Source organism: Castor canadensis, chromosome 6, assembly GCF_047511655.1.
Source record: "Castor canadensis chromosome 6, mCasCan1.hap1v2, whole genome shotgun sequence".
In the NCBI taxonomy this organism is placed as follows: domain Eukaryota; kingdom Metazoa; phylum Chordata; class Mammalia; order Rodentia; family Castoridae; genus Castor; species Castor canadensis.
This window is the reverse complement of record NC_133391.1, coordinates 166,938,345-167,010,433: the sequence shown is the minus strand read 5'-3', so window position 1 is coordinate 167,010,433 and position 72,089 is coordinate 166,938,345. Positions and strand designations below refer to the sequence as shown.

Below are 72,089 nucleotides of genomic sequence, written 5' to 3'. Positions count from 1 at the left end.
AACACAAACAATGACATATGTTGGTCAAGATTTGGGAGTAAAAAGGAACCCTTAGACACTGTGGTGGAATTAAATTAATGAATTTATGCAGCCACTGTAGAAAGTAGTGTGTCGGTTCATCAAAAATTTGAAACAAGAACTACTATAAGATGCACTGATACCACTCCTGGGCATTCAGCCTAAGGAATGTAAGTCAGGATACAATAGAGACACCTGCACAGCCATGTTTATTGCAGCACTGTGCAGAATAGCCAAGCTATGGAAACAGCTAAGATGCCCTATAACTGATAATGGATTGAAATGCCTATCTTTATTTTCTACTACACTTTTTTAGTTTTTATGTATTCTGTGTCTGATATTCATACAGTCACTATGATTTTTCTATGATTGCTGCTTGCATGACATATCATGTTGCTTTCTTTTACTTTGAACTTGTTTGTATCCCTGAACACATTTCCCTCACACTGCTGAGTGATTGGGATGATGTCTACTTTTTTGATTAGCTTGTTTAATCTACTCACATGTACTGCTATTATTGATAGAAATACATGGGCCACTTTATGTTTTCTCTACTTTGTATTTATTTTTAGTTCTAGTATTGCTCCTTTATAGCTTTTTTTCTCAAGTGAAAAATTCTTACTATAACATTGAGTTATTGTTTGAAATTTTATTCAACTTCTCACTAGTTTTTCAAGAATTTACCATATACCTCTTAACTTTTGAGAAACTGGATTTATTCTACTGACAATAAGACTTCAGGGGAGATATCAGTCCCATATAGCACCATTCCCTCTACTCCTGTGTGTACTATTGTTACTATTTATATTACATCTATATGTGTTACAAATCCAGCAAGGCATTATAATTATTTTATATTATATTGTGCCTTTTTAAAGAATGAGAAAAAGGAGAAAAGTTAGAAATTCATATTATTTGCTATATTTATCTTTTTCACTGTTATTTCTGGTTCTTCTTGCTTTTTCTTGTGGATTGGAGCTACATTCTGATGTCATTTACTTACTCCAATGGAACTTATTTGCACTATCTCATAATTATTTAACAATAATCATTATGTTCTTTGTTTTTAAACAAAGATTGAAGAAATTCATTTAGCATTTCTTCAAAGTCTAGAAATGAATGCTCTCAGTTTTTGTTTATATGAATATGTTTTTATATGCCTTTGTTTTTGAGAGATAGTTTGTTACATGAACTTTTGATTGACACTTTTTCCTTTCAGCATTTTAAATATTTCATTTTGATGCCTTCTGGCTTCCATTGTTTTTGACAAAAACTCAGCCATAATTTTACCATGGTTTCCTCACAAGTGGCATTTTTTCTTGCTGCTTTTTAAAGAATTTTGCTTAAAATTATAGCATTTTTTTTGCTTAATTATAGCATTTTCCCTATAAGAAGTCTAAGCTTGGATGTCTTTGCAGTCATTCCAGGGGTTTACTGAGCTTTACAAATACGCATATTAAAGCATTTCAGTAAGTTAGGTAAAGTTTTAGACATTGTCTCTTCAAATTTTTTTGCTTTCTTTTTCTCCTCTCCTAGGTGAATGCACTTAAAAACTGCCCTCCGTTTCTCAATTTCTGTTCAGTTTTCTGTTTGTTTCTCTTTGTTCTTCATATTGCATAACCTCTATCCTCCACACTTCAAGTTTTCCAATTTGTTCTTCCACCACTTCAACTGTACTAGTTGATCCTCTGTAATGAGTTTTTCATTTCTTTTAAACATTTCAACTGAGTAACTCCCATGGGCTTTATTTTTATAATTTTTAGCACTTTATTGCTATTCTATACTTGATGAGAGCTTACCTTTATTTACTTCTGTTTTCTTTTTTTTAGCATAGTATCCTCTAGTACTTTCTTCAGATTGCATCAACTATTTTAAATTTGATATATTTTGCACTCAGAAAAATCTCTGCTGTCTATTTTTATTTTACATATAAAACACATTGTCTCTTGTTTTTCTGCATGTCTCATTACATTTTATTAAAAACTAGAAATGTTAGGTAATATATTATGGGAACTATGAATATTGATTTCCTTCTTTCTGTGTGACTTTGGTTATTTGTTCATTTACTTGTCTTGGCTATTAATGAACTTAGCTTATTTTGCTGGTAGTGGGTCTGTAGATTACCTCATATTACCATCCCAGAGTGGAATTCATGATACCTTTTTGTATTTCTAAGAAAGTCTCATTTATCCTTCCCTACTAACATATAATTTTGTAGGGTATGCAATTTTAGTTCTTAGTTTGTTTTAAAATTTAAGTACTTTACTCTGATCTCTTCTTTTTTGATATAATTCTATAATACATATCTTCATATGTTTCAACATCTGCTATCTATTTGTCTTAATATAGATGGTCATCATGAAAGCAATTATTTTGAGTTATAGATTTTATAGAGTATATATTTTATAGTAAGAGGTGGAGAGGAACAAAATTTTTAAAGTTAGTTCTGGGGCTTATAAAATTCATGCCCTCATTTGATTAGCTTTTAAAGACACCAATAACTGTAGTTCCAATAGTAAAGAGAGCACAGAATATAGTACAGGATGGGTACTGTTGCGGAGATATGCAAAACATTTGCATTGAATATTCCTCATAAACTATCAATAAAATGCAAGGAAGTAAGCAGGCTATAGAAAATAACTTTGAACCTTTTGTAACACATCAAAATATAACAGCACTGATTCATTGTTGCTAGCATCACTGGAGAAGTGGTGAAACAAAAGGACAAATTCAAGAGATTTTTTAATTCTCAGCTCAAGTACCGCATAAATGACATAAGAGCTTCTTTTGGGTGTACACTGAACAAAAGGCTCATGTCTTTCAGGTTCAGGGTTGAAACTGATGAAAATCAAACACAGAATCTCAACCTCTGATTTACTAAACTAAAAGTCAAATTTGACCTTACAGCTTATTGGGATATCTACTGCTGATGTGAGAACACTGAATGGGAAAGTGTGGAATCCTATAAATTGCAATGGCAATGATTGGAGAGACCTTAATGAATCTAGAAATAAGAAGCCCAGATATTCTGAAAAGCCTTTCTTGCCAATAGATGAATTCACTCCATTGTCAGTGGAATTATCCTCCCTATCAGGTGCAGCAATTTTCTCCACAGATATTTCTACTTCCATTTGAGGGGATTAACACTATACAGCTGAGAAAATGGTAATGACCTCGTGTTTGGCAGTAAGCATGCAAGACAAAAATAATTCTTCTCAAAAACACTCCTATCAGCCCTTTTTTGATTCTAGACATACAACTAGAGCCAAGTCATGGAAGACCCTCTAATGGTGAGGTGTGAGTGTGAAGCATGAGGACAAACATTATGCTCCAAAAGAATTACTTAGGTTTATTAATTCATACAAGCACAGACCTGGGGAACATGTCTCTGAATGAATATTAAAGGTATAAGTGAATGGCAGAAGGAAGGTGAAGTTGGTTAAGGCCACATTTATTGAAATGAGCTCACTAAGCAGATATTCTATATTTAATGTTATAGTTTCAGGAGATACAAAGTTCTGTAGCTACTTGGATGAAACATGTACCAATGTGATAAAATTGGAATTGTCAAATCACTCATCCTTACAGAACCCAGATTTATCTTTCATAGCCTGTGTGTTTACAGCTTTGTGTAGGAACCACAGCATCCTTGAAGAACTCTGAGGCTGCTCCTCACTGTACACTCAGACTATAAAGTAGATATGTAGACTGCTAATTGGCAAACCTGAATTGAAAGGATCCTGGAGTATCAGAGGACAGTTTAGTTTATACACTAAAACTAAGGTCTTACTATAGTGGTGGCTACAGTAGTAATCAAAATGAAAAGAACCAACCAGAAGAGTATAGTTCATATAACCTTGTGATACTGATTAGTTAATTATGATGTTCCTTGAAGTAAAATAGGAATCCTACTTTTTTTTCTTGGTGGTTCTAGGGTTTGAACTCAGGGCCTTCTGCTTGCTAGGAAGGCACTCTACCACTTGAGCTACTCCACTAACCCTGAGTTCTTACCGGGTCTGTTTTAGCAGACTAGTTCTACTTCAAAGAAACAGAAATACGAATCAAATCATGAAAACATAGAGTCACAGCTTCACAGTCAAGTTTAAGCCTTGAGGCAGTTCATGGACTCAGAATTCCTTAAAGGAAGCAAAGGCTAGGGGCCTCAAGAAATAACCCCAGAATACTATCAAATATTTATGCCATTGTTTTTCCTCCTAGTCTTCCAAAGTGAACCTGTGATGTTTGATCAATATAACTATGAACTGAGAAAGGGATAACATTAGACCTTCTGGGAGTACTCCGCATAGGCTCTGAAATAACACTGATTCTAGGAGACCCAATGTATTATTCTGGCTCTCCATCAACATAGGAATTTATGGCAGACAGAAACCTGTGGAATTTTAGCTCAACACCACCTCACTGTACATCCAGTGAGTCTCTGAACCCATCTTGTTTCCAGAATGCAGTCTTGTAATAGCTATACCTAGAAGCTGGCAACATCCCAACTTTGGTTCCTTTCCTTTCAATGAAAAGGCAATGATTGCAGAAAAGTCCAAGTGAAAACCGTGAGACTCACCACTATCTAGGAAAACAGTGAATATAAAGCAGTACTGCATCCCTCGAGGGGATTATAGAGATTAGGACCACCAGCATGGGCTTGAAAAATGGAGGGTGGAGATTCCCACCATATTTCCATTCCATCTTCTTATTTGGTGTTGGCAGAAGACAGATGGGTCTCAATGAGTGACAAAAGATTATCATGAGTTTAATCAAGAGGTGACTGCAATTATACCCTCTGATACAGATGTAGTTTCATTGTTTAAATTAATTAACATATCCCCTGACACACACTGTGCAAATAGTGATCCAGCAAATGACTTTGCTTTGTCCCTGCCTGTAAGATTCAGCAAAGACAGTTTTCTCAGTATGAGAAAGAAATGTCTCATCATCCTTGTCCTACCTCAAGAGTACATCACTTCTCTGTATTATGTCATAATTTAATTAAAGTGATTTTTATCATTCTTTACTTCCACAGGATATAACACTGATCTATTATACTGCTGACTTTAGGGTTATTAGATTCAGTAAACAAGAAGAGCAAAGTACTCTAGACTTACTCATAATAGATTTATATGTCAGAGTGTGAAAAATAAGTCTTACTAAAATCCCTACCTTCTAACTGAGATTTCTATTCCCCCAGTGATGTGGTCCGTGACAAGGTATCTTTTCTAGACATATACATCATTGCATCTGGCCCTCCTACAACCAAAAAAGATGCACACATCTGGTGGACCTTTCTGAATTTTGGAAGCAATATAGTCTTCACTTTGGTGTGTCACTCAGTGACTAGAAAAGCTATTAGTTTGGGTAGGTCACAGAACAGGAGAAAGTTCTTCGCCAGGTCCAGACTTCAATACTATTTGAATCATATGCTCATGTAGCTCCAATAGTTCCTGAAGTATCAGCAGAAAAAAGAAATACTGTTTGAAGCTTTTGACAAGCCCATATGAGTGAATTGTGATACAGGCATCCAGGGTTTTGGAGCAAGACCCTGAGATCTTCCATAGGTACGTATTCTTTTGAGCGATAGCTCTGCTTGCTGCTTAGCCTTAGTAAAAACTGTGCATTAACCATGGGCCATAAAGTTGCCATGTTACCTTATCTGTCTATTAGGGACTAGGTAATAACTCACCCACCAAAATATAAGGTTGAGAGGGCCTGTACACTAATACACCATCAAGTGGAAGTGGTATATGTACAATCAAATCTGAGCAGGCACTGAATGCCAAAGTAAGTCACATGAAGAAGTGGATCCAATACCCACATTGTCCACTCCTGCCATATTGCCTTCTCTCAGTCTGCAGCTATGGCCTCACGAGAATTACCTATGAGTAGTTGTGTTAGTCAGCTTTACATTGCTATAACAAAATACCTAAGGCAATCAACTTAAACAGAGGAAAGGCTTATTTTGGCTCATACTTTTGGAAGTTTCTGTTGATGGTCAGTTGGCCCCATTGCTTTCAGGCCTGTTCAAGGTTACACACTGTGGCAGGAAGTACATGGTAGAGCAAGCTGTTCACCTCATGGTGGCTGGTAAGCAAAAGGGACCACTATACCCAGTCTCCTTCAAGGGCATGGCCCTAATTATCTACAGCCTCTTACCAGGCTTAACTTCTTAAAGGCTTCCACATCACTCAATAGCATCAAGCTGGGTATTAATCCTTCACACATGGTCCTTTGGGGAACAACCAAGATCTAACAGACATCATTAGTTGACATAAGAAGGCTTGGGTTGGGCATGGTGACTCACACCTGTAATCTCAACTGTTTGGTAAGAGGAGATACAGAGGATTGTGGTTTGAGGCCAGCCCAGGTGAAAAAAGTTAATTTCAACAAACAAAGTAGGCACAGTGGTGCATGCCTGTTACCACAGCTACACAGGAGGCCATCAGTAAGAATATCATGATCTGAGGTCTTCTTCAGCAAAAAGCACGAGATCCTGTCTGAAAAATAACTAAAAGCAGATAGGACTGGAGATGTAATTCAAGTGAGAGAGTGCTTACCTAGCAAGTACTAAGACCTGAGTTCAAAAATAAATAAAGAATAAATGGAATTCTCAGTTGGGTTTACAGGTGACAATGCACTTTATGAAGAAATGATCAGAAACGGGATGCCAGCAGCACCACAGTTTCTTTCTGGGACTTCTTCACAGGAGAGGTTGGAAGGAAGATAGTTTTAGTTGACCTAACTTCATGCAGTGGATCTGCTGTGCACTATTCTTAGAAGGAGAAATGAAATTTGTACTTAATAGCTGGATATAATGCGTTAGGAAATGGGGACTGCAATAAGTCAGCTTTGAGTGCAGTGTTCTGTGTTCATCTGTCTACCAGTTGAACCATATTTAATGTTTGCTTTAGCTATAAGTGCAAAAGACGAAGAGTTGCTCTACTGTCCTCATTGATTTTTTTTTCCTTTCCTGTTAACTTTAGGTTTTCCTAAGTGTTGTTCTGTGGGTGGATTCTACCTTGCAGTTCTTTGAGCTGCAATCCTCTGTTCTACTGAAGCCTTATTCACACAGAGGTAATGTGGGGAAGGGGAGCGTTCTATAATCTTTTACTAAAAGCTGAATGTTTTAGGTGGCTTATGCCTCTGCACTATGAGAGTTGCCAGTATTTAGTAGGTTTCCTCTCAACCTTCAGACAGGAAGCCGAGGTGTGACTGAAATGAGATGAATCCCCTTCTCTGGGTAAGGTAGGTGCCAGATGCAGACTTGTGTACATAATTTAAGCTTTTACAAAAACATATTGGTTGTGCCTTAATAGTTACTCTTCCCTTTTCTATGCCAGAGCCATGAAGGAATCTTCCTTCATGAGTACTTGACTTGTTTTATATATGGGTTCTTTGTAAATCTGTGTATACCATTTTCATTTACAAAATAACACCGCACTCAGTCTCTAGCAGATTTTTAGATTTACCATTTAAGTGCTGCATCAAGTTTATGGTTTCAGTATTTTCTGTTCTAGGTCAGCAGACCATGCTGTGACCCATTGGCTTTACCCATCTCACTGGTATCAGTGTGGCTGTTTCTTCTATGAAATCAATTCCATAATTCTAAGGAAAGCCATTTATTTTTAGTTTGTTCACACTTTTCTTTTTATTATATTTTTTTATTCATATGTGCATACAATGTTTGGGTCATTTCTCCCCCCTCCCCTCTCCTCCTCCCTTACCCCTTTACCCCCTCGATACCTTATCTCTAATTTTGTTGAAGAAAGAGTATAAGCAATAATAGCAAGGACCAAGGGTTTTTGCTCGTTGAGATAAGGACAGCTATACAGGGAGTTGACTCACATTAATTTCCTGTGCGTGTGTGTTACCTTCTAGGTTAATTCTTCTTGATCTAACCTTTTCTGTAGTTCCGGGTCCCCTTCTCCTATCGGCCTCAGTTGCTTTAAGGTATCTGCTTTAGTTTCTCTGCGTTAAGGGCAACAAATGCTATCTAGTTTTTTAGGTGTCTTACCTATCCTCACCCCTCCCTTGTGTGCTCTCGCTTTTATCATGTGCTCAAAGTCCAATCACCTTGTTGTGTTTGCCCTTGATCTAATGTCCACATATGAGGGAGAATATACGATTTTTGGTCTTTTGGGCCAAGCTAACCTCACTCAGAATGAGTTATGACCTTTAAAGTATTTAGATTCTGGAAGTAAAAATGAAAGTCCAAACAATCCTTTTTAAGTAAATATTTGTTTGTCAGGTAGACCTTTTCCAAGTTGAAAATGACTCGCAGCCTTTATACTCATTTTTAATGACAATTACAACATGTCTAGAGAGATGAATGATTCTCCCCAAAACATACAGCTGATTAGCAGCAAAACTCAATTAAAATCCAGCACTTAGATTCAAGGTTCAGTTCTCTTGTTATTATTCACAACAAATTACCTATCATTGACTGTCTCACATAGAAAGCTTCTGAACTTCAGTATCACATGTAGCAACAACTTTATCTAATTGTAGTAACTGAGTTGCTATTTACAGCAATCCTTTCCAGCTGTTTATGAAACACATTTATTTGTTCTTGGCAAATTTAGGTCAATATGCTCAGTATCTACTTTCTATTGATTTTCCTTGTCAGATATTTGATATCATTCCTATTTAGAAAAAAAACAGATAAATCTAGACCTATTTATAAAAGTCAGAGAATAGGAATACTTTTGTGAACATTGAAACTGAGAAAAAGGAGAAAGGAAATGTTAATACTCTATACTAATCTGGTATTATCGGAGTCTCGCTTTAGTACAATATGGCAACACTCCATTTCCCTAAGGTTTAAAACCTGTGCACTCAATTTTATGGTATTCATCATTGCATGCTACACTCTACTGAGCATCTGGCTTCCTTTTAACCTTATCAGAGACATGGTTAAGATTTCTAAACTTTGCAATATTTCTTTGGCTTCTCACAGTGCATAATTAGTATCTCCTACAGTTCTTTCTTTCCCAAATGACTCACTGCTTGTCTAGTTTCTGTGTGTGTGAGAGTGTGCACGCAAGGGTTCTTATAAATATACAGCAAGATCTAGTGAAAGGAGTATCTATTGGATTTAGTTTCTGTAGTCTCTCTTCTGGGGAATTTTTAATCCATGTGGAACTTTATATATAAAGACATACACATACATATAATTTCTTACAAATAAGACTTTAGTCATGAAATGGACAATTCTATAAATATTTATACTGTTAATGTAAACACAGACATTGCATTTATCTATATATTTAACAGTAAAAAGTACTTGTTTTATACTGAAATAGATCTTGTGATGCCACCTATAAGACTATTAAATCCAAATGCACTTATTAATGGTAATCAGATGGTTACAATACCAAAAGCAAATTTAATTAAGTTTCTGTCTTTTTGGCTTGTTTACAATTACATATTTTTATTACAAAAACAATTCTTTGCTTTTTGTAGAAGGAAGAAATTCAAACCTGTGAAAAGATCCTATTTCATTGAAGTCCTCAGTATTTTGACATTCTACTTCTATCTCAGAGGGTGGCTCACTGGTAGCAATTGTTCCTACTTCACTAGTCCTACTGTATTTTACCAATTTTCTAATTTCAGCACCACTTTTCCCTGCAACTTGATCATTATTGAGTATTACTGTAACGTCATGGTCCACTATCCTTTTCCTCTAAAGCTCATTAGAATTTTGTCTTCACCTACCTACGTTTGCTGCTTTGCACATCCATGTTAACAACCTTTCATAGTTTCCTCAGGTCCTTGACCTTCTGCACGATGATAAATCTGCCTTCCATCACTCATTCACAATCTATTAGTTTCACTGCAAATAACTGTAACTGTTCTGATACCTCGATTATTACATAACCTACCATTTCTGATGCTTTATGTTGCCGCTGTTGGAGGGGCAGGTCACTGGCAGAGGGTTGGATCACAGGAGCAGAGATGGTTCAGGGGCAGATGCGAAGAGAACTTTCACACAGAAAGATTATTAAAGGAAAAGTGAAAGCACATCTTCAGAATGATGAGGGTGGCCAGCTTGACCAAGTTGCTGAATGACCTCAACTTTTGGGTCTTAGGCACTTTTATGGGCTTTAGAAGATCAGACTGTTTAACTTTATGTACATAGTTGTGGACTTGTCTAAGAAGTGGCAAAGGTTCTTCGTTAAATCTGTGCATTGCCCCCAGTTTGGTCAAATTATAGCAAAGACTCTTTTTAGAGGACAGGGCTTACTAAAAGGGAAAGCTATTGTTGTATCATAGCATCATCACAGCTGTGAGGATGGCCATTAAGACATTTTTCTATGAGAGAGAAAACTTAGCCATCACTGTGGTATTGTAGAATCCCAGGATGAAATAGCAATTGTCAGGTTTTTTAACAGTATCTTTAGAGTTTTTGCTTTAGTATCTAAAAATGAGTTCATTTTTTCATTTCAAATAAATTTTCTGAGTGAGACAAGTCACTCATTTGCCTATGATCTTTTAAAGAAAAGTTATTTTGTTAAAATAATGTACTTATGCTCAGTCTAAATTTGTGTGGACTATGTTTTGATGTATTTATAAATGGTGAACTTGGTTTCTGAAATTAAACTTTTTATTTGCAATTTTCTAAAAAAAAAAAAAAACAAAAGAAGTTGGAAGACTGCTCCAGGAAGGAGCTGGCTAAGGAGGAAAGTACCTTCTGGGCTTATTTAGAAGAAAAATGGTGAATTATAAGATTCTATATATATAAAAACCACAATTTCAGTAACATTTTTATGAGAGCTTTGCTTGACCTTTGCACAGACTTTCTGCAGAAATAGAACAAAAAAAAAAAAAAAAAACACAGGTAGGGTGGTCCCAGAACTAACAAAGTGACAATAGGAATCATTGGAATGTTAGACCGACATGTTGGTAGAACCCAGGACTAGAGAAGGACCCTGGAGACTTTTGCTCATTTCTTGTGGGTGGCTCACCTCTATCTTCTTAAGATCCTCTCATTGTCATGCCTTCAATGTCCCACATTCCCATATACCTATAGAGAAGGAATATCAGATACAGAAAAAATAACAGTCACATACAAAAAAAAATCAATCAAAAAGGAAACAACCAGATAAAATTGAAGTTCAGGTAAATAGCAGAAAATTTTGCTAGAAATATATTCCATGTAGTATTTGAGACATATTATTTTAAAAGTCATTGATAATTTGTAATTCAGATTTAGCAAGACATCTTATATATCAGCTGGCAGCCCATTTCCTAATGAAGAGTTTCTTTAATCATCTACTTTTTATCATCCAAACTTTTTCCAAACACCCTTATTTCCACTTACCCAAATTAATCTCCATTAACTTGATTCATTAGATTCAGTCTCTGGAAAACATCCAGTTCTAGAAAACAGTCAGTTCCATGACCTCATCTATCTCCTAGGTGTGTTGAGTCACAAAATCTCAGCTTTGTTCAATGCAAGTTTCCACACTCTCCACACAGCAGAGGAAAAATCTCTGGGTTAGTGACCACTGTTAAGTGAGACCTGGATGCACCACAGAGCTCACACATTTTCCTGTCTGAGTCACACTCGATTTTCCTAACCTCCTCTGCCATTCTCATTTTTAACTGTTCTTGTTCTCACTTCATTGAGAAAACAAGACAAATAACTTTTACAAAATCATCTAATTTTAAGACTCACCTGCTCCATATGTACCTGTTAAAATTATTTAAAAGAGGAGGAAGGGAGAAAGAAAAAGAACAATAGAGGGGGGTGAATTTGATCAGAGTACATTAGATTTGTGTATAGAAATATGAAAAGAAAACCCTTTGTACAATTAATAGACACTACTAATAACAAATAAATAAATAAAATTGTTGCTGAAATGGCCAAAGGTATAAGAAAAATGCTCAACAGCACTGATTATCAGGGAAGTGTGAATTAAAACCGCAATGAGATCTCATTTCTCCCAAGTTTGAGTGACTATTAGCAAAGGGCAAAACTAGCAAATGCCGGTGAGGCTGAGGAGAAATGGGAACTCTACCACATTGTTCATGGGAACATAAGTTAATATAGCCATTGTAAAAAACAATATGGCTCTTCCTAAAAAACCTAGAAACAGAATTGCTATTAAAACTACAACAATGATTTCCTGTGCGTGGGTGTTACCTTCTAGGTTAATTCTTTTTAATCTAACCTTTTCTCTAGTTCCTGGTCTCCTTTTCCTATTGGCCTCAGTTGCTTTAAGGTATCTGCTTTAGTTTCTCTGCATTAAGGGCAACAAATGCTAGCTAGTTTTTTAGGTGTCTTACCTATCCTCACCCCTCCCTTGTGTGCTCTCGCTTTTATCATGTGCTCATAGTCCAATCCCCTTGTTGTGTTTGCCCTTGATCTAATGTCCACATATGAGGGAGAACATACGATTTTTGGTCTTTTGAGCCAGGCTGACCTCACTCAGAATGATGTTCTCCAATTCCATCCATTTACCAGCGAATGATAACATTTCGTTCTTCTTCATGGCTGCATAGAATTCCATTGTGTATAGATACCACATTTTCTTAAGTCAATGCCCTGTATAGCTATCCTTATCTCAACCAGCAAAACCCCTTGTTCCTTCCTATTATTGCTTATACTCTCTCTACAACAAAATTAGAGATAAGGGCAAAATAGTTTCTGCTGGGTATTGAGGGGGGGAGCGGGAGGGGGTGGCAGTGGGTGGTAAGGGAGGGGGTGGGGGCAGGGGGGAGAAATAAACCAAGCCTTGTATGCACATATGAATAATAAAAGAAAAATGAAAAAAAAAAAAAACTACAACAATGACAACAAAAATACTCAGCACTCAGGAGATCATGCAGGAATAGCACGTTTGAGGCCGGGCTGCACAGTGAGACCCTTTCTCAAAAACGTAAGCAACAGCGAAACAAAAACAGCAAAAATCAAACCAAACAAGTCCAAAATGAAAACTTTGCAAAGGGCTATTAATTTACAATCAAATTTTTCTTCATTATTTGCCAAAATGATAGAAGAACCATTTTCTGTTCTATAGCAAACAACAAACACAAGTATTCATTACAAAAAATATGAGAAAATCCATTGTGATGACCGATCTAAATACAATGCTAAATTACATATCTCAGTGCAGGCCACTGCAGACCACAGTGAGCTGGGTTCATGAAGACTTTTCAATTCCTTACACTTTTTGTTTTTTGAATACTTTGTTTAGAAGGCAAATGCATTAGTAGTTCAAGAAAAACCTTCCTCATATTACTGTCAAAGTGTAACCATGGAAATTTCTCAAATTACTTAATACAAATGAATAAATACCTTGGAGAAAAATATACTTAAAATACTGAATTTAATTTTATGTAGCAAATATGCTTTTATTTAGAACCATGAGTAAGATCTAGGGATCTTTTTCTTTCTTCCTGTGATTCCCTTCTTCCACCTCTTACTCTCACTTTATACCATTTTGTGTGCAGATACCAATGAGAATCTAATTAAATCCCCTATACTACTTAGAAACTAAACTATAGAATATTTCAGAGTTTCAGGAGATAAGATATACATTGACACTTATTTATAGATTCCTAGAGCTCTTAAAACCTAACCCTATTATTATATATTGAATTTTAGTTGGTAAAAGAATTCCTTTTATTTCTTTCTTTCCTTTTTGTTATTGCTGTTCTGAGTGGAGGTACACTGTGACATTTACAAAGTTCTTACAATATATCAAATATATCAAACTTGAATTGACCGTCTCCAGCATTCTCGTTTATCTCCTTCCCCCCATTCCTGGAATAGTTTCAACAGGTATCATTTTTACATTTACATACATGTGTACACAGTATGCACCATATTTGCCCTCCTGCACCCTCTCCACACATCCTCCCTACTCCCACTGTTACCAGCCCCCAGACAGGACCCATTCCACCATTCTGTTCTCTAATTTTGTAAAAAGAAAAATAAAATGACATTTTTGTTTGTTTAAGATAGCTACACAGAGAGTTGCCTTGTGACATTTCCATGTATATATGTATTATAACCTGAATTGGTTCATCTCCTCTAGTTTTCTTCTTTCTATCTTAAATGAATTCTGATCAGTTAATATACTAGCAATGACTGATAAGAAGAGTTAGGAACAAATTTAGAACAGAAGTTATGTAAGGTGCAGAAGAATATTGATACACTCTCAGAACTCAAAAAAGCACTTAATGTTCTATAAATACTAGAATTCTTACCATCCTATTGAAGGTGTCTCATACCTACCATAGCTGCTAGTGTGGAGTCAATGAGGTGAGATTAAAGTTACCCTGCTAATACTTGAATAGTGTATTTCTGATACTTCATGTCCCTCATCAAAACATGCCTAAAACTTTAAAGCAAAAAAAAATCTTCAAAACAATACATTTTCATAGGTCTGTTTCTATTCTCACATCTTTGTTGAAATATCTATAATTTATCAACAGTTCATAAATTACTTATTGCTAAAATATGTACTATAAAAGCTTTGATTGTAGATATTTTAAAATACAAATAAATTCTCTTATTTCAATAAAAACTTTTCTAATTTTTAAGATATAAAAAAGTGATTATCAAGGGAATACTTATTTTTTATGTTAAAAATTCAGGTTTTCTTTCTTTAGTAAAAACATTTCAGGCTAAAATATATTTAAGCTTATTGTTTAAATGTATGTAAGTTCACAGAAAATAAATATGATTTCTGAGTAAGTGTGAATTGTGCTGCAGATTATTTCTTTCTTTGTTTACTTTTGGCAACACTGAGGTTTGAACTCAGGGCCTGGCAGTCACTCTACTACTTTAGTCAAACCCTTATGCACAGATTATATTATTAAAAGATTGAATCTTCCAGCAATCAGGTACAATCCAATTTTGACTATTAATTTTCCTCTCCTGAAAATTAAAAATAAAGATGCCATATATGAATATCACTCTTTTAAAAAAAATTTCTCTCTGTTAGTGATGTTCCAACAACTTCATTATCTGGGTTGTACTGCCTGGCATTTTGTAAATTAAACACTGACAGATTTTATACAGTTATATGACAGAGATGAATTGCAACTAACAAATGAAGTTCTTATTACACTGCCAATTTTTCACACTTATGAAGTTAACTTGGAGCCAACATTCCCATTAAATTTCTTCTTTTTAAGACTTTCAAATCAATACATTAAATATGATCAAATCTAAAGTCTAACATTTGGCAAACAATATCTCAGGCAGAAGGGATTTGCTCAGAATGGTTTTGCAAAAAAATTGAGGAAGTAGAATTAGCAACATAAAGAATGGAATGAAAAATCTTCTAAAGTAAATTTTGTGTTCATTAATTTAAAGCAAAATGATTAGTGCTTAACAAAATTATTATATACCCTGAGGTCTATTTCCTAAAACTATCCAAAATGTGTAATAAAACAAGAAAGTGTCATTTCATGTGTAATGTCATAAAATATTAAAAATTCATTCCTTTATTACACAGACAAGTAAAATAGAAGTTTTTACATAAAACAAATAATGTCTTCATTTTAATTATGTGCATATGTCTACATGTAATTCTTGTCCTTAGAATTCCTGTGACTACATACTTAGATGGGTGTATAGAGTAAAAAGAAAATATTAACTCTTTTGAAACTATTGGGGGAGTAATGTTATAGAAAAGACACATTGTATTGGTACAATACACTTTGGGGCAGGATGGGGACAAAGACCTTAATATAGACTGTAGAATGAATAAAGAAGACAGATTCTAAAAAGAAGGGGAAATTAGCAAGAACAGAATGGCAGATGAATTTATTAAAAGCTTTTCACCAGAAGATATACTTTGCTTTATTCCCCATGAAACAGCTAGAACTCTGACAGAATGGCCAAAATGGAAGCAGCAAAAGAAGGTGAGGACAACCACAGATTCTACAAAGTGTGTGTGTGGAAGGAGTGGGTACCCCAGAAAAGACAGAGACAGGGTCTGAGATAGGTAGACATGTGTTCTGCATACAAACCCTGCAACCATCTGGTGAATTCTTCAACCTCTTCTGCATGGAAAATAACAAGAGGCTCAGCAAAGAATAAAATACCTGAACGCTAAGTGGAAATATATCAGAAAAGGAAATTTTTGCTGATTGAGTTTCATAGTAAAATAGGAATAACAATTGCTAAAGCTGGTGTGTGATTCTGTCTCAGACTTTGCTCAACTCTTTCTACAGATACATTACTTGAGAGTCACCGTTGTTCTCTGTGTGTGTGTATATATGTATATATATATATTTATATATGTAATATATGTGTGTATGTATGTGTAAAGCTCTCTCTATGTATATATAGCTAGATAATTAATCCTGTCATAACTCCAGCACCTAGAAATTTATGCTACTTTCCTTACATGTTTTGAAAATGTAAACAGACTAAGATAGCAAAAAATGTCTACTGAAAAATAACGAAGTTCTTGAGTACTCTGTGATAAACACTTAAAATATCTCTTGAAACATAAAAAATTAAATTATTTGTACAAATGATGATTTCTTTGGGGACATGGCTTTGCTGATGCTGGCAGCCTGTGCTTGAGTTCCTAGTCAACACAAGCGTCATTGTCAAGGACACTCAGAACCTGTGATGATGTGTGATCAGACTGAGGCTGTTGATTTCCCTGCTGCAAGAGGATGACAGACAGGACTTTCCTTAAACTGGCTGGCTCATCAGACCTGGGTTCAGAATACAGAGGTTACATTACCTTTAGATGTGTTGACTGAAAGGCATTCAGTGTCATGTCACCCAGCTTTTCATCAGCCATGTGTCAGAGAGTAAGTTTTTATTTTCCTGGTTCCCAGGGCCTGGCACGCTACTCAGGTTCTGGCTGACCTACACCACCAGACCTCGCAGCGGTTATTTACTGTAGCTCAGCAGTTCAATTTTTGCTCATAACCATCTGGCTTGTGGGGGTTAAATAAGTAGAAATACGTTTAAAGACTTCTGAAGGTTTTCTTATTATATTCTTGCATTTTAAATATATTTACTTATAATATGTTTTGTTTATATTAGTAAAGGTTACTAAATGATTAATATACTTTTATAATATGTTATCTACACTTCGTTGCATCAACTATTTTATGGCTCACACATGTACTGATGTTGTGCTGACTTCAGAGACATTTCTATTGACATTCGTTTTTCCATGTCCTCTTTCAGTTATTGATGAGGTAGATATGAGTTGCACCTGCCAAGATTTACTGTGTGTGATTGGGTAGAGTCTCTGTATGTGATTCTTTAAATTTTTTTTTTGTTTTACAAAGGCCATAACAAGAAGTCTCAAAGATGAAAGTTGTAAAACTAGAATCTGAGTGTCCCCAGGCAAGTATGCCAAGCAAACACATAGATGACAAGTTTCCCAGAATCACTGACTAAGGATAACTTAGTTATAGTCCAAACACTGACATAATACAATGACAGTTCCATTGACATTAATGTAAATACTTGACATCAAAGAAAAATCACACATGTAACTGTACCCTGCAACCTCCACGTCAGGTCAGAGTGAATGAGGATAGCTCAAACCTCTCCTTATGCAGGAGCAGCAGGCTCCCTGTTGTAGAAAGGTTTGGGAAACTTTCCTAAGATACCAAATTCTATAAAAGTGTTCTTTTTATTTTTGAGGTGTCATTAAAAAGGGCAAAATGCATAAATCTAAAAAGCCCAATTTAAATACGTTTTTACAACAAAGTAACAACACAAAAATTTCTGTACAATGGAAATGTATGTATAGTTTGTATTATTTTTCTAAACATGAGCCTAGGGTTTCATCCATGGTGTGGCATAATTAATTTTGTACCTCTGTGAGGTAATCAGAAGTTATATTTTGTTTATATTATATTCCTTTGAAGATGACAAATTTATTGATGGATGAATGAAAAATGATATAAGTATATATACATAAAACAAACATATACAATGTAGTAGTATTCAGACCTAAGACAAAAGGAATGCTGATACATACTATACAGTGAATAAACCTTGGGAGCATTATGCTAATTGAAGTAAACTAATCACAAAAGGACAAATGCTATACTATTCCACTTATATGAGATAATTAAATCTATAAAGACAGAAAATAGAATAGTGTTTTCCAAGGGCTGAAAGTTGGAAGGAAAGTTGCTGTTTACTGAGTTTAAATTTTAATAAGACAAAACCAGTTATGGTAATGGACAGTGGTGATAACCCAAATTCCTCTGTATCATTGACTTTATTTGTTCACCCACTGGTGGACACCTAGGTTAATTCCATCTTTTAGCGATTGTGAATAGTGCTGCAATAACCACAGAGTATAGGTATGTCTTTGGTATGCTTATCTCATTTCCTTCAGAAATATATCCACAGTGGGAGAGCACTGGTAGATATCTGTTTTGGTATTTGAGGAGCTGCAACACTGTTCTCCATAGTAGCTGTACTAATTTATATCACCACAAATATTTTATGAGAATTCTTTTTCCTCCATATCCTATCAATTTTTTTTTATTAAAGTCACTCTAATGGGAGTGAGACATCTCTTTGTAATTTTGATTTGGTTTTATTCGGTGCTTAATAATATCTAGCATTTTTTTCACTTACTTTTTGGCCATTATTTGTATTTAGTCTTTTGAGAAATGTCTCTTTAGATCATTTGATGATTTTGATTGAATCATTTTTCTTTGGTGATAAGGTTTTCGTTTGTTTGGCGGCACTGTGGTTGCTTCACACTTGCAAGGCAGGCATTCTACCATTTAAACTGTGCCTACAGAATTTTATTGTTTTAGTTACTTTTTGAAAAGTGTCTCACAGCATCCAGACCATGATACTCTCAACTATGACCTCCACCACAGCTAGAACCATAAGCTCACACCATGCCCAGCTTATTTGTTGGTATGGAGTCTCACTAGATTCTTTTTTATGTGCTGGCCTGGAACCACAATCCTTCTACATCTACATCTATTTCTCAAGTAGCTGGATTACAGGTATGAGCCATGATACCCAGCCCTGGGTATTGAGTTCTTTATATGTTCTGGGTCTTAATATTTTTTCAGATGGAAGTTGATAAATATCTCTCTGTCCTGTTCATTGCTTCTTCTCCTTGGGCATGCAGAAGCTTTTCAATCAACGTACATGAGCTTCACTTCAACAGGTCCAGTGTCCAGTAGCTTGTTCCTATGTCCACGTGAGACTTCACCAGAGCATGCTCAGTCTTCACATTCTTACAAGCATTCTGTCCTTGCTCTTACTCAGATTTCTGGCAAGTTTTTTTTGACATGTCTCTTTACATCTTTATAGGCCTTACCAGAATCTACTTTAATATAGTATTTCTATTAAATAACCACCTCAAGTCATTAAAGCCTAATAATATCAATACAGTCAACATTTACACCTTTACATATTATCCAATTACAAAGACACACCCACAGTTTAGTTGCTAATTATACAATATGGTTCTGGGTTTTTAAAAATTATTTGTTTATTCATATGTGCATATATTGTTTGGGTCATTTCTCCTCCCTGACTCCCACCCCCTTCCTACCCCCTGCTTCCAGGCAGAACCTGTTCTGCCTTATCTCTAATTTTGTTGAAGAGAAAGTATAAGCAATAATAACAAAGACAAAAGATTTCTGCTAATTGAGTTAAGGATTGCTATACAGAGAGATTCCTAGCATTGCTTCCATGTACAAATGTGTTACATCCCAAACTGATACATCACTAACTGACCTTATCACTAGGTCCTGATCCCCTTCTCTGGTTCTGTTTTTAAAATTCCATCCTATTCAATTGAACTCTGTGCTTATCATTTCACTATTACTGCATTGCTGTCTACTATAGCTTTATAGTAAATTTCAAAATGAGTAGCACAAGAGCCCAAATTTCTTTCTTTTGGTACTTTATAGTAATGGTTGTTGGGTTTTGCCAAATGCTTTATTGCATTTGTTGCAATCTGGTATTTTTCTTTTTTAGTCAATTAATACAGTAAATTACAACTGTGCTAAAATTTGCTACTTCTATGAGAAGGTAAAAATAGATTCATTTATACATTAAAATAAGGGATTGTAATTCTAAATAGTAATAAAATGAAAATAACAAAGGTTTTAAAGTGAGCTGAATTATTTGCCTTTTATTGAAGGCAATAAGTTCCCTAGAGACAATTAAATAAATATTCATATAACTGATTAAATATACATGCAAAGTTTTAACACATTTGTACATGGAAGTAATGCTAGGAAGTAACGCTGTCTCTCTTATTATTGCTTATGTTTTCTCCTCAACAAAATTAGAGATAAAGGCAGAACACATTCTGCCTGGAGGCAAGGGGGAGTGGGGGGAAGAGGGAGAGGCAGGAGGCAGTGGGGAGAAATGGCCCAAACAATGTATGCACATGTGAATAACTGAATACAAATTTTTAAAAAGTTTTAAAATAATACAAAATTATGAAAAAGACAATATATAGCTTCCAACTATATAAGAAAGGGTATTATACAAATAATTTATCAATTCCTTAGAAAAATAATTCAAAATTTGATATAGCTTAAATATAAACATAAAGATTAGATGATTAAAAGACTCTATGATCATTTCAAGGTTCTTTATTTTTTTAGTTTTCCAGTTCTTCAGACCTTATACCTCTTACAGCATTAAGTTTTCATAAGACTCAAATTACAATGAGTTGATTTTCTGAGATCAGATATTGTATCACAATATCTGGCCTGTTTTCCCTTTTATCTATGGAAAATGAATTTTTAGTGTCACACATATGTAATCTGATATGAAAATTCTTAAATATTATATGATTTATTGATGTGGCATTTTTCTTCATGTATTAGTATTTCTTTGTTCCTTGTTCTTAGATGATAATATTTAAGTAATATACTTTAATAGCATTGAGTTTCATATTTTATTAGTAGTGAATTGGCTTCATGTCTCCATATCATTGGTTGAGATGCAAATGGTAGAACTTTTGTGAAGATTCAACTAATAATGAAAATATACATTGCAACAGATGAAAGCAACCCAAATGGCATGGGAGTTTACCACATGGCTGAACAAAATTTATGTGACTTTGATTTCATTTGAGAGGCCCACGAATCTCAATCTATTTGTTCTCACTTATACTCAATGATTATAAACAAAAGGAATTAGGAAGATAACACTGTATATTTCAAACACCTAGAAAAAAGAATTTTGAATGTGCTCACCAAAAATAATGATAACTATTTCAGGAGGTAGATGTGCTTACATTTATCTGAACATTACACAATGTAATATTAAATATGTACATTTTCATTTGTCTTTCCTAGTCCATGCCCAATAGTTTTTCCATGTACCTGCACTCAGCAATATCCAAGTGATCTTTTCCACATCTCTTGGTCTTTCTATGTGTCGATCTTTGTGAAGCTCTGTCTTAGTATACATTCCATGGTTTCTAGCTATCTTTCTGTCCCCAAATACTTAGCTCTGTCTCCTGAATTCAGCATGATTGCTATACTCAGTTTGTGTTTCTTAGTTGTCCTAAATTAGGGCTAGAAAACACTTGCTAGTGTATAATTTAGGATAATCATAGACTTCATCTTATTTGTTCCTTTTTATTGGAGATAATTGTATAGGTCTATAAGTTCTAAGATATTAGAACAGTCATACATTTGGTTGACATTTTGGCTGTTTAAGGTTGGAGGGTAAATTTGATTTCTGTTATTCTATTCTTGCTGGAAGCTACACCAACAATTTTTTCAAAAAATAATTTAATTGATCATTTTTAGTCAATTACTAATTACCAGTTTGATTTTGAGATTTTTTTCAATGGGTTTTTAGAACAGAGAAAAACTGAATCTAGAAATCCCACTCCTGGCAAATACTTTTTCAAAACTTTTTATTAGGATATATTCATTATGTAGGCAGGGATTCATAGTGAAAATTCTGATTGGGCTTATATCATACATTAGTTACATTACCCATTGTCTCTTCCCCTCAACCTCCTCTCTGCCCCTCTTAAAGCAATTGCAAGAGGTTTCTTTGTCCCTTCTCATATAGGTATATGAAGTTCATCAACCATGTACTCTCACCTTAATCTCTGTCATTCACCCTCCCCTCCTCCACTAGTCCCCCTCCCAACACTGTACCTATTTTACAGTCCTGTTTTTCATTATTAATATGTAAGTTGATGTTCAAAGGGATGTCTCATTGTATCCACATTGTGGGTGTGCTTTTCTTTGGTCTATTCAACCCCTTCCAGTATGCTCCCTTATCCCTTTACCTCCCACTCCTCATTTTTCAACAGCTTTCAATACATATCCTTATACCCTCCACCTTCATGGATGTTATGTCTTACAATATTACTGATGCTCTATCATTCTGTTTTCCTTTCCCTCTTTCCCCAAGTTCCATTATGTAGTTCCACTATTACAAACATGGTTGTACATATTAGTCTGTATATGATCTTACTTGTTTTTGTCTGTATGTTTATCTGTTTGATCTATCTTCTTCATATGAGAGAAAACACGTGGCTTGTTTGCATGCAATGTCATTGTTTCTAATGAAGGGGAAGGAATGTGCCAAAATCACGATAGGACTAAGAGACAAGGTTAGGATCATAGTTTTTAAATGAAATATGGGAAATGAGAGGAGAGATTCATATATATTTAGCTAGAGTAGTGACTCAAGCACTTCCCATTCTAGCCCCAATGCTACCATTCATTGAAAATCCTCATTTAAAAAATCTTGTGCATGGTAGTAAGAACAAATTGCAAAATTATTATTTAATTTTTGAAAATATATTCTAGAAAGAATTTTTTTCCTTGAAAGAAAACCAATATTACACACCACTTTATCTGACAATATTCCCTTTTAGGAAAAAAAATAATTAAGCATCAGTAAAAGAGCTTTTTAAACAATAAAAGAGTTATTTAAAAAAACTCACTGAATATCTTTTAGTGATGTCATATTTTAAAAGTTGTTGCTCTATAATTAAAGAACATGTTTTCTGTACAAAATTCCAGGTTTTAAGTAGTTGGAATTAACCTGGATCTTTGTGGTACCAAACACTGCTGGAGCTGAGTTCACCATTGCTGGAAGGTGTGCCAGTCTAGTCACCTGTTATAAATTCCTCAGATGTAGTTATTAGTAGAAACCTCTGACTCACCCTCAGTCAAGAAGTAATTTGTTCCATGATGTGCTGAGATGGGACGTGAGAGAATCAATTTTCATTCTGGAGCAAATGGAATAAAACTGCACCTGCAGGTGACACTGAGGTCATAGCTTCATCCCAGGAGAGTAGAACAAGCCACAGATGTTCCTAGCTTTGTAATTTCTGAATTTGATTACTGTAATTTACTGAGTCTGCACACCTGAAGCTACCTATCCTTGACTTCAGCTTGTGTACAGTGAAGTGGATAAACTCTTCTGAACTGTTGATGGCAACATTTCGAGTGTAATTTCATACATGTCGTCTCTACTTCAGTGACACTCCACCATCATTTCTAACAGATTAGTAGAGGGACTTGTGGTGATAGGCTTGAAATAATCTATGAATCTGCAAATGAAATTGATCAAAGGCAGAGGTCATTTTAATTGCACATCACTGTATATTAGACAGTGGTATATGGCTATGTATAGGTAGGCAAACTCTAGTCCATTTCATGATTATAACACTGTTATTTGGCATTTATCATTTTAATATTTGAGTTACAATTTTAAAACTAAATAAAACATGGCAATGATACTCATGCAAAAATGTTACGACTGAGTTGAAACTGACTGACTCTAAAATCAAACTCAAGATTCTTCTTAAAATCACAGGCATATGCAAATTTGCTATTGATATTTATTATTTCAGTTCCTTAACAATATAGGGTGTTTTAAATATTTATTTTTAATATAGTCAATATAGAAATATTGCTTTAATGTACCTCATCTCTTTCTAATTTTAGCATGCTATATAACAAAGTATTTTTGATTAATGTGCATATCAATATATCTTAGAGAAAAAGGAAAACCTTTACATATGAATGAGAAATTAAAAATCTTTCTCCTCTTCCTCTAAGTCATAAATAAAAGTTGCATAGAGCAATGTCCAATGGTAATACTTCTCATGTTTTCCATGCGTCAGCCATCAACTTTAAATTAAATTAAATTGAAATACTTCATTTCTTTTGTTAAAATTCTTGGAAAATAAAATGGAAAGGAAGGAATTTCTATCATTTTGGGGGTAGGGGGAGGTACTGAGATTGGATCTCAGGGATTTGCACTTGGTAGACAGGTGCTTTACTGATTAAGGCACATTTCCAGCATAAGGAAGATATTTTTAGATCACACCTGTTATCTAGATCTTTCCCCTCCTTTGTAGATATCTTTCTGAATGATGGGAACAATATTACTTTCTTACTTGGGCCCATGATGAGAGTTTTAGTGACTGTGGTTAAGTCAGAATGGGCAAGATGTACATGGTAGGAAGGGGTCTGTGACACACAAAATTCCAAGATCTAGGTATTTGTTTTCCAAATTTTACTGGAAAAAATGTTTATGAATATCTACGGTGACCCATATCTATGTGTGAACACAGACAAGTGGACTTGAACACACTTGTTATTATGCTAAGTAACTTTAAACTTATTCTATATGAGGGGTCACTTTGTTGAAGAGCACCAGGTCAGGATCAGTTTATGGGGAACCAGAGTCAAGTCCTGAGTGATGCTGACGAATGGATTAAGAAAATGTGGTATCTAAACACAATGGAATTTTATGCAGCCATGAAGAAGAACGAAATGTTATCATTTGCTGGTAAATGGATGGAATTGGAGAACATCATTCTGAGTGAGGTTAGCCTGGCCCAAAAGACCAAAAATCGTATGTTCTCCCTCATATGTGGACATTAGATCAAGGGCAAACACAACAAGGGGATTGGACTATGAGCACATGATAAAAGCGAGAGCACACAAGGGAGGGGTGAGGATAGGTAAGACACCTAAAAAACTAGCTAGCATTTGTTGCCCTTAACGCAGAGAAACTAAAGCAGATACCTTAAAGCAACTGAGGCCAATAGGAAAAGGGGAACAAATACTAGAGAAAAGGTTAGATCAAAAAGAATTAACCTAGAAGGTAACACCCACGCAAAGGAAATCAATGTGAGTCAATGCCCTGTATAGCTATCCTTATCTCAACCAGCAAAAACACTTGTTCCTTCCTATTATTGCTTATACTCTCTCTACAGCAAAATTAGAAATAAGGGCAAAATAGTTTCTGCTGGGTATTGGTGGGGGGGAGGGAGGGGGCGGAGTGGGTGGTAAGGGAGGGGGTGGGGGCAGGGGGGAGAAATGAACCAAGCCTTGTATACACATATGAATAATAAAAGAAAAATGAAAAAAAAAAAGTCCTGAGTGATGGAGGAGGTCTGTGCTAGGCAAATGGTTCAGAAAAAAGTTCTTCTTCCTGAAGCAATACTGTGGACTTTGAGAGACTGTTTCAGCTTCAGGAGAAATAAGTAGTTGTTATTAATTGATGGAAGTAACCCTGGACTCCTTCTGACTTAGATGTTTGAATCTGAGAATTATTTACATAACTTAATTAAAATTGACTCAATTATCTGAGGAAATACTTTAGATAGAGTAAATTATTTCACCACCTGGCTATGATAAAACTGAGGATAATGAGGTCAACTATATGACTACATCACATTTAGAGGAAGTGAAATATTCATGACACGAACCACAGTTCGTCTGACAAGCTCTGTCTGTGGAGAAAACTCACGAGCTCTCAGACGATTAACACTCCTGATGTGTCATTTCTCGAAGTCGGCTTCTCTTTCCAACATTACTGATCCATACACGATTGACTTTTAAAAATGATGTGAGGTACATTTAGCATATGAAAATGCATTCCAATTTTCTCCAGATATGAGCAGTAGTGATAAGAATGTTTTTTGAGAGCATAAGGGACTAAGCTCTGCTAACAAATGTCTTTGTGTGTCTGTAGCTAGAGAAACAATTTTCAGATGCATTATTGAATTACATCCACCAAATTTGAAGGAAGAATCATTTACATTCTGTATTAACTAATTTTAGTAGCTAAATAGTATTTAACATTATCCATTATAAATAGAAATATATGCACCAATTACCATGATTTATTTTAATATCACTTACTTATGTCTTATTAGAAAAGCCATAGATAATTGCAGCCAATTTAAGCATTTAGAAATGTTTAATTAACTAATAATAAAAATAACACAATTTCACTACCTAAAAATGTGGTCAGCAGACTCTGGGTTGCTGGCGTAGCCCCATAGTGACCTGTTTTGTTTAAATAAATTTTACTGGAGCTCACTCACTCCTATTTGTTTATGTGTCATGCTACAGTGGCAGGCCACAGCATTTGATCTGCAATAACCAAAATATCAACTTCCGGGACCTCTGTAGAAATACTTGCCAATCCCTGACCTACTTGGAACCATGGGCTTATAATTTTTAAATTTCTCTTTGTATGAGATATGTCTTCAATCAACAGATTAAACATTTTAATGTCATTAGATCTTTTACATTCTATATAGTCTAGATATCTTTATTTTTTGAAGGAACTGAAAGTACAGATTTCAACTAAAATTGATTTATGAGCTAATTGGAAATCATAAGGAATGCCAATAAAATGAAACACAACCCAAGCTGTGTCTCTGTATGAATCAAATAAACTTCCCTAAGCATGGACAGTTTTTGCCTCCAGTCAGAAAAGGATGCAACAGATAAACTTACCTGTGTGGATTCTGCATGCGAATTGATCTTTCTCAGATTGTACGATGCTGAGGTATATAAATCATGAGATTTATGTGGCATGAGAAGGTATTTTACACCATAACCCACCTGGGAACGGAATTCCAAGAGCAGATATTGTAGTGATAAGATTAAAATTGCCATTAGAACTATTTATATTGAAGTGAAAATACATAACAAGAAGGCACATTCCTTTTGCTAGCTTTAGGTAATATTTTTGCAGATACTTCTGCTTTTTAAAACTTCAAGTAATTCAGAATTTACATTGATAAAATGTGACATTGAGACATAGTTTTCTTCATACAATTCATGCAGTTGTAACCATTGCACTTTTAACCATTACATGGGCTACAGTATAATTAAGCATCAAAAATATTTTATACATTTTCAAATACTTACTATTCTTCATGAAATTTAAAATTGCCAATTCACTACCTAAAATGTTGATGTTCTGTTTTCAAATTACATTAATTGTGCCTCATATTGTTACTATCATCCTTCATTATAATTTAACAAATATGAAACTTTTATGGTTTTTCTTAATATGTGTTCTAAATTTCTTATGCAATTTATTTGCATATAATTTAAAGTTTTATGTCTTATGTAACTGGAATTTCTTTTTTGTCATATTTCTTTTTCTTGTTTTGTGTTACTTGGGTTTAGGCTAAGGGTCTTGCATTTTCTAGACAATTGTCTACCATTTGAACCATGTCCCCAGGCCCACCCCCTTTTCAGTTTAGTTTGTCTTTCAGATAGAGTCTCATACTTTTCGCCAGTGCCAGCCTCAAACCGTGATGATGTTACCTCTGCTTCCTGCATATCTGGGATTACAGGTATGTACCAACCCACCTGGCTTGTTTTTTGAGATAGGTTCTTGCTAACCTTTTTGCCTGTACTGGCCTTAAACTGGGATCCTCCCAATTTTGCTTCCCTTATCAAATTTCTTAATTGGTAATTTAGCAACACAGTAAAGATATTGATTTTGTTTTCCTACTTAAACAGACATACTGAAAATTAAGGTGTTCTTGTGTTTTTTCTCTAGTATTTTCAAAGTGGACAGCTACCATACAGCATGATGCTTCTCGGCTGAGATGAATATGTCAAGTCAGCATGAAAACATGGTGTTGGAGAAGCAGGTGTGAGTATGATTCTTTACATCTAACATTATATGTCTATTTGTATCTTTGTTATGGAAATTTATCTTGAGTTTCATATGAGTAACAATGTTCAATAAATATCCTTCAGATTAATTTATTGGAGTCTTTTAGTCTTATCAAGTGTCAATCAACATATTGGAAAAAGTAATGTTTCCAACATGAACCATGACGAAACATTAAAATGCTCTCTAGTAATGCATTTTTCTAAGATTCCTGAGGTCCATACACACCACACTTCTGTAGGTAATGATGTATCCCACTTGAGAATATTCTGCATATCTTTTTAAATCCAAAGGCATTGATAAATTTGTTCACTGTTTGCCCATTTTTGTCTAATGCTAGCAACCAAAATCTGTATAGGACACATGTAGAACTGTGGACTCCAGCCATGGATATTCTGAAGAAACTGCTTTTGCTGGCATCCATTGACTTTCTTCACATTTAGAATTTCATGCATTACATTGGCCTGCCTTTCTTTCCTATCCATCTTGCAATATTTATATGAATTCTCTGTTTGCTGGTTTTGTTCTCATACTTGTCTTATTTGCCATCTCTTCCTAGGACAGACTGTAGGATAACCAGTATATTTTCCCTTCTTCTTATTGACAGCCAGATTTGTTTTTGGCACCATAAGAGCTCCTTCATGCTTCATGACAAAGATTACTAGGTCATGATGTGGTACCTCAGAGTCATCAATAAAGACAAGTATATCTGAGATGATAGTATCTGCTCCAACCAATTTGATTTCTTTATCATGACGATTTAGGGAAATCTATATTAAGTGCATTATGCTTTAGAATAGTTGGAAAAAGTGTGGTGAAAAAGCTGTAACTTAATGGTGAATGATTCTGTTATCTGACTGCTGTGTTTGAGTCCTCAGAAACTTGAAAAACTATACCAGAAACACATGTTGAAGAAGCAGATATTGGTATATAATATAGCACAGCACAATACCTAGTGGAGAGAAAAGTAGCACAGTGAATACTTTATGAATCTATCTCCTGACATTTATGGTGCAGACAGTTACCAATGTGGATTAGCAAAATACATTTGAAATACAAATATTTATAAATATATATGGTTCATTTATGATCATAAAAGCATAGCTGTGTATAGAGGATAGATAAAAATAAAACAGCTAACAGGCACCAGTGGTCTATGCCTATAATCCTAGCTACTTGGAAGGCTGAAACCAGGAGAATTGCAGTGTGAGGCCAGCCCAGACAGAGAGTTCATGAGACCCCATCTGCTAAATAACCAGTCGAGAGGACTAGATGTGTGGCTCAAGTGGTGGAACACTCGCTTTGCAAGCACAAAGTCCTGAATTCAAACCCTAGCCCTGCCATTAAAGAAAAACTTATTGGAGTATTTCACAAACACATATCTTTTTTAGAATTTTCAAGAAATATGTGGCTATTAGTCTCACATAGGTAGACTTCATCTGTTTTTATAAAAGGTTAAAAAGTCATAGTTACATATATTTTATACGTATGTTTTTTTCTATGTATGTATGTATTTTTCCTAGAGTTGATCCAATATCAGCACAAAGATTATACTAGACACATACCATCCCTTATTTAACTCCTTGATACATTTGGTGACAAGGATTCCCTCAGAATAATTAACCTTTAATCGAAATGAAGATTAAATTATTTGCTATGGTCTTAAATTATTTACAAATAGGGTGTATTTGCAAATGCACCTCCAAAGTGCACCGAAAAGTTTGTTTTTTAACAGAATGTTAATTTCATATGGAATCAAAAAAGCCCCAAATACTAGAAATCTCGAGTAAAAATAAGGCTAGAGAAATCACACTACCATGCTTCAAAATATACTACAAAGCTATACAAATCAAGCTTCTGTTTTTAGTGTGCAACAAATTCATTGCTATTATCTGATTTGTATCTAATTACTGAGATTTGGTCAACACTTGTTTCATATGAACTTTCATTGGTCCTTATTCCAATTTTTGTTTTCATTTTTGCAAAGTGGATTTTTCCATTCAGGGATTTTGTATTTTAACTAAAGTAATGACTTTAGTCATTTAGGGAAAGTCTGGAGTAAAATCCACCTTAACCCAGGTCTTTCTGATTATCTGAGCAGTTAATTTGGAGACTTTCTCCTCCAATTCAGAAATCCATTGAAAAGTATGTGGTGTTGTATGAATTTTTATGTATGAAACTCCTCAGTTAGAAGACAGCATTCGTTTGTGAAGCAATGCATTGCCAAGAATTGTTACCCTAATTTGGGGACAACACTCGTAAGGGAAAAATATTATAAGGGAAAAATCTCAAAATAATACTTCATGGTTCTCTCTCTTTTTCTGTCCTGAGAAACAGCCAGAGGCCCTTATCACTGTCTTCTAGCATTGTCCTCTTCAAATTCTGTACATGTTGTATCATGCTGACTTTTTTCTAAACTACATAACCTGTCCAAATTCCTTACTTAAGTTATTTTCATTCAATTAAAAAATTGAATCTTCCCTTAGCTGGGTCTTTCTCATGAACTAAGTTCACAATTCAGGTCACCTACCAGATATACCCATTCTGTGACATATTTTAATATATTCACTGACAGCAAGAATTCATCTCACTTTGAAATATTTTACTCATTTATATCTTTTCAATTGTCCATATCCAATAGAATGTAAGCTTCAGACAATCAATGAACACATTTTACTTTTCCTGACTTTTGACAAATGCATAAAGAACATGAATCTGAATAAACATGATTATTTTTGATAATCCACAATTGAATGACTGGATGGGTACATGTAAAATGTAGTGATGTCCCATCATAATGATAGTGAGGAAGAGGAGAAGCTACGAAATCGCACAGAAAAGCAAAACAATAAACTTATTGTTGTTCAAATGTAAAATGCTTATAGGATAGAAATAAAATAAAGTTCACAGCTGCCAGGATTTTACAAAATGAATATAACCATATAACCAGCATAGAAATTAACAGATACAACATTATCAACACTCCAAAGCCTACATTCATGACCATTTTAGTAATTATCCACTCCCAAAGGCAACCACTATTATTATTTAGAATGCATTAGATTTGTTTTATATTTGTAAACTCAAAAAATGCTGCTTGTACCTTTAGGGTCTGGCTTCTTTTACTCCATTTGGTATTTCAGATCGTCATCCATGTTACTGTAGATAGCAGTAGTAATTTCACTCCTATTGTCTGACTTTTCTTTGCAAGAATTCAGCATAATTTATTATTCATTGTATATTTGAAAAGCATTTGAGTTCTTCCCATTCTTATGTGATTACAAGTAGAACTTCATAAGCATTTTTTATTTAGGTCTCTTTATGCATGTACATAAGCATTTCTTTTGAGAATAATTCTAGGAATACATTTATGTATACATAATAGGTGCTTATATGCAATTTTGATGTGTCCAGTCTTCCCAAGTAGGTGCACCAGTCTGCAGTGCAAGGGACATTATAATAGTTCCTGTCACTTACCTTCCACAGTTTGGTGTAATCAGAATTTAAAAGTTTTGTCAATTTTAATTAGTAAATCATCATAGATTTAATCACAATTTCTGATTTCTAATATAGTTAAGAACAATTGCATATGGTTATTGGATAGGTATATTGGATATTCTGAATTTCTACTCTGAGTGTTTGAAATTTTTACACTTTTTTGCCTAGAGAGTTATCTGTCCTTTACCCTTCCTTCCTTCCTTCCTTTCTTCTTTTGTCTATCCTTTTCCTATCAATGTATAGGAGCTATTTTGCATAAAAATTCTTCATCATATGAAAATTTTCTAAACATCTCCTTTAGAAGCTTTTGATGAAAAGAGACTTCTTATTCATTGGTTTATTTATTTATGCATTTTAATATGAAACAGGTACACTAGCAGATTGAGTGCAGCAACTTCAGGATCCTTCTGGATCTTAGACAATGCCATTTTACATAATCAGCTCTGCATAGGCTACCTAAAAGTCATTCAAGACATTTGTGTTACTTCTGAAGGATGGATTTGGCAAAAACTTCCTTGTTCTTTCTGACTTCCTGAAGCATCCCCTGGTCTCCTTCTGGAAATGGCAGTACCCTCACCTTTGCCTTTGCCATCACATCTCCCTTACTGACTGACATTCTTGCCCCTTCTTGTATAGATTCTGGAGATTATATATGGCACATCAAGGCTAAACAGAATTTAATCCATGTACAGTAGTTAATAGTCTTTGTCACATCTGCAAAATCACCTTTTCCATACAGGGCACATACTCACGTGACCCAAGGACTAAGATGCGGCTTTGGAGGTCATCACTGTGCCCATCACACAGCTGTTGAGGGTTTTCCATCTGTCTTCACTATTCAGAAGTTTGACTGTGATGGGACTTCTTTGGAGTTATTTTGCTTGGGGTTCATTTGGTCTCCCGACACTGTGTTTGTATATGTCTTACTATAAATAGAGATTTTTGATCCCTATGTCTTTGAGTTGTTATTTATGCCCACCCTTTATTGATGTGATGTGAAGACTTTATTGTCATATTTATTCAGTCTTTTGGTTTACTCCCATATATCTCTGAGCCTGAATTCTTTTTGTTTTCAGATTGTTCCCTATCTACAATTCAGATGGGATAGTATTTTTTGTTTAATCTTCAAGTTCACTGATTCTTTCTTATGTCATGTTTATTTTTCCATTAAGCCTATCTCATAGTTTTATTAAAATTTCTGTCATATTATCTAATTTACAAAATTAGATTGTTTCCTTCATATGTTTTATTTCTTTGAAGTATGTTTCATTTATTTGTTCAAAATAACTTATGTTTGCATTTGCTTCAAGTAAGTAAGTGTATATTCTCTACAAACATATTGTGGAAATCAGCTTACAGTATTTTTTCATTCAATTTAAGATCACACTGGCTGTCAGTCATGAGTGATTTCAGGTTGGCATCTCTGCATTCTGGATATTTTATACAACCATGGATCTTATTTAATACTATCTTATTTTTAAATCATGTACATACGCAGGCTTCAGTACTTAAATAAAATAATGTGTGTTACCTTATTGAAATATACAAAGTACTTTATCTAAAATATGGAAATATAGTTGGGCAGGGTGGTTCATGCTTAGAGTGTCAACTAATTGGAAGACTGAGGTGGAAGAAGCATTTGAGCCCACAAGTTCAAGACTGCCTGGGCCGTGGAGTGAGATTCTGCCCACCTCCAGCCCCGCAAAAAAGGAGATTTAGATTGACAAATGTATAGATGTAGATGTTTTAATCATTTCTTATATTTAATAGGCACTATATGATTTAATGAAAAGTTAATATTTTCATAGCATTTTATTTTCTTTTATACAATTAATCTGTGTTCATTTTTACATTCACATTTTGCATCTTACTTATTTGGAAAATAAACAGAAAGAATGAAAAGTTTCCTCCTGTGATGTTAATTGATGTTTTATTATGCCAATTTAGTAACTTTTATAAACCTGAAACACAAAGGAATAAAAACCTCCCATAAATTTAGCAACTTATTAAAATTCATTGGTAGAATTCATTTAATTTTACTAGGTGAATTACAAAACCACTAAGAACAATTATCTCTACTCTTTTATGAGCTTTTAAAAAAACCCAGCAATTTATTATTTTGTAGTTTGAGTGTGGCTTGTGTCTCCCAAGGGTCCATTATGATTAAGACTTGGTCTCCAGGGTGGTGCTATAGGGAGGTGTTGGAACTTTAAGAACTAAAGCCTAATGTGAAGTTCTTAAGGTACTAGGGTGTGCCCTCAGAAAGGTTCTTGTAGCCCTTCGTTTCTGAAGTTCTATTTGATGATATATGCTCTTCTTCACACAAGCATTCCTGCTCAAATTGTAATATGATAAAATTATGTTACTTTTTGCCTTTAAATTTGTGATTATTGGTTATAGCAGCATTAAAAATGAGTACAACTGGGGAGGTATTTAAAGATGGAATCATTGTCTCCTTAGAAAATTTAAAGGAATATGCAAAAATGTTCTAAAACTAATTTGTCCATGAAAATGAGAGGATACAAGCATTAAGAGTATGAGATAAATAAACAAATTTGCATTTCTATGTGTTAGCAATAGTCAGAAGGACATTGAAATTAAAATTGATAAGCAATTCATAACATTCAATGCTTAGTTGTAAATAGAACCTGTTCCAGACTTGTATATTAAAAATTACAAAATTCTGAGCAAGGATCAAATAAGATCTAAATAAATAAAGACATACTACATTCATGAACTAAAAGATACAGCAGAGGTATTAACACCTTACAATATATGCAACTGTAGTCCAATTCATATCACAATGCTGGCAGGATCTTTATACATATAAAGATAATTCTTCTGATATTTAAATGGAACACAAAGCAATAAACTAAATGAAACAATTATAAAAATTAAGAATAAGAAAAATTCATTCTACTCATTTTCAAGACTCACTGAACTTACATAGTAATTAGTGCCATGGGAGGTTGGTAGAGGCACAGAGGAAACTGAAAACTAGACACATATAAGTATGCACTGACTTTTGACATATATGCAAAAGCAGTTCTATTGAGAAAATATAAAGTATTTCTAACAAATAGGGCTAGAGATGGTAGACATGACTTGAACCTCATACATGTAATGACTTAAAATGGAATACAGACAGGATGGGGGAAACGGGGAGGTGTTGGTCATAGAAAACAAAGTTTAAATTTTGTAAGATAAATACATTCTAGAGAGCTACAGAATCCAGGTTTATGATTGTAGTTAATATTACTCTGTTATATGCTTAAAATTTCCAAAAGAATAGATATTAAGTGTCCTTACCCCAACACACATGCAAAGGCAGCATGCAAAGTGATGGCTATATTAATCAGCTTGTCGATAGTAATCATTTCATAACACATGTGTTCATCAAAATACCACACAAGTTTTATTAAGAAATAAAGAAGAATGATGGAGGAGGGTGAATTTAGCTACTATAGTACTGTATGAACTTTTGTAAATGTCACAATGTACCCCAGCACAACAATAATAAAAATAAATAAATGGAAAAATTAATAAAATAGACTTCATGCAGTTGAAACTGCAACAAAAACTTTGTCTAGTGACTCTTCAAAGAGGATGAAAAGACAAGTTACAGGCTTGGAGCATATTCATTATAATCCATGCAAGCATCATAAGGCTCTTACCTAAATTTTAAAAAGAATTCTCAAAAGTCAATGATAAGTAAAAAATCTAATGAGAAAAAAGGCATGAAGAAACATTTCACAGAAGATGAACAGATGGCAAAAAAAAAAACACATGGAAAGATGTTCAAATCATTAGGCATCAATGAAATGTAAATTAAAAATATGATCATGAGGTATCACTACAAACCTACTTAAATCTTCTCTTTAAAACTGAACTGAACAAAGCCTTTTCAAAGGAAGAAGCCCAAATGGCTAAAAAGAAAAAAAATACTATGCCTGGCCATAAAGGAAATGCAAATCAAAACCACGCTAAGATTCTACCTCATTTCTGTTAGAAGAACTACCATCAAGAACACAAACAACAAAAAATGTGGGAGAGGAAGCTGGGAAAAAGGAACCCTCATACACTGCTGATGGGCATGTAGGCTAATACAACCACTATGGAAGACAGAGGGAGGCTCCTCAAGAAACTAAAAATAGATCTGCCATATGATCCAGCAATACCACTCCTAGGATATATCCAAAGGAATATGAGTCAGCTTACAACAAAGGTACCTGCACACCCATAATTATTGCATCACTATTCACAACAGTCAAGGCCCCACTACTGACAAATGGGTTAAGAAAATGTGGTATTTATACAGAATGGAATTTTACTCAGCCACAAAGAAGAGTGAAATTTTGTCATTCACAAGTACATGGATGGAGCTGGAGAATATCATCTTAAATGAAGCTAGCCAGATTCAGAAGACCAAGAATCACATGTTCTCTCTTATATGTGGAATATAGATTTAATAAAAATGTACCAACATTATGAAACACTGGTCACACTAAGAGGTGGTCATGTACTGGGGGTAGTAGAGTAAAAGAAGAAAACTAAGAAGTGGAATATGGTTGATATACTCTCTGTACAAGAATGAATGTAGAAATCTTAAACCAGCTGAAAACACCATAAAAAAAGGACTAAGGTAGAATGAAGAAAATTAGAGGAGATAAACCAACTGCTGAATAATACATTATATACATGGAAATATCAAAAGGAAACTCCCTATGTAGCTACCTTTATCTGAAATATGCAAAAATATCATGTTTTTCTTTTCATCTTTTCTCTTTTTTCTTCTACAAATTCAGAGAAAACAGGGCTGAACAGGTCCTGCCCAGGGAAGGTGGAATAGTACAAGTGGGAGAGGACAGATGGGTGGGGGGAAAGGCAGAAAGGTGAATACAGTGCAAAAAATTGTACACATGTATGTAAATGCAAAAATGATACTGTTGAAACTATTCCAGGAATCAGGGAAGGATGGATAAAAGAGAGCAGTGGAGGTGATAAATTCAAGCATGATATATTTGATATATTATTAGAATCTTTGTAAATGCCACAATGTATCCCCACCCAGAACAAAAATGAAGGAAAAAATAAATGAAAAATAGAGTACTGCATAAGTTCAAAAAATTAGAAAAAAGTACTTCATAAATTTAAACAATCAGAAAAAAAAGTGGCAACATTGTTGCTGATAAATACGTAGAGATTTAATACTTATATTGCTGTTGAAACTTAAAAGGGCACCATCACTCTGAAAAATAATTTGTCCATTTTCTTAAAGTCTAGCCATATAAATACTATACGACCAAACAATTAGATGAAGTATTGGGCTTTTCTAGAAGAGAACTAAAAAAACTTAACCTCATACAAAAGCAGTACTAAATATTTGCAACAGTTTTAGTTGTAATCATAACAGTATGACAACTGTGATACTCTTCATTGGGAGCAGGTTTGAAAAAAAAAAGAAAACCTCTGGACATGAATATCATGAATAGCAAGAAAGAAAAACTATTTTGTATAACATTCTCAAAGTGATTAAATAGAAATGAAGAAGAGGTTAGTGACAGGCAGGGGCTAAGCTGGGGTGGAAGTGGGAGGGAAGTAGTCATGTATCTAAAGAAGAGCAGAGTGAGGGATCCCAGAGGTGGTGGACGATTCTGTATCTGTTCTGTGTTTCTACCAATATCCTCGTTAAAATATTGTAGTACAGTTTATCAAGATGAAACCACTGGACCAGGTCTGATAAAGGTTCCCTGGATCTCCATGTTATTTCTTACGATAGCATGGTTATGAATAATTTTCTCAAAGTACAAGCAAATTGATTAGAAAACTAAGCACTTCATATTTTGATCCTTATTTTGGTTCTTACTGTCATTTTTCTTTGTATCTATGATTCTTCTTTCTCATTTTTTGGTGATATTGAAGTTTTAACTCAAAGTTGCAGCTTGCTAAGCATGAGTTCTACAACTTGAACCATGCCCCCAGCTGTTATGAATCTGTTTCCAAAACAAAGTCACATAGAGCTATTTTTAAATTTATACTTTTGACAATTCCTATTACCTACTTTAATATGTGAGTATTTACGCTGCGAAATGCATTTTATAGACACACCTGGAAATACATACATTCATATAATGTGTGGTCATCAGTATTCTTGGCCTACACCTCACTGAAAATCTTGATTGAATCATTGTTCATTCATTTCTATTATTTCATATGAAAATATCTTCATAGGCAAACCATATTACAGTTATCATTTCTCTGTAGCAAAATTTTTCCTTTTCCCTAAGGTAAGTGGTTTTGGATAGTCAAATCTCTAATGTCAACAGGAAATTCACATACTTTGTTTCATAAGAGGTAAAGAATATGTGAAAATCTGGAATGCTGGAACTTGGGAGTATGACAATAAAATATAAGGCTAGAAAATGTGCATAACAGAATGATGATCTAGGGCCTACTGAAGGTAAGAAGAGAGTGGAATGGAAGGAGATTGGGTTGTAAGATATTAGTGTACTATGAAATGATCCTGGAGTGACAACCTGCCCCTTGCAAGGCAGTTCCTACATAATGGTGAAAGTGCATATGGAGAAAAGCACTTATTGAAGTGAAAATAATCAGAAGAAAAGCTTCTCATTGCCAGTATTAGGCTAAAACTCATTTTGCTAAATTACTATGTTAATATTGGAAAGTAGGAATATTGCAATAAAGCCACATAGCTCTTCTGAGCTAACATTCATAGTTTCATGCACAACATTTACCTTGGTATTCTTGTTGTATGGTAGGAGGTAAAGCCTTATGCTAGACAACCTTCTAAGTTGGAGATGATGAACTATTTCAATAAATTATATTGCAAGGAAATCACCAGTACCAGATGGCAGTCGTTTGAACACTTTACAGGAACTTTGAAATTAACTCAGTGAGCTACAGACTAAAATACAACAGCTACCCTGCCTGAACACTAAACACCAGCCACGGCTGTAAGGATGACTATACTATCAAAAAAAGAAAAAAAAGAGTAAGTGTAAGTGTAAGAACTGTATGGAAAACATGTCTACAGAGACTCTATTAGTTTCGTCCAGTTCAATTGACGATTGATAGCTGCTAAAGTACCTGGAGAACAGAGCTTTGTTTTCTACAAAGTTCTTTAGTTCATTCTATATAGACAAATGTAATGTGCATTGTGACAACAAAGTTAGTTTTCATTTAAATGCAGTGGCATTTGCCTAGATTGATCATCCAGGATGGTGGAGAGTTAATATGTCAAAAGCTACACTACATATGTTTTGGGTATCATCTCCAAAAGCAATCTGTGTTAGATAAGTCTGAATTCTATTAGCTTTAAGTATGAAATTAAAGTAAAGGAGTTTTCTAGGGAATGCTTGTCAGAACTGCTCTCCATCAAGGAAAATTAAGGCACAGGAAATAGTAGATATGCTCTGACTCTGCTTCTTAAGAACAAATGTTATATCCCAAGTCCATATCTATACAACTACTGATGATTATTTTTATATACAGAAGAATTATTTTGCACATGCATATATGCTGCCTGGGCTATAACAACTAAACATGGAATTACATTCTTGCCTGTTCTTAGGACCAGCTCGAAATCAAGGGGAAGGAATTATACAAGGGTATGGGTCATGAGAGGTCATCTTAGAATTCTGTCAACCACAATGTGTACTTTACAATGCATTTCATCTTCAGAACTATAGTAAATCCATAGGATTGCAAACTAAGAGCAAATTCTTCTTGATCCCACTCTCAAATCTTAAATGCTAATTCAACCTTTTAAAACAGGCAAATTCTAAAAATCTTGTGGGGAGAAAAACCTCTTCTTTATGTTAAAATGCTATCTTAGAAATGTAGTCACAATGGTAGTTAACATCTTTTTAATAAAAATTTGACTTTAAGATGTATCAATATATATTCAAAGAGTAGGTGAAAGTTTGTTGAGAACAGGGCAAAATTATTCCCTATAAATGACTCATTAAATTCTAAGGGAAAAAAGAATTCTTTGTATGAGGAAATCTGGCAGACATTACCAGAGCAAGGTTACCAACATCAATAATGGCATGAACTGATTCCAGCTGCAGTCTGATTTGACTCATTGAAAATGATACAACTTCAAATACATTATGTCTCTGCCAAAAATTCATTAGTGTCCCTAGTTGTGATGAGATGTGCAGTCCAGCACAACTGGGGACCTTCTACAAACTTCAAAGATACCAGTATTGGCAAAGGCTGAAAACAGTTTCTAGAACAATGGATGCTAATGGGATGTTACAGGTAAGGGAAAATTATATTCTTTTGTTGAAGTTTGCTTTGCTGTAAACTTATATGCAGGAGTTTAATTAAGAAAAGAAATTTAAATATGAATTGGATAAGAGTCAGAGACATTTCCTCCATGAAAGTTTCCTAAACTTGATAATTGCATTGTGGTATCACAAAAGAATGCTGTTATAATTTTGAGATATGCATACTAAATTATTTAGGGGGGAAGGATCACGTTATACATGATCTAATTGAAGACATTACAGCATGAAGAATGACAATGATAGTTACCCATACATACACATATGAATGAGGAATAATTGAGGAAATGTTAGAAATTTGTGACTCTAAGTGAAGGTTAATCAATTATTGTACTACTCTATCCTTGTATTTCTTTAGCTGGAGATAAGTAAGTCTGGATGACCCAGAGTGACATTGCTCTATGTCTGCCAGGTGTCTGAACTGCATCATTCTTTTTCACATGACTTTACCTGTAGGTTTGCTCCAGCTAGTTCCTGTAGCAGGAATGTTCCAACCAGACAAAGCTGAAGCTACCAGTCTTGTCAAAGTCCAGATAAGTCATTCCCCATTTCTCACTTTTGCCTTATTCTGTTTGTCAAAGCAAGTAACATTAATGTGCTAGAATAAAATGATGGGGAAATAGATTAATGAGAGGCTGGGAAGCATTTCTACCAGTTTTAGTCTCATAGAGTCTGCTCTCTGCCAAGTGTTCATATATTCACCCTGTTTTTCCTTCCACAAATCCATCTGGGTGCTTCCTTCCTAGATGTACTGCTCTCTAATTGTCCAAACATGCTCCTTTCAGGACCATTTAAAAAGCCAGGCAATTTATTATGGCCGAGAATTCTGAGACTATCTTTGCCTTTGGCTTCTTCTCCTTACTCACAAATTATGTAGTTTCATATACTGTTCCAAATCCAGTCCTTTGGGAGCATTGTAGGGTCATCTTGAGTAGGGAGATAGTGCATCCATATTAGCCTGACATCATTACCACAGTCTGATATTGTGACAGAAAAAAGCTGCAATTTTTCTATAGGGGACCAACTGTTTTTTGGAACACTCATGATGCTACAGGTATCAGTTAAGTTGAACACAATGGTACCTCATAAATGACATGTGTGTGAGGGCATCTGTGTGTAACTCACAGGAAGCCTCAGACTCTCCCAGAGCTAAGATAAAAAACTGGCTTTTTATTTTATTATGGAATACTACTGTGCTCTCTAAACTTTATGACTAGATACAAGAAAACCTACCTTTTGAAGGACAATAGCAACTGTAAACACTTTTTATGTCTCCTGCTGAAGAACTCTGTCTCTACTAAGAAAGGTATGTCAGGAGCTGCTTTTCCAATAGTTGAGTTTTAGGACCACCATTGAAAGAGCAAAAAATTCATGATGGAGCTTTGGACCATCTGATACTAATAAGGCTGACCCCATATCCAACATCTATGGGAAAACTCTTAGATGTTTTGACACTAGATCATTGAATATAGATCCAAGGTGGTGACTGGGATGCACCTGCAGACCATGTGAGCTCCATGAACCAGGGACTTTGCTGAGACACAGAAGACACACTTGGCTGACATAAAGCACCATGGAGAGCTGAAACTTCAGGACTCTGAACCCCTAGCTTGTCAAAGGCTTCTCCATGCCATGATTTACTAACAGAACAGCTGGGGCTACACATCAAGTCCCTCCCCATAGGCCCGTGGGGCCGCTGTTCCACAGCCATGGGATCTCTTCTTCTCAGTTCCGCTCCTCAGCCCCACCAGGTCCACACTCCACAGGCCCTTCAGATTGCCACAATGACAGGCCTCCCCGCTGCAGGCATGTGGGGCCCTGCCGACCAGCCACCCACCACATGGGGGCTCCAAACCTGCCTAGAAGACACAGACAGACAGATTTAGATGCTGAAGGAGCAATACCAGAACTACTAAAGCTAAAATTGTACTGTTCCTAAACTGGCAAATTTTTTTGTTTCTTTTTTTTTTGCCTCTCTTTAAAGATTTGGCTGTCTGGTTTGCTGTTTGATCATCCACCATCTCTCCCTGTGTTTTCATTGGTTCTCCTTCTTTTTTCTTTTTCTTCAATTTCGTTTTCTTTCTCTTCTTTCCTTAGTTTTGTTAGTTTCACTCTTATAACTCAGCTAACACTACATTATACATAGTCCAGGGACAGAAACAGTACCAAGTGGAAGTAAGGGAAGACAAAAAAAGGATGGAAACCATTCTCCTCCCCAAAATAAATTAGTACAGGATTCAGGGGGAAATGAGAAAACAGATACCCAGATCCAGACTCCAACCAAACAAAGATAAACTATGGCAGAGAACCCAACAAAGCCCACAAGAACACTCTGAAAGAAGAAATCCTGCAAGTAATCACTGAGAATTTCATGGAGACATTACTAGACATGGTCAACCAAAACATACAAAGGCACTGAAAAAATTCCAAGACAACAAAAATAAAGAATATGAGAAAACACAAAAACAAATAAATGAAATCGTAGGAGCCCTAAACAAACACCAAAAAGAAACAGAGAACAGCATAAATAGAGAGATAAATGAATGAAGGTTGAAAATTGACAACATTAAAATGGAAGTGACCCAAGATATGGAAAACCTCAGAAAAAAAGAATGAAACAGAAATACAAAACAAAATGGAACAAACAGAAGACAGAATCTCAGAACTTGAAAATGAAATGGTAATTAAAGGAAAAACTGAAGAATTATTAGTCAAACAACTCAAGACCTGTGAAAAGAATATACAAGAACTCACTGACTCCATTAAAAAACCAAACTTGAGAATAATGGGGCATTGAAGAAGGAGAAGTAGTGCAAGCAAAAGGAATGAGTAATATATTCAACAAGATAGTAACAGAAAATTTCCCAAATCTAGAGAAAACTATGCCCATGCAGGTACAGGAAGCCTCCAGATTACCAAACAGACATGACAAAATAGAACTACCCCATAACATATTATTATTAAAACAACAAGCACAGAGACTAGAGAAAGAATATTGAAGACTGTAAGAGAGAAAAAACAATAACATACAAAGGTAAACCCATCAAAATCACAGCAGATTTCTCAATGGAAACCATAAAAGCAAGAAATGCATGGAATGAGGTATTCCAGGCACTGAATGAAAATAACTTTAACCCTAGATATTCTACCCAGCAAAACTATCATTTAAAATAGATGGAGCAATAATGGTGTTCCATGATAAGCAGAAACTACAACAATACATGACCATCAAACCACCACTACAAAAGGTTCTCCAAGGAATTCTGTACACAGAAAGTGAAAGCAGACCAAACCATGAAAGGGCAGACAAAACCAAACCACAGGAGAAGAAAAGGCCAGAAAGTAGAGAGTAACATTGATTCAGCTGCACACAATCAAACCCTTAAACAACAAAGACAGCTAAATGACAGGGATCACCACATACCTATCAATACTATCACTAAACATTAATGGACTTAATTCCATCTTTAAAAGACACAAATTAGCAAGGTGGAAGAAAAAGGAAGATCCAACAATCTGCTGCATACAGGAGACCCACCTCACAGAGAGAAACAAGCACTGGCTAAGAGTGAAAGGCTAGCCAACGGCCCCCATAAAAAGGCAATGGTAACAATACTTACTTCAGATAAAGTAGAGTTCAAACTTAAATTGATCAAATGAGATAAACAAGGACATTCCATACTAACAAAAGGGGAAATAAACCAAAAAGAAATAACAATTACCAACCTATATGCACCCAATGTCAATGCACCCAATATCATCCAACATATTATGAAGGACCTAAAAACATATACAAACTCCAACACAGTGATAGTGGGAGAACTTAACACCACCCTATCACCAATAGATAGGTCATCCAAACAAAAAATCAATAAAGAAATCCTAGAACTAAACCATACCATCAATCAAATGAACCTAGTAGATGTGTACAGAATATTTCATCCAACTTCTGCACAATATACATTCTTCTTAGCAGCTCATGGAGCCTTCTCTAAAATTCATAATATCTTAGGGCAGAAAGCAAGCCTCAGCAAATATAAGAAAATAGAAATAATCCCATGCATTGTATCTGACCACAATGCATTAAAACTAGGAATCAACAACAACAAAAAAAAAAACAGTAAAAGACATGCAAACAATTGGAAGCTGAACAACACACTGCTCAATGATCAAAGGGTCATTGATTAAATGAAAGAGGAAATTAAAAGTTTCTTGGAAGTTAATGAAAATGAAAACACGACATATCAGAACCTATGTGACACAGCAAAGGCAGTCCTAAGAGGAAAGTTTATAGCCATGAGTGCATATATCAAAAGGTCAGAAAGAATTCAAATGAATAAAGTAATACTACAGCTCAAACTCCTAGAAAAACAAGAACAAGCAAACCCCAAAACAAGCAGAAAGAGAGAAATAATTAAAATAAGGGCTGAAATCAATGAAACAGAAACAAACAAACAAAGTACAAGAATTAATGAAACAAAAAGCTGGTTCTTTGAAAAAAATAAATAAGATTGACAGACCCCTGGCAAACCTGACTGAAGTGAGGGAAGAAAAACCCCAAATCATTAAAATGAGAAATGCAAAAGGAGAGATAACAACAAACACCACAGAAATCCAGAAAATCATCAGAAACTACTTTGACAGCCTTTACTCTAATAAATTTGAAAATTTTGAAGAAATGGAAAGATTTCTAGATACTTATAATCATCCAAAATGGAACCAAGAGGATATTAATCACCTGAATAGATCTATAACACAAAATGAAATTGAAGCTGCCATCAAGAGTCTCCCAAAAAAGAAAAGTTGAGGAACTGATGGATACACTGCTGAATTCTATCAGATGTTTAAAGAAGAACTAATAGCAACCCTCCTTAAACTGTTCCATGAAATAGAAAGGGAAAGAACACTGCCTAACTCGTTTTATGAAGCCAATATTACTCTTATCCCAAAACCAAAGACACCTCCAAAAAGGAGAACTATAGGCCAATTTTCTCAATGAGTATCAATGCAAAAATCATCAATAAAATAATTGTAAACCAAATCCAACAACACATCAGAAAGATCATACATCATGACCAAGTTGGTTTCATCTCAGGGATGCAGGGATGGTTCAATATATGCAAATCTATAAATGTAATACAGCACATTAACAGAAGCAAAGACAAAAACCACTTGATCATCTCAATAGATGCAGAAAAAGCCTTTGATAAGATCCAACACCACTTCATGATAAAAGCTCTAAGAAAACTAGGAATAGAAGGAATGTACCTCAACATTGTAAAGGCTACATATGACAAACCTACAGCCAACATCATACTTAATGGTGAAAAACTTAAACCATTTCCCTAAAATCAGGAACAAGACAAGAGTGCCCACTATCCCCACTCCTATTCAACACAGTACTGGAATTCCTAGCCAGAGAAATTAGGCAAGAAGAAGAAATAAATGGAATACAAATAGGTAAAGAAACTGTCAGTGTCCCTATTTGCAGACAATATGATCCTATACCTGAAAGACCCAAAAATCTCTACCAAAAACTCTTAGACACCATAAAAAGGTATAGCCAGGTGTCAGGATACAACATCAACTTAAAAAATCATTAACTTTCCTATACATCAACAGCAAACAAACTGAGAAGGAATATATGGAAACAATTCCATTTACAATAGCCTCAAAAAAATCAAATACCTAGGAGTAAACTTAACAAAAGATGTGCATGACCTCTAAAATGAGAATTACAATCCCCTAAAGAAAGAGATCGAGGAAGACTACAGAAGATGGAAAGATTTCCCATACTCATGGATTGGTAGAATCAACATAGTAAAAATGGCTATACTACCAAAAGCAAGATACATGTTCAATGTAATTCCCACCAAAATCCCAATGACTTTCATCACAGAGATTGAAAAATCTACCCTAAAGGTCATTTGGAAACACAAGAGACTGTGAATGGCCAAGGCAATACTCAGCAAAAAGAGCAATGCTAAAGGTATCACAGTACCTGACTTCAAACCTTATTACAAAGCAATTGCAATAAAAACTGCATGATACTGGCACAAAAACAGACACAAAGACCAGTGAAACAGAATAAAGAACCCGGATATGAATCCACACAACTATACTCACCTCATTTTTGACAAAGGAGCCAAAAATATATGATGGAGAAAAGACAGTATCTTCAACAAATGTTGTTGTGAAAAGTGGTTATCCATCTGCAAGAAACTGAAACTAGATCCATGTTTATCACCCTGTACTAGTATCAACTCAAAATGGATCAAGGACCTTAATATCATACCTGAAACTCTGAAGTTGGTACAGGAAAGAGCAGGAAACACTCTGATATAGGTAAGGACTTCCTCAGTAGAACCCCAGCAGCCCAGTAACTAAGAGAAAGAATAGAAAAATGGGACTTCATAAAATTAAAAAGCTTCTGCACAACAAAAGAAATGGTCTCTAAACTGAAGAGACCTCCCACAGAGTGGGGAAAATATTTGCGAGCTATACATCAGACAAAGGACTGATGATAACCAGAATATACAGGGAACTTAAGAAACTAAACTCTCCCAAAATCAATGAGCCAATTAAGAAATGGGCAACTGAACTAAATAGAACTTTCTCAAAAGAAGAAATTCAAATGGTCAAAAAATCACATGAAAAAATGTTCACCAACTCTAGCCATGAAGGAAATGCAAATCAAAACCACACTAAGATTCCACCGCACCCCTGTTAAAATAGCCATCATTAGCAACACCATCAACAGGTGTTGGTGAGGATGTGGGGAAAAAGCAACCCTCGTACACTGCTGGTGGGAATGCAAGCTGGTGCAAGCACTCTGGAAGAAAATTTGGAGGCTTCTTAAAAATCTAAACATATCTGCGCTATGATCCAGCAATCCCACTCCTGGGGATATACCCAAAGGAATGCAACACAGGTTACTCCAGAGGCACCTGCACACCTATGTTTATTGCAGCACTATTCACAATAGCCAAGTTATGGAAACAACCAAGATGCCCCACTACTGACGAATGGATCAAGAAAATGTGTTATTTATACACAGTGGAATTTTACTCAGCCATGAAGAATGAAATCTTACCATTTGCAGGTAAATGGATGGAACTGGAGAATATCATTCTGAGCGAGGTTAGCCAAACTCAGAAGACCAAAAATCATATGTTCTCCCTTATATGCAGTCTTTAGATCTAGGGCAAATTCAGCAATGTTGTTGGACTTGGGGGAGAACACCTATGGGAGGTATGGGGATAGGTAGAAAACCCAAAACATGCAAGCATTTATGTCCCCACTCCAGAGGAACTAATGCAGAAACTTTATAGTGACATAGGTCAACATGAGAAAGGGACCAGGGACCAGTGTAAAGATCAGTTAGAGATGAATCAACTTGGGTTGTAACACATGTGTACATGGAAGCAATGCTAGGAATCTCTCTGTATAGCTCTCCTTAACTAGCAAAAACTCTTTGTCTTTCTTGTTATTGCTTATTTCTACTCTTCAACAGAACTGGAGAAAAGCACAGAACAGGTTCTGCCTGGAAGCAAGGGGGAAGGGGGAGAGGGTGGTGGTGCAGGGAAGTGGGGAGAAATGACCCAAACAATGTATGCACATGTGAATAAATGAATAAAGAAAAGATTCAAAAAATAAAGCTATCTGAAGGTAAAAAAATCATTGAATATAGTAACACCCTTCTTGACTAATTCTAGCACATTTATCACATATAAGTGATGCTAAGTAAGTGTATATTGAGAGAGAGAGAAAGAGAGAGAGAGAGAGAGAGAGGAGCCATCTTATCATCTCAGAGGTATCATAGGACTAATAACAAGTACACTACTTAGAAAGGTATAACTAATCTATCAGTGTGAAGGGAGTATGAATCCACATCAATATTCTAATATTCTAAAAATATATCGATGATTCTTTACTCCTCTGATACCATCAGTATCTATCCCATCTCATTTTTTCTCATTCGTGTTGGTCCATGTTTGCTATATCCTTATTTGTTAAAGTTATTTTGTTAAATGTTTCTAAAGCAAAGAAGCTATTTCTCCAACTGGTTAAACTGGGTCAGCCTTCCATAATTTCAAATTACTGGAGGAGATAGTCACTTCTTGAGACCTTCATGTGCTTTCCATTCTGCCATCCCTAACAGGAGAGAGAAAAGCATTTTTTTCTAAACCAGATGTACACAGTTAGAAACTTGGTGTAAGTGATGGGAACATTAAGAGCGAAAGGACTGGTCAGGCAAGGTGGTGTATGACTGTAATCCCAGTCATATCTCACAACCCATGCCCTCCCTCAAAATGATAAATACCAAAGGAAATTTGATTTTCATGGTACCTCAAGTGCATCAAGACACCAGCATCTTGGTTTTCAGGGTTTCCTAACTTCCTTCCATAAAACATATGTAGGTTTTATACATTTATTCTTTTTTAGAACTGTTATATGCACATAAAATTTCTCCTGGCTTCAGGACATGAGCACTTTTGCATAGAGATGTTTCCACTTTCAAACCAAGCCATGAGTCCTTAGTAATCCAACCTAAGGTTGTTTGTTTCCTTCAGAGTATTGATGGTGTTTAATGATAAAATAAACTCTGACAAATATAATTACTTTGTATGCATATTATATGAGTATCACATAGTCAATTTTTAATTCACAATATGAGGTGGTGTTAGAACTATAATGCTGTTCAACCTGGCCAGCTGAACAGTCAATGCCTTGATCCCATCCTGAAGATCTGCTTCCTATGACAATACCTTGACAGGTTGCCTTGGTTTACCCTCTTGTAAAGGCCAGCCACAAACACAGTTTCAAGCACAAGAAGTTTATTTAAAAGGCAATCCCAAGAATCACTGATACAGAATAATAAAGCGAGGCAAAACCAGAAGGCAGCAGATAGCAAACAGTGTATCATCAATACTTTATCTTTGTCAATAAGTGAAATTAATCCCACTAACAAATTCTGAATGCCAGTTTATACTTGCCTAAGAATAATCCCATTTGAGAAAGAAGCATTTATGCATCAATCCTATTAGTCTTCATTTGAAGGCTCATGGAGCAGGTTTGGGAATGTTGGTTATTGCTTAACCAGCAAAAACAGGATGCTAAGGACAGCACTGCAAACCCTAAATACATATGTTTTAGCTCTAACCTCAAAAGTGGCTATTTGAAGGTAAGGTTTTTAGGAAGCAGTGAAAGCTAAATAAATTGATGAGAATGGAGAGTTATAACCCATTAGGGGTGTGACCTTGTAAGAAGAAGAAGGGAGAGAATTCATTCCCTCCACCATCTGAGAACTCAGTCAGATGGCCTTTCACAGTCTAGGAAAAGAGTCCTCACTATAAAGTGAAGCTTGCTTGGACTTTCCAACCTCCAGAACAGTGGATAATTTTTTTTAAGTCCTTCACTTATGATACTTTGTTGGAGCAACCAGAGCAGAGTAAAACATAAGCCAATTAGGCATGAAGGCAAATCAGACTACTGTAGAGAGAGATGGTCCTCAGGCAAGAGATACAGATGTCGACTGCTGGAAATTTGACAAACACTGCTGTCAGCATTGAATATAATTAATTCATCATAGATAAATTATGTAGGGATGTTACTTTAAACATTTTAGGTCTGTAACAACATTGACTTCACCCAAAAACGGTAAATATTCTGGAGACACTCTCTCATTATTCAGGATGACAAAAGTACATGGAGGTCATGTTATGGTTGGTGACAGCTCAACTTCTTATATAGCACAGAAGTAAACTTTGTTGCTATAACAATTTGGATACTATAACAATTAGTACTGAGTCTATTTAAATTTACAGAAAGAATCAAAATAGAGTTTAGTTTTGATCCAGCCACTGTTTTAAATTGGAAAATCAATTATTACTTTTTATTTGAAAAGACACTCTATTTTCTTACTGAGCCATGTGATTTATAATGGGTAGGAATCAAAATATTGATTATGGTTGTAGACATTATGGGCAATTAAGACCTAGGGATTCTAAAAACACCAAATTCATTTATTTTCTTGTTTCAATTTTTGACCCTCTTTATTATGACAAAACCAAAGAACATTTTGTGAGTGTTTTAGTTACAATATTACTAATACACAGTAGTGTCTTATCTAAGGTACCTTTGGATTTGTTATTCTTAAACTATGATTTAATATTCTAAATATGTCTACATTAAAGTTAGAATTCTATTGCTTTTATATTGATTACAATTTTAAATTATAATATTTGTACATTATTTCTGGAGATCTAAAACAAGAACAGTATACCAAAATTTATTGCTAAGTCTTATTTAGACCTCATATACTTTTCCAGTTTTGTCAAGAAAGGAAGCTGTTGTGATACCTCAATAATTGGGCAATACAGTAGAATTTTTCTGCTGGAAAATTAGTAGTCTACATTTCATTAGAAACATTATCAACAGTAAAAGCTCCAAATTTTATTGCAACTGGCAATTTTCATGTTTTTGCTGTGTGTCCACATTGGCTTCAGGGTCTCTTGCTACAGCTAGGTGCAAGTGTAAGGATGAGAATGTACACTGGTGTAGCCTGCATTGCTTCACAGAGTTTAAACTGTGTGTCATTATCAGATTATCTGCAGTCATTTACAATGTAAACTGTGTCCCAGTTTGCCATGAGGTCCATAGCATATGCAAAGCTACAACAAAAACCTACATTATTTTGAAAAACAAAACTTCTAAAGCTATATTTAACCAAATTTGAAGATGATCACCCCATGAATAATACCAATAATTGATTTTAGTATCTTTTCTATGGTAATAAACTGTTCATTTAAAAAAATAAAGTGGTATTCTTTTTATTGTGTAAAATATACATTTATATATATAATATATATTTGTGTATATATATGTATATGTGTGTACATATATATATATATATATATATACATATCAATCATAGTAAAGATAAGTCTATAGACACTTCATCTAATTTTCCAACCCTTATGTCCACATTTTTCAAAGTACCTCAATTGATTTTTCAAAGTCCACAGTAGTATATAGCATTTATACTATCCTATCTATAGATTCTTTCTCATATGGTCACCAGTCCCTCAGTTTATAATCCCTTTCTCTAATGAATTTGTGCATTTGTACTATAGATTATACTACATTACAAAGTCTTCGAGAGTCATATACCTTTGTTTGCAGGCTTATTGGTGTTCTATATCAATTATTTTTCCTAGTATTTACATATGAAAACCTAATTTGATCTAGTTCCCATTTTCAATGAGAAGGCTTCATAGGTAGTGCTGTGTGATTTGAATTGAGCACATCCTCTATCCAGTGGTGATTCTATTGTGGTTGACAATTGCACAAATGATTCTTGTCTACTCTTTATTTTTAAATGTTCTAAAAATGATGACATTAAAATCCTAATCCACTAATACACTGGAATCATTGATTTTTTTACATTTACATTCTGTTCCATTTGTAATGTATTCTGGAATACAGTGGAAGGGATTTATGCATTTTTTTTTTCAAAAGACTACATTTTTACCCAAATATCTCATAATAATGTCAAATTTTTCTTTATTTCTTTAGGAAGATATGTTTTTATTCTAAATTGGAATATAGTAGTACCTATTTCTAGAATTTCTCTTCTATTTCATTGCTCTTCTTATTTATAAGCAAATACCACCATCTTTTTGTACAGAAATTTTATACTATGTCTTCATATCTGGTAGATTTAAACATTCAGCACTGCTCCTATATTTCAGAAACTGTGTTATTTTACTTCCTTGTTTGTAATTCCAATTGCAATTTATAATCCAATTGCAATTTACAATTAACTTCAGAATAGAATTTGATGACAATTCTTTTGAGAATACATCACATTTACAAATTAACTTTTGGGTCATTGGAAGCTTTGTGATATGGCAGGTCTTTTGTTTCATTCAGTATCAAACTGATTTGAGACAGGTTTTCTGGTTTTATACATGGACACTTTCTAGGAAATGCATCACAAAACTTTTACATGTAGGCAAAAATTTTGAGCAGATTTAAGTTTACACAAAAATTGAGATAAAAGTGCGTAGTTTCTGTGTACTCTCTCTAGCACCAAACCTCTATTGACATATTGCATTAATGTAGTACATTTGTTATAATTGACAAGGTAACACTTATACTTCAATATTTAAAATAAGAATCCACAGTTTACCTTAAGACTCATAATTTTGTTGCATGTTATACTCATTTTGACAATAACATAATGATCTATACCTGCCATTACAGTACCTAAAGAATACTTTCAGTGTTCTAAAAGTCCATCTTTTCTCACCATTTTTCTCACCATACTGTAGACACTAATGATCTATGTCCTATCTCCAAACTGTTGCTTTTTCCAAACCATCATACATTTGAAATCATATGGTATGTAGGCTTTCAGATTAATGTTTTACACTTATCAAGAAGTATTTGAGGTTCCTCCATGCTTCTCGTGGCTTGATTGGTACTCCCTTTTGTTCTCTGAGTGTGATTCCACTGTCTGGAAGCACCAACATCTGTTTATTCTTTTATCTATTGAAGAATGTCTTGGTTGCTTCCAAGTTGTGGTGGTTATGAAAAAAGTTACTAAAAAGAGTATGATGTAAATTTTTGTATGGATCTAACTTTTAAACTTACTGGGAAACTATCAAGGTACATGAATTGCTTGGTAGTATGGTGAGAATATGTTTAAATCGTTTTTATTACACTTTTAAGCAATGAATAAACAGAAAAATCTATATTTTAAGGGGATTTTGAGCAAAGTTTTTATACATGTACATATTGTGTTATATTTAAGTCTGTATAAATATGTCTATCTCTCAAACATTTACCATTCCTAGCTTTCTGAAATGTTCAGGGTATCAACCTAATGTGCAATAAGACATCAGAAATTCTTACTCTTCTCTAAGTATAACTCAGTACTTGTTGATCAAATGTTATCCATTTTTCTCTAACCCTCATTTCTCCCCAGACAATGGCAGCCACTATTCTTCTGTCAACTTCTGTAAGTCTGGTTTTTTCTAGGTTTCACATATAAGTGAGATCATGTGGTACTTATCTATCTATGCCTGACTTATTCATTTAACTTATAACCTCCACTTCCATTCATGTTGTCCCAAATTACAGAATTCCATTCATTTTATGACTGAGTAGTATTCCATTATGTGTGTGCACTATATACCCTTTAAACATTCATCAGTTGATGGGCATGAAGGTTATTTCCATTTCTTGGTTTTTGTGAATAGTGCTGCTATGAACACAGGAAAGTAGATGTTCTTCAACATCCTGATTTTATTTCCTTTGACTATATAACCAGAAGTGGAATTGCTGGAGCATGTGGTACTTTTATTTTTAAACTTCTCATGATGCTCCATACTGTTTTCCACACTGACTGGACTAACATATGTTCTCACCAGCCATGTGAGTTGTCTCCATTCTTTCCATGTCCTGAGCAGCACTTGGTAACACTTGAATGAAGTGACATCTCATTGTGACATTAACATTTCACTGATATCGAGTGATGTTGAGTCATTTTTATGTAACTCTTGGCCAATTGTATGTGTTCTTTTGAGAAATGTTTATTTAGTTCTATTGCCCTCTTTTTTAAAAATATATTATTTGTTGTTGATGTCATTGTTCTGTTCTGGAATTTTTAACATTTCTTTTATATTTTGTGAATCAACCCTGTGTCAGTTGTGTATTTTGGAAATATTTTCTCCTATTCTGTAGGCTGTCTCTGCACACTGCACATTACTTCTTTTTCTTTGGAAATACTTGGTTTGATGTGATCTCAATTGTTTATTTGGCTTTTGAATTCTGAGTTTTTAGTGTCTTGTCCAAAAGCTCATTGCCCTTAGTAATGTCCTGAAGGATTATTACTCTTTATTCTATTAGTTTACTAGATTCAGGTCTTTCATTTAAGTCTTTAATTGATTTTGATGTATTTTTTTCTAATAATGATGAAGGCGTTGTGTTTGGACTGAACTATATGTAACTGTTCAGGAACTGGAGATAACCAGAGCACACCTGTGCTCAAGAAGCCAGAAGCTTTATGTAGAAAGATGATTAAAATCCTTAGTTATGGAAGTGATCCCTTTGTTTTCCTCAGCACTGAAGGTGGAGTGGCCTATGCCTGGGGCCACAGTTGATACTGCCAGCTGGGGAATGGGATCACCAACCAAGGCATTGCTGCCATTCAAGTCTGTTCCAATCTGTTGATCAAGCAAGTGGTCGAAGTAGCTTGTGGCTGACACCATTCAGCAGCTCTGGCAGCAGATGGAGAGGTATTTGCTTGGGGCTATAACACCTGTGGCCAGGTGGGATCACGATCTACAGCCAATCAACCAACTCCTCGAAAAGTTACAAACTGTTTTATACTAAGAGGGTGGTTGGAATTGCCTGTGGTCAGACCCCCCTCCATGGCTATTCTGGACAATGGTGAGGTATATGGCTGGGGCTACAATGGCAATGGTCAGCTGGGCTTGGGAAACAATTGCAACCCGCTGACCCCAGTGAGAGTGACAGCTCTATACACAGCGTATGTCAACCAGATTATCTGCGGCTATGCACATACTCTAGCACTAACAGATGAGGGCTTACTGTATGCCTGGGGAGCTAACACCTACGGGAAGCTGGGAACTGGCAATAAAAATAAACTGCTACGCCCAGCACACATCATGGTGGAGGGAAAAAGGGTAGTAGAGATTGCAACTTGTCAGTCTACTTACACATCTGCTGCCAAGACCCAGGGTGGGCACATGTACATATGGGCCAGTGCCAGGGCCAGTGATCCTCCCTCACCTCACCCACTTCTCCTGCACCGGTGATGTATTTGCATGTTTTGCCACCCCTGCTGTTTCCTGGAGCCTCTATTTGTAGAGAAGGAAGACTTTTTAGCTGTTGTAGAGTCTCTGAAAAAAGAATTTGATAGTCCAGAAACTGCTGGTCTAAAGTTTAGAAATGATGGGAAATATATTCATGTCTATAAGACTGTGTTGAAAATCAGGTGTGAGCACTGTCGTTCCATGTTCCAGTCCTATTGATTTAATTTCTATAACCAGGAGAGAAAGAAATCTAGTCTCATGCTTTCTGCAAGTGTATCACACTGTCTTCACACATTTGCATTCTCGCCATCATTCCTTGCTACTCTATGTTCTTGCTAACTTTTCGTACTATCAGTGCTTTGGACTATAGCCATTGTAACAGAGCTGCAGTGCTATTTTGTTGTTTTGCATTTGTACTTTATTGATGTTGCTTATGTCTTATTTTGCATTAAACTTGTGGCTACATCTTGCTTAGTATATACATTCATGAGAGAGAGAGAGAGAGAGAGAGAGAGAGAGAGATACATATTGATATTGTATCAATTTTATATCCAATGGTTACATAAATGAACTTACTGGGTTGTTTTTTGTAGAAAACAATTGGTTTCTCCTTCTGAATTTTTCTGTCTCTAGCTGTTTTCTCTCATCTAGTTTATTAATATTGGTTAATATTTCTATCACAATGATAAATAAAAGAGGACCTGAGGAACATCATTTTTGGCTTCATTAACACAAATTATATAATTGCTTGTATGCAGGTGCTGCAAGACATATATTTATATGTGCTTTTCTTATTTTTCTTAAGAAAAATGTATGTATATATGAAAAAATCTGTATAGATCATTTTTTATTGTTTTTACATTTATTCATATATGTATACATTGTTGGGGTCACCCCTCCTACAAGCTTTCCCTCTCTCTCCCAGCCACACTTCCAGGCAGAACCTGTTCTGCCCTTTTCTTCTCTAATTTTGTTGAACAGGAAACATAAGAGATAATAAGAAAGACATAGCATTTTTGCTAGTTTAAGATAAAGATAGCTAAACAGAGAGATTCCTAGTGTTGTTTCCATGCACTTGTGTATTACAATCCACACTGGTTCATCTCTACCAGACCTCTTCATTACTTCCTGGTCACCTTCCCAGAGTGGCCTCTGCCAGTTTAAGATTACTTCATGTGCTTAACTACAGTGCGCACATCGGCCACATTTAAGTTTTACATCTCCTTCCCTTTCCCTATTCCTCCCATGCATGTTTTCCCCTTAGTGTGTGACCCATGTCCGATAATATTACTGCATTTGTTTCAAATCTATAATCCACATATGACAAAGAACATGCAATTTTTGTCCTTCTGAGCCTAATTTCACTCAAGATGATGTTGGCCAGTTCCATCCATTTTCCTGTGAATGACAAAATTTCATTCTTCTTTGTAGTTCAATAAAATTCCATTAGATATAAATACCAGGTTTTCTTAATCCTCTTGTCAGTAGTAGGGTATCTTGGCTGTTTCATAGATTGCCTATTGTGAATAGTGCTGAAATAAACATGGGTTTGCAGGTGACTTTGGAATAACCTAAGTTACATCCCTTTGTGTATATCCTTAGGAGTGGGATTTCTGGATCATATGGCAGATCTATGTTTAGTTTTTTTAAGAAGCCTCCACATTGTTTTTCAAAGTGGTTGTACTAGCTTACATTCCTACCAACAGTGTATGAGGGCTCCTTTTTCCTCACATCCTGGCCAAAATTTGTTGTTGGTAGTGTTCCTGATGCTAGATATTCTAAAAAGAGTGAAGTGGGATCTTAGTGTGGTTTTGACTTGCATTTCATTTATGGCCAGGGGAGGTAAGCATTGTTTCATGTATTTTTTTTCCTTTGAAAAAGTTCTGTTTAGTTCAGTTGCTTACTTGTTTATTGGTTTCTTGATTTTAGGAGAGTTTATTTTTTTGAGCCCCCTATATATTCTGGTTATCAGTCCTTTGTGTAATGCATATCTAGCAAATATTTTCTCCTACTCTGTGGGTAGTCTCTTCAGTTTAGAGACCATTTCTTTTGTTGTGCAGAAGCTTTTTAATTTCATGTAGTCCCATGTGTCTATCTTTCTCTTAGTTACTGGGCTGCTGGAGTTCTACTGAGGATGTCCTTGCATATACCTATTGCTTCCAGAGTATTCCCTCTTCTTTCCTCTACTACCTTCAAGGTTTCAGGTCTGATACTAAGGTCTTTAATCTACTTTGAATTGATACTATTACGGAGCAACATGCATGGATCTAGTTTTAGTTTTTGTCAGGCCAATAACCACTTTTCCCAAAAACATTTGTTGAAGAGATGTCTATTCTCCACCGTTTGTTTTGGCACCTTTTTTGAAAAATAAGGTGGGAATAGCTGTGTGGATTCATATCTGGGTTCTCTTTTCTGTTCCACTGGTCTTCATGTCTGTTTTTGTGCCAGTACCATGCTGGTTTTATTGCTATTGCTTTGTAGTATAGCTTGAAGTCAGGTATTGTGGTACCTCCAGCATTGCTCTTTTTGCTGAGTATTGCCTTTGCTATTCACAGTCTCTTCTGTTTCCAAATGAACTTTAGGGTAGATTTTTCAATCTCTATGATGAATGTCATTAAGATTTTGATGGGAATTGGGTTGAATATGTAGATTCTTTTTTGGTAGTATAGCCATTTTTACAATGTTGATTCCACCAATCCACAAGCACAGGAGATCTTTCCACCTTCTGTAGTCTTCCTCTATCTCTTTCTTCAGTAGTTTGTAGTTCTCCTTGTAGAGACCATTACTTCCTTTGTTAAGTTTATTCCTATGTATTGACTATTTGAGGCTATTGTAAATGGAATTCTTTTCCTATATTCTTTTTCAGTTTGTTCATAGTTGATGTATAGAAAAGCTACTCATTTTTGTAACTTGGTTTTGTATCCTGCTACATTGCTCTAGCTGTTTATGTTGTGTAGGAGTTTTTAAGTGGAATTTTTTTAGTCTCTGTGGTATAGGATCATGTTGTCTGCAAATAGGGATACTATGACTATTTCTTTACCTATTTATATTCCTTTTATTTATTCTTCTTGACTTATTGCTCTGGCTAGGAATTCCAGGACTATGTTGAATAGGAGTGTAGAGAGTGGGCATCCTTGTCTCATTGCTGACTTTAGAGGAAATGGTCTCAGTTTTTTCCCATTAAGTTTGATGTTGGCTATCAGTTTGTCATATACAGCCTTTATAATGTTGAGGTACATTCCTTCTATTCCCAGTTTCATCAGAGTTTTATCATGAAATGGTGTTGAATCTTATCAAAGGCTTTTTCTGCATCTATTGAGATGATCAACTGGTGTTTGTCTTTGCTTCTATTAATGTGCTGTATTACATTTATTGACTTGTGTATGTTGAACCATCACTGAATCCTTGGGATGAAGCTGACATGGTCATGGTGGATGATCTTTCTGATATGTTGTTGATTCGCCTTGCCATTATTTTATTGAAGATTTTTGCATCAGTGTTCATTAAGGAGATTGGCCTACAGTTTTCCTTTCAGGATGTGTCTTTGTCTGGTTTTAGGATTAGTGTAATAATGGCTTCAAAGTATGAGTTAGGCAGTTTTCCTTCCCTTTCTATTTTGTGGAAAAGTTTAAGGAGATCAAAGATGGTGGCTGGTGTACAGAAGCAGAAAGCTTAAGCTCCATGACTCCACAAACCTCCATGAAACATCAGAGCTACACTTGGATAATTCTGTTTGCTTCTAACCAAAATAATAACCACCATCACATTAGGTGCAGAAAAAAATTCAAAAACTGACCCTTAAGCCAGCCTCTAATTGCACCTGTTGGCTTTGACCCATGGCACAGCCAGCAAGGTGGGTCTGGTCCTTGGACCCACCCTCACTCCTGGCTGTTTTTTTTCTCTCTCTCTGTTTTTTTCTTTCCTTCTCTTTTTTTCTTTCATTCTCTTCTCCTTCCTCCATGAAGCTGAAGACAGAGCATCAATCAGAATCACACTCAGTGATATCTTGAACATCTAGCCCATGGAAAGCCTCCCCACACTGTGCTGCACTGAGATAAGTTAGCACCATTTCCTCTCACTGCCACCAGCTCCAAACTTGCCTGCATGTGAATTGGCAGAATGAATAAGTGGGCATCTTGCACCACATGTGTCTCCCCTACCCACTCACAGGAACATAACCCAGTACAGTCCCTGGGCAGACTGACCCCCCCACCCCTGCCACCAAACAAAACTGAAAAACATAAACAGCAAACTGTAATCTAACACTGACTATGGAAGGGAGCTGGAATGTTGAACCTGCCCTGGAGAAGGGGGAGGGGCAAAGCTAAACTCAGCTCTGAACTCTCAGTGAAAGAACAGAGAAAATGCAGCAAAGGCTGAGAGCAGGGGCAGGGCATCAAGCCACCTCCCAAAGCAAGGCAGGTAGAGGATCCCAGAGCTGATCTCCTGGGCCAGAGGGAAGCATTCAAAACCAAATTGCCCCACCTTGCTGGGGAGGAGCTGACCAAACAGAGCTGTAGCTGAAAAATAGCACAGCTGCTAGCTAGTGAAAACAACAGCTTTGACCACCCTAAACAAACTGGCAGACTTAACCTCACTTCACAATTTCAATTAACTGGTAGGCAGAAGAACCAAACACTACTCACAAGCCAGTCATCTGGTGAGACCATGTCAGAGTGTCTGCTTTTACACCAATACCAGGACTGAATGCCAGAGGAATAACTCTAGAACAGAAACCAAAGACTGAAATTCTATTATTCCTGACCCTGGTGTTTTTTTTATTTCAGATCAATTTTATAATGATGAAAACTTCTACATTTATTTGCATATGCAAATGTTAATTAGATCACTCAAATACATAATAGATAATTCCAAATAAATTAATGTGAAATATATAAAATTGATATCTATCTCTGAGTTAACTGCAACAAATGAAAATAGTTACAAATACCACTTTTAAAAGCTCAAGGAGGACTGGGGGTATGGCTTACAAGGTAGAGTGCCTGCCTAAGACACTTAAGACCCTAAGTTGAAACCCTAATACTCACAAAAATAAAAGTAAAAAATGAGGAAATAGAAATCCTTAACATATGTGCACAAAACACAAGGTACCCATCAAAACTAAAAAACAAAAAACTAATGGACCTAAGAGCACAGATAGACCCTAACACAGTGATCGTGGGAGACCTGAATATCCCACTGCCACCAAAAGATAGGTCATCCAGACAAAAGATCAGCAAAGAAACTTCAGAGCTACTCCATTCAACAGACCAAATAGACATGGTAGATATCCATAGAGTATTTCCCCCAACAACCAAGCAATACACACTCTTTGCAGCTCATGGAACTTACTCCAAAGTATATCATAGTTTAGGACATGAAGCAAGTCTGAACAAATTTGAGAAAATTGAAATAACTCCTTGCATTATATCAGATCACAATGGAAAAAAAAACAACTAGACCTCAATAATAAAAGAAAACTCAGAAAACAGTCAAACACATGGAGACTGAATAGCACAGTGTTGAAAAAACCAGTGGCTAACTGAGGAAGAAATCAAAAGTTCCTAGAATTCAATGAAAATGAAAAAACAACCTATTAGAATTTGTGAGACAGACCAAAGGCCATGCTAAGGGGAAAGTTTATAGCTATAAGTGCCTACATTATAAAAAACAGAGACCTTTCAAATAAACACCTTAATGATGCACCTTAAGCTCTTAGAAAAACAAGAACAAACCAAACCCCAAACCAGCAGATGAAAAGAAATAATAAAGATCAGGACCAAGATCAATGAGATTGAGAACAAAAAACTATTCCAAGAATCAACCAAAAAGAGGTAGTTCTTTGAAAACATTAACAAGACCAACCAACCCTTAGCCAACATGACAAAATGGAGGAGGGAAAAGATCCAAACTTTAAAAATCAGAGATGAGAAAGGGGACATAACCACAAATAATAATGAAATCCAGAAAATAATTAGAGAGTACTTTGAAAACTTATATTCAAGTAAACTGGAAAATATAGATGAAATGGATAAATTCCTACATGCATATATCCAACCAAAATTAAACCAAGAAGATATTAAACACCTTAATAGTTCTATTACAAGAAATGAAATTGAAAAAGTAATAAAAGCCTTCCTACAAAAAAGAGTCGGATTCATGCTGAATTTTACCAAACCTTTAAAGAAGAACTATCACCAATACTCCAGGAACTTTTCCAGGAAATAGAAAGGGAAGGAATACTACCTAACTCATGTTATGAAGCCCGTAGTATACTGACCCTGACCCCAAAACCTGACAAGAACAGATCCAAAAAGGAGAACTATAGGCCAATCTTCTTAATGAAGATTGATGCGAAAATCCTCAATAAAATAATGGCAAACCAAATCCAACAACATATTAGAAAGATCATTCAACATGACCAAGTCGGCTTCATCCCAGGGACACAGGGATGATTTCCATATTTGCAAATCAATAAATGTAATACAGTACATTAAGAAGCAAAGACAAAAACAACTTGATCATCTCAATAGATGCAGAAAAAGCTGTTGATAAAATTCAACACCATTTCATGATAAAAGCTTTGATGAAACTGGGAATAGAAGGAATGTACCTCAACATTATAAAGGCTATATATGACAAAATGAAGCCAACATCATACATAATGAAGAAAAACTGAAACCATTTCCCCTAAAGTCAGTAATGAGAAAAGGGTTCTCACTTTCCCCATTCCTATTCAGCATAGTCCTGGAATTCCTAGCCAGAGCAATAAGGCAAGAAGAACAAAAGAATACAAATAGGTAAATAAGTAATCAAACTATCCCTATTGACAGATGACATAATCTTATACCTTAAAGACCTAAAAAACTTCACCCAAAAAACTCTGAGACACCATAAACAGCTTCAGCAAAGTAGCAGTATTAAAAAATCAGTTGCCTTTCTATATACCAACAATGAAAAAATTGAGAAAGAATGTAAGAAAACAATTTCATTTACAATAGCCTCAAAAAAATCAAATACCTAGGAATAAATGTAAGAAAGGATGTGAATGACCTCTACATGGAGAACTACAAACCACTGAAGAAAGGTATTGAGGAAGACTACAGAAAGTGGAAAGATCTCCTGTGGGAATGGATTGGCAGAATCAACAAAGTAAAAATGGCTTTACTACCAAATGCAATCTACATGTTCAATGGAATTCCTATCAAAATCCCAATGATATTCATCACAGAGATTGAAAAATCTACCCTAAAGTTCATTTGGAAACACAGAAGACCATGAATAGCAAAGGTAATACTGAACAAAAAGAGCAGCGATGGGGGTATCACAATATCCAGCTTCAAACTATATTATAGGCCATAGCAATAAAAACAACATGGTACTGGCATAAAAACAGACATGAAGAACAATGGAACAGAATAGAGGACCCAGATATCAATCCACACAGCTATGCTCACCTACTTTTCCACAAAGATGCCAAAAATTATACAATGGAGAAAGACAGCATCTTCAACAAATGATGCTGGGAAAAGTGGTTATCTGCCTGCCAAAAACTGAAACTAGATCTGTCCTTGTCACCCAGTACTTATAACAACTGAAAGTGGATTAAGGACCTTAATATCAGACATGAAATCTTGAAGCTAGTACAGGAAAGAGAAGGGAATTCTCTGGAAGCAGTAGGCATAGGCAAGAACTTCCTTAGTAGAACTCATGCAGCTCAACAACTAAAAAAAGTATGGGCAAATGGGACAACATGAAATTAAAAAGCTTCTGCACAACAAAAGAAATGATCTCTAAACTGAAGAGACCACCCACAGAGTAGGAGAAAATCTTTACTAGCTATATATCAGACAAATGACTAATAACCAGAATATACAGGGAGCTCAACAAACTAAACTCTCCCAAAATCAACGAACCAATAAGGAAGTGGGCAATGGAAATAAAAAGAATTTTTTCAAAGGAAGAATTTCAAATGGCTAAAAAAACATGAAAAGAATGCTCACCATCCCTGGCCATAATGGAAATGCAAATCAAAACTACACTAAGATTCCACCTCATTCCTGTTAGAATTACTACCATCAAGAACACAACCAACAACAAATGTTAGCGAACATGTGGAGAAAAAGGAACCCATGTGCAGATTTGGTTGGAATGTAAGCTAGAACAACCAATTTGGAAAACAATATGGAGGAGTCTTAAGAAACAAAAAACAGATCAGCCTTATGATCCAGCAATTCCATTCCTAGAGATATAGCCAAAGGAATGTGACTCAGGTTATTATAAAGGTACCTGTTCACCCATTAATTTATAGCATATTTCACAATAGCCAAGCTATGGAAACAGGCAAGATGCCCTGCTACTGACAAATGGATTTAGAAAATGTGGTTTTTAATACACAATGGAATTTTATTCATCTACAAAGAAGAATGAAATTTTGTCATTCGCAAGTAAATGGATAGAACCGGAGAACATCATCTTAAGGGCAGTTTTTCAGGTCCAGGAGGCCAAAATATCACATGTTCTCCCTCATATGCAGATTATAGACCTAAAACAAATGCAGTAATATTATTTGACATGGGTCTCACTAAGGCGATACTGTGCACAGAAGGGATAGGGCAAGGGAAAGAAACCAAAAACTTGAATGTGGTTGATGTGCTCACTGTATAGGATGAATATTTTAATCTTAAACTGGCTGAGGTCACTATAGGAAAGGGACTAGGGAGTAGTGAAGAGGTCTGGTAGAGAAGAACCAATTTGAGCTGTAATACATGTATGCATGGAAGCACAAGGAATGTCTTAATATAGCTATCTTAATTTCTAACTAGCAAAAACACCCTGTTTTTCTCATTATCTTTAACCTTTTCTTTTACAAATTCGAAGAACAGGAGGGTGGAACAGGTTCTGCCCAGATGCAGGGAGGGAAGTTGGGAGGTGACATAAATAATATGTACACATATAAGTAAATGCAAAAATGATGCCCGTTGAAACTGTTCCCGGAATTGGGGGAGGGGGAATGAATGAGAGCAGTGGAAGTGGTGAATTCAAGTATGATATATTTGATACATTTTAGGAACTTTTGCAAATATTCCAATGTAACCCCACCCAGCACAACAAACAATAAAAACTAAATAAATAAAAGTACCATGGAATAAATTTCACAAAAGAAACCAAAGACCTTTTTAATGAGAACTATAAACCACTGAAGACAGAAATCAAAGAAGCCATCAGAAGATAGAAAGACTTTCCATGCTTGTGGATTGGTATAATCAATATTCTTAAAATAGCCATACTACCAAAAGCAATCTACATGTTCAACACAATCCCTCTCAAAATTCCAATGACATTATGCACAAATACATAGAAAAATCAATCCTGAAATACTTATGGAAGCACAAAAGACCTCAAGTAGACAAAGCAATTCTGATCAAAAAAATCCCATGCTGTTGGTATCACAATACCTGACTTCAAACTATACTACAGATCCATAACAATCAAAACAGCATGAAGACCAATGGATCAGAATAGAAGACCTAGACATGAGCCCATGCACCTATAGCCAACTGATTTTTGACAAAGTTACCTAAAACACACGATGGAGAAAAGACAGCCTCTTCAACCAAAGCTGCTTGGAAAACTTGATACCCACATGAATATGACTGAAAGTAGATTCTTGTCTTTAAACCTGTACCAAAATCAATTCAAAGTTGATCAAAGACCTTAATATAAGGCCTTAAACTGAAACCACTACAAGAAGTTGTAGGAAACACACTGGAACATATAGATATACTAAATGACTTCCTAAACAGAACTCAAAAGGCTCACTAGCTAAGAGAATGAATGAACAAATGGGACTGCATCAAACTAAAGAGCTTTTGCACAGCAAAGGAAACAGTCATCAGACTCAAGAGATAGCCCACAAATGGGAGAAAATCTTTGCCAGCTATTCATCTGATAAGGGAGTAATATCCAGAACCTATGGGGGAACTCAAAAAACTCAACCCCCAAAGAATCTCCACCCCAATAAAGAAATGTTCACATGAATTAAACAGGGAATCCTCAAAGGAAGAGGTACAAATGGATGGCAAATAGATGAAAAAGTGTTAAACTTCCTTGGTTATAAAATAGATACAAATCAACACAACACTTAGATTTCATCTGATCCCCATTAGAATGCCCACAATCAAGGACAAAAACAACAATAAATGAATGCTGGTGAGGATGTGGTGAAACAGGAACACTTCTACACTGCTGGTGGGAATGAAAATTAGTACAATCATTCAGAATGATGTTCCTCAAAAAACTAAAGATAGAACTGCCATATGATCCAGTGATACTGCTCCTAGGCATCTAGCCAAAGGAACAGAAGACAGCTTAGAATCACACCTGTATGCTGATGTTCATTGCAGCACTATTCACAATAGTCAAGCTTTGGAAACAAACTAGGTGCCCTACAACTGATGAATGCATCAAGAAAATATGGTATATACACACAATGAAGCATTATTCAGCTATAAGGAATAATGACATGTGGTTTCAAGGTTAATGGATGCAATTGGAGGACATCATGATAAGTGAAGTAAGCCAGGCTTAGAAACACAAAAGCCACATGATTTCTCTCATACGTGGAAGATGGATCCAAAGATAAACATATATAAAAACAAGCATGATCATATACAAACTCAGAAGTAGAACATGATTGTAACAGTGGAACTGCTCTATGGAACTCAGAGAAAGAGGGAAAGGAAAAGGGAACATAGAATATCATTAATATCACATAACATAAGATGTAAAGGCAGAAGATATAAGGATGTGCATTAAAAGCTGTTGAAAAATGAGGGGTGGGAGGTAAAGGGATAAAGGAGAGTAATGGAAGAAATGGAAGGGGTTGAATGGACCAAAGAAAAGCACACCCACAGTAGGCATACATTGAGACACACCTTTGAACACCAACTTAAATATTAATAATGAAAAACAGGACTGTAAAATATGTAGTGTGTGTGTGTGTGTGTGTGTGCGTGGGGGTACTGTTAGGAAGGAGGAGGGTGATGAAATCTCCTTCATTCAAGGTGATGGTATATGGTAGGTGGATTTCATATACCCATGTGAAACCTCTTGCAATTGTTTTAAGTGAGGTGGGGAGGGCATTGAGGGGGAGAGATGATGGGGATAATATATCTAAGTACAATATAAGTCTAATTGGAATTATGATTATGAATCCCCTCCTGTATAAGGACTATATCCTAATAAAATGTATAAAAAAAGAAACTTAAGGCCCTGAGTTGAAAAATTAGTGTTCACAAAAATTTTGAAAAATAAAAGATTAATGAAAAAAGTAGACCATACCATAGCATTAATTATTAGCATAAATAATTATACATGATTATTTATAAATAATAGATAATAGTATGAGTTTTATGTTTGGATTAAAGATGGTTTGATTTTAGGAAATCAAAATTCAATTAATAAAAATTAACAGAACTCAGAAGGAAAATTAAAGAGGTCATTTGCATAGAATCAATGATCATTTGAAAACTAGGTTCTGCCTTGATATTTTGCTTACTTTTCACTTCTGAAATCATTCATGCTTCCTGTGCCCGGTCCTTCTGCTTCATTTTAAGTTAATATATTGCAATCTTAAACAATGAACATTTTAGGAATGGATTTGTGTTCTATCTCATAGAAAACATATGTGGATGGTTTTTATCTATATTTCTGAGTATCTGTGTGTGTGTGTGTGTGTGTGTGTGTGTGTGTGTGTGTATGTATGTGTGTGTGTGTCAGAAAATTTGGAGAGTGGCATTTCGTTAAATACTAACTGGATGAAATTTTGATTCAAATTTTTGATTGACCAAAAGTTTATAAATGATAACTGCTTATAAACTATATAAAATATTACTCTAATAGTTCTCAAATAATTTTGAAAATTCTTTTGAAGTTTTAAATTTCCTAATAGCTCTTCCATCTGAGCAACTGTGTCCTAAATCTTTAGTAAAAATTGTCTTTGCTCTATTGAAAGAAATGGTAATAATATGTTGATTTCAGCTTTCCATCAGTGAACACATTTCTGATGCTCACATGACATGCTAAATAGTGTTTCCACCAAATAGGCTAACAAAATAGTAAATAAGGAAAATTGGAAAAAAGATTAGTATTAAAATGTATTGGAGAAAGGAACATGCCCTGTCTATTATGCTTTCATTTAGAAATATGTGTGATATACTCATTGGGCAACTCCATACATCCAACAAACACAGAAAATTCTGCTGTGGCAACATAATTTCAGCTACACTAATATATCATCAAATATATCAAATTATATGATAACTTTAAATAGCTAGTTAAAAATCTCACAATAATGAGTGAAAAGTAGGAGTTGTGAGGTTATTTTTTGCTTTAAATCATTTTATTAGAAAAATTTATTTTTTCTTTATTTTATCATTTTTATATTTACTTACATGTTTATACATTGTTTGGGCCACCTCTTCCCTTTCTCCCAACTTTGACAAAATTGGTAAGGTAATATTTGGGAATAAATTGATAATAGTCACTGTGCAAATTAAGATTAATCATTGAATTCTTACATAGATTCCTTTGATGAGGTATCACTGTGTCATATCTACAGATGAGCACATTTGTATAATGTATTCAAATGCAATCTTCTTTTAAAAAATATTTATTAACATATATAAGTTGTTTAAAACAATGGATTTCACTGTGGCATTTTCATACATGTATACAATGTACTTCATTCATAGTCCTGACTCTATTTCCCTTGCATGTCCTCTCCCTTCCCTCTCACTTCCTCTACACAAATAGTCCCCTTTCTCCTTTCAAGTCTTTTTTTAAAAATTCAGATTTATCATAAGAAAGAAAATATGTGTTATCTGACTTTCTGAGGTTGGTCTATGGCTTAACATATCTCTAAAGACATTCATTTTTCCACAAATGACAATTTCATACTTCTCTGGTGTTGACTAAAACTCCACTCTGTGAATAGACCATATTTTCTTTATCCATTTAGTCATTGATGGGTACTTAGGCTGATTCCATAACTGGGCTATTGTGGATACTTTTGCAACAAACATGGAAGTATGGAAATTTCTGTTCTATGCTGACTTCAACTCCTTCAGGGTAGTATAGTTGGATCATATGGCAGTTTTAATTTTAATTTTTGAGGAGCCTCTATACTGATTCCTATAGTGTCTGCCTTAACTTGCATTCTCACCAATAATGTATAAGGATCCCTCTTCCCCACTATTCTCACCAGCACTCATCAATACTTTGAACCTGGGTAGTTCACTTTTCAAGCCTATACTATAATGCTGATTGATTTCTACTGAATCGACATTCTGAGAGTTTTTTCTCTTTGTAACTCGTCAATTCACTAGCTGATGTTTGGAAATAATTGCAATAAACAATTAGGGATTCAGTCACATCCTTGGACCAGAGAGGAAAATAATGTACAACATTTCATTTCCCATATTTAAAATATATTGTCAGTCTGTCCACCTATCTATTGCCTATCTACCTATCATGTGTAGCCTACCTCTTATCACAAAACTGTGTTATATGTGCAGCAGTGGTAAAATTAAGTAATGCTGAGATAAAAATTCCCAGTATCAGCACAGGGTGGACCTTCAGATATATCCAAAGAAGTAGGAGGGGAAATTGAAATTACTGTAGTTCACTTGAGGTTGATTTAATTGTTGTTCATAATTATAGCATGAATATATAAACAAATATACCCATATCTATTCTATATGCCAAAGTTCAATTGATTAATTTTCAAGGAAATACTTGTATTTTGTGAAGACCTACAAGTATAGCTACAATTCCAGGCACTGATTTTTTCTTTTCAATCAAAACACTCCTTTAATTAGGGCCTGGGGAATTAGAGACTTTCATTTAGAAATTTACCTCTAAAACACAGAGCCCATTACAGAGCCAGACACAGATACAGAATATGATAGTGTTTACAGAATAATAATGAGTAGGCAGCATAAATGCTTGTCTTTTTGAGGTTGGATCTCATATACTCAGACCTCTCTATAATTTCTAGACAGTGACAGCTGAATGTAATAGAAGTCTTAGTTTTTGTGATATCACCTGCACCAAATGAATAGGTACTATTTTGACTGTATTTACTTCATCATGCCTATATAAGATTATTTTCTGGTCCCTTCAGTGTGATTTCTAACTCTTCTCCTTTTTACTTGTTAGCATTTACCCTTATCTTTTTACTCCACTCTTTCAGCCTTTGTTAAGTTTGTTGCAAATGTGGAGTTTTTAGAATATTTGAATAAATATTTGATGATTTAGAACAATATGTATCATAATAGTAACATTCACATTAACATATAGATTAACTTCCTTTCTTTGTTTTCTGCAAGCTTCTTTAATAACATTTCTTAATCTTGTCCTATTGCTTTCTCTTTTTTTCCTCGGTACTTCAAATATTACCATGTTAAGTAACAAAATGTTTTTCATTCCATTGGTAGATACCCTGCCTGCCTCCTCCTATACTAATCATGCAGCATGAGTCTGAATTTTTTGTTAAATATTATTATTACTCCAACCAAATAAACCTACTTCCTTTATTTTATCATTATCTTTTCTCTATAAGTTATATTTATATGTTATTATGACATGTATGTTTTACATCTCAATGTTTTTATAATCTCTATCATGCACTCAATTTAATTTGCTTTTTAAAACCTTATTTATGCTTAGGTACATGGGATGGAAGGTAAAGGACAAGGAATTTTACAAGTGTGGCAGATGTACAGTGGAGTAAACCAGAGTGTCATACCTGTGTTAATTCCCTTGACCACAGTGGAATCCATATTTGCTTTTAGCCAACAAAATGTAATGAAGAATGGGGTAGAGTTAGTCCACTAATCACCTACATTCTCTAAGATTCCATGAGAGGCTGTTTTCCATCTCAACTTTAAAAGGTAAAGATGGATGTGTGTTTCAAGAAGCCTATGAGAAAAGCCACATGCCATGGTAAAGTAAAGCTAGGAGCTGAGCACAGCCACCAAAACATGGGACCTTTGTCTTACAATGACAGAAACTGAATTCTACTAAGTGGAAGAAGATATTACAATCCAGGAAAATCACTTCATACCCACTGGTGGCCATCCTGAGCCTGTGGGCAAATGTCCAGTAAACATTGGCCAGGACCCTTGACCCACAGAACCTGTGAGACAGTAAATACATGTTGTTATAAACCACTAACTTTATAAAACCATGTTAAACACAAGTTAAAAAATAGTGATAGTAATCTTTTTTATTGCTGTTGTTTATCTTAATCTATTGGGCTGCCATAACAGACTAACACAAATTGGGTGGCTTACAAGAAACAGAAATTTGTAAATGTCACAATGTACCTTCACCCAGCAAAACAGTATAAAAATACATCTAAAAATTTTTTTAAAAATGGTTTTTCACAGTTCCTGAGGCTGGGAAGTCCATGCTTAGGGTACTGGTGTGATTGGGTTTGGGTGAAATCCCCTTCTGGGTTGCAACTTCTCACAGTGCTCACATGATGAAAGTCAACAAAGGGATCTCTCTGGGGCCTCCTTAACATGGTACTGGTCTCAGTTGTGAGCTCTCCACATTCATGACCTTGTCACTTCCAAAGTCTCCGCCCCTAACATTATCATCTCATGGGTTAGGATTTCAGTTTATAAATGTTGAGGCATGCAAACATTTAGACAACAACATTATTACTTTGAAATTATTTATTGTAATATTTTAGCTTCTTTTTTAAACCTTTGTCATTCTTCTTGGGCAGTTTTGATTCACTAGGTCTGAATTTTCTGCCTGACTTCTTTTCTTTGTGACCTCATTTCCTTTAAGCAGTCTTCCAATTCTTTGCTGAATTCATTTTTTTTTTACTGAACTCTTATGGGAGAATGTTCAAAAAATATATTCATAAAACACTAAAGAAATGTGGGCTTTATTTATTTGCCATGTTTTATGAAGCCTGGCGAGCTTTCTCCTTCCTGCTTATAGAGCTCTGTTGCTTATGCATCTCTTCCAGTTCAGAAGGCAGAAATACTACCCATGATTCTATTATGTCCTGAGCTATTCTTCAGTCAGAAATCACTAGCATACATAAGTAGTAAAATAGTTGTATGGAATGAAATTGTTATGTGTAGAACTCTGATCATGAAGTTCTTCCTGGGATCCACCCTTTTCTGACTTTCCAGGATCTTCTACTCAAAAGGTGAAAGTTGTGCATAAATGTCCCTCACTGTAGTGCAGATAAAGGGCATAGCTTTACTCACATGCAGTCACTATTTCTCAGGAGCCAGTTACTCATGGGAATCCAAAATGGTGGAGTTGCTCAAAAGATTTCATAGCCTAGAACCTGTGTTCCACATTCCCAGGTCCCTCTGTTTCCTTGTCATTTCTGCCCTGATGTCCTTTCTTCTGATTTTATGTACCTTCCTACTTAGGATATTTTGCATGAGGATTCTGAAAGGTTTATGTTCTAAGGCTGAATATTAAAATTTAATGCTAATAATTTCAACTTATGCCTAAGTACAAGAAAAAAGCAATTAGTAAAACAAACAGTCCCAATGAAAATGGACAATAGTGCTTCTAATCTAATTGTTTTTTTCCAACAAGATAATAAATATCACATGAAAAAGAATCATTATTTTCAATTGGAGCAGCTAGTTATTATTTTTATATGAATTGAGGAGGGAGAATTGGAGCAATGAAACCTTTTAAAAAGTTCACTTGTTTTCATATGTCTAGCAATAAAATCTAAAACGTTCTGTACTTTCACTTAAGATAGAATATTTTGTATCAATGCCTGTTCAGTGGATACATATATATTTTGTTTAAAGTATAATTTTCTTCTCATGTGCTACTAACACACATACACACACAGAGTAGGATGGAAATTTTAGAAAGCAAACTTTAATCACATCACATTGGACATGTCCTCATTTTAACCTATGTCTTGACTTGTGGTGGGTAACTTTAGTATTAATGAACTTGGTCCCCAGGTAGTACTAGAGTGCCTTGGAATATTCGAGAACTGGTTCCTAATGTGGGGCCTCAGGACATTGGGAATGTGCCCTTGAAACAATGTGGGACCCTGGGCTACCCCTTACTCTCTTTCAGTACTTGACCCTAAGGTGAATATGTTTGCTCTGGCACACACTCCCACCATGGTTCACTGCTTCACCAGAGGCCTGAAGAAGGGGGGCAACTGGTCACAGCCTGCAACCTCCAAACTGGGAGCCCAAGTCAACCCTTCCTCTGAAAAACTGATTGACTCAGGCACTCACCATAATGAAGAAAAACAGATCAACAGAAGATGTGAAACCAATTTTGTTTCATCATACTTATCTGATAAAAAGCAGAAAAATCAATAGCACAATCAGTACCATTTATAATACAAATTACACTTGAAATGGTTGAATTTGTTGACAGTTTTTTTAAATTTTAATTACAATTATTAACCCCCTTCTGCTCCAATCCCTAGAATTT

General features: G+C 35.2%; 1 pseudogene; it reads left to right on the top strand.

The window, feature by feature from the left end:
* The first annotated feature begins 39,688 nt into the window (after positions 1-39,688).
* Positions 39,689-54,800, top strand: LOC109703170 (RCC1 and BTB domain-containing protein 1 pseudogene; annotated as a pseudogene).
* Positions 54,801-72,089: the final 17,289 nt, after the last annotated feature.